Source organism: Capra hircus, chromosome 9, assembly GCF_001704415.2.
Source record: "Capra hircus breed San Clemente chromosome 9, ASM170441v1, whole genome shotgun sequence".
Taxonomy (NCBI): domain Eukaryota; kingdom Metazoa; phylum Chordata; class Mammalia; order Artiodactyla; family Bovidae; genus Capra; species Capra hircus.
This window is the reverse complement of record NC_030816.1, coordinates 16,944,180-17,010,634: the sequence shown is the minus strand read 5'-3', so window position 1 is coordinate 17,010,634 and position 66,455 is coordinate 16,944,180. Positions and strand designations below refer to the sequence as shown.

At 38.5% G+C, this 66,455-nt stretch overlaps 1 protein-coding gene across 2 annotated transcripts; it reads left to right on the top strand.

Moving 5' to 3' along the window:
• Window positions 21,697-34,857, top strand: GJA1 (gap junction protein alpha 1). Of its 2 annotated transcripts, XM_018053004.1 has the most exons (3): window positions 21,697-21,900; window positions 25,968-26,064; window positions 31,953-34,857. In XM_018053004.1, exon 3 carries the CDS (start codon window positions 31,969-31,971, stop codon window positions 33,115-33,117), a length of 1,149 nt encoding a protein of 382 aa, XP_017908493.1. In that variant the 5' UTR covers window positions 21,697-21,900; window positions 25,968-26,064; window positions 31,953-31,968; the 3' UTR covers window positions 33,118-34,857. The 2 variants fall into 2 exon arrangements, with proteins under 2 accessions (XP_017908493.1, XP_005684574.1); XM_005684517.3 differs by lacking the exon at window positions 25,968-26,064 and having other exon boundaries at window positions 21,698-21,900.

Here is a 66,455-nt window from a genome sequence, read left to right as displayed (position 1 = left end):
TTCATATATGTATGTTGGAATTTAAAATTTAAGTAAATAGATGGCAGGTGGTAAGAGCCAGGTGTCTCACTATAGGAGTGAGACTTTATGGATAAACAAGTAGAGGAGGCCAGAATGAGCCATGTGGTAGTGGATTATAAAGTTGGAGATACCAGTATGAACTCATGTTTAGCTTAAGCTTAATACAGATACAGATGGTTACATACAGAAAAATTTATGTATGTGTGTGCGTGTGTGCGTGCATGCGCCTTCTGTTGCTCAGTTGTGTCCAACACTTTGTGACTCCACGGACTGTAGCCCACCAGGTTCCTCTGTCCATGGGATTCTCCAGGCAAATATTTATAGATATGTGTATATTTACAGGTCAATATACACTCAGATATTTCCTTGCTCTATCAGCTGAGAAGGCCTGGAGGCAACGACACCTCAAAAGTAAAGAGGACAACTAGTGCTCAGATCTGGTTTCTAAGACCATTCTCCAGTAAAAGTAACAAGAGATTGTTGGATAAATGGCTAATTCTAGGACTGGCTCAGGCAATATACCACATGGAGTGGATTTCTTGTAGTGTCAGAAAGTAAGGAAGTAAAATGAAACAAAAATCTGCAATAATGGGGGTATGTCAAAGGAACACAGAAGCCAACTATAAGAGATCCTAAGTGTCAGACTTTTTTTTTTTTTTTTTGGCTCCAAAATCATTGCAGATGGTGACTGCAGCCATGAAATTAAAAGACGCGTACTCTTTGGAATGAAAGCTATGATCAACCTAGACAGCACATTCAAAAGCAGAGACATTACTTTACCAACTAAGGTCCGTCTAGTCAAGGCTATGGTTTTTCCAGTGGTCATGTATGGATGGGAGAGTTGGACTGTGAAGAAAGCTGAGCACCGAAGAATTGATACTTTTGAACTGTGGTGTTGGAGAAGACTCTTGAGAGTCCCTTGGACTGCAAGGAGATCCAACCAGTCCATTCCGAAGGAGATCAGCCCTGGGATTTCTTTGGAAGGAATGATGCTGAAGCTGAAACTCCAGTACTTTGGCCACCTCATGTGAAGAGTTGACTCATTGGAAAAGACTCTGATGCTGGGAGGGATTGGGGGCAGGAGAAGGGGACGACCGAGGATGAGATGACTGAATGGCATCACTGAGTCGATGGACGTGAGTCTGAGTGAACTCTGGGAGTTGGTGATGGACAGGGAGGCCTGGTGTGCTGCGATTCATGGGGTCGCAAAGAGTCGGACACGACTGAGCGACTGAACTGGAGTGTACATATGTATGACTGAGTCCCTCTCCTGTGCACCTGCAGCTCTCACGGCATTGTTAATCGGCTATGCTGCTGCTGCTGCTGCTGCTGCTAAGCCACGTCAGTCGTGTCCAACTCTGTGCGACCCCAGACGGCAGCCCACCAGGCTCCCCCGTCCCTGGGATTCTCCAGGCAAGAACACTGGAGTGGGTTGCCATTTCCTTCTCCAATGCATGAAAGTGAAAAGTGAAGGTGAAGTCGCTCAGTTGTGTCCGACTCAGCAACCCCATGGACTGCAGCCGACCAGGCTCCTCCATCCATTGGGTTTTCCAGTCAAGAGTACTGGAGTGGGGTGCCATTGCCTTCTCTGCAATCAGCTATACTCCAATACAAAATAAAAAGGTTTTAAAGATAGAGAAGATGATAGGTGCCAGTTTCTTCTCCTTTTCCCCTTCTCTAATTTAAGTGTATATTACAAGGCATTCAGCATGGTGCCATATCCCATGAGAACTAAAGAAGACTAGAACAATTTATGGGGAGATGAAAATTGGGATGGAGAGGCATTATAATCAAGTGACAAAACATTGCGTCCAGTATCTCAGAGCCTTCATGGCAGTCGCTTCCAAACTGTCAAGCTCCGAGCCTGTCTTCTTGAGATGTACCTACTTCAGCCATGCGGGAAGGCTTTCCACTCCCCAGACTTTCCAGTCTCTGTGCTTTTGGTCTGTCTTCTCTACCTATCAAAATTCTACTCACTCTTCCAGAATTATCTCAAATGTTACCTCTGGGAACCATTCCCTGGTTATGCCAGGTGAGATTAATTACCACTTCTCTCTGGTTCCACACCTTGCTTATAACACTAGACCCAACACTTCCTGAAGATGGGATCTTGTCTTACTAATGTATTTATCCTTGGCAAGGAAATTCAGTTAATTTTTATAGAAGAATAAAAAGTAAAGATCTATGTATTATAGTAGGCATCTTATAGTCACATTGTTCTTAAATTTATTCAAATAATATTTTATGGATGCTGAGTGCTTAAAACATATTCCACATTGCCTGCATAGCACCCACTTTCTGAGATTCCCTGATGTAAGCAAAGTCACTAACAAGAAACAGAGATGTGTGGAGAGAGCACTGCAATGGAAGATTGGAAATCCAGTTAACCTGGTTCTATCTCCGCTTTGCCACTCGCTAACTGTATTGCCCTGAGAAGATCATGTCTTTGGGCCACAAGCAATTCATTTGTAAAGTAAAAAGTTCAGCTAAATGATTTCTAAGATCCTGTCCAGCTGTCATATTCTACCATTCTACAACTACCAGTCCTGAGGGCTTTCCAGTACATTGCTTTCACACAAGGACTTATTGATAATACTGAATTTAAGTAAAAGTTTAAAATAAGATGAGGGTGGTGACTTCAAAACAACTGGACAATACTTATCTGTGGGACTTCTTGGCAGTCCAGTGGTTAAGACTCCACGCTTCCACTGTAGGGGGCACGGGTTTCATCCCTGGCCAGAGAATTAAGAGCATGGTGCAGCCAAAACAGAACAGCTATCTGTGATTAGGATGCTGTGACATTCTTTTTTTATTTTTCTGAAAAATGTGGGAAAGATAATCAATGCGACATGTGGTCTCGATAGCTCTGAGTATGCAATCAATGAAACTTAGATCATATTCTCTAGAAGAAGAGCCAGAAACGGAGATTCCTGTTCAAATGACTTGTTGGAGGAATGTTCCCAGAAGGTGAGGGGCGGGGGAGATTTTTTTATTTGTTAGTAGTTAACATTCTGAGCCCCGGTAGGATGGGTACTTCATCTAACAAATGTATTCTAACCAAGCACAGGCACCATCCTATGATTAAATTCCTTCAAGTCTAAGCTATTCTTTCTGCAAAGGGAGAACTGAATGGATAGCTGTCCACCAAAGGGAGGACCTGAGCCTACCAGGAGAAACAATAACTGACCTGTCGATGTCAAGACCCAGGACCCATGGATAATACTTTTGATAAAAACAGAGCCCTTGACAGTTTACGAACCTCTATATAACACATGGGGCTTTGGATTCATTTGCTTTACAAGTTTGGTGCTTCCTCTTGCACCAAATCTAAAATACGAATGTATTTTTCCTCTTGACTAAACTTTTTGGGTTATTTTTGGCCTGGAGAATTCCATGGACTCTACAGTCCATGGGGTCACAAAGAGTCGCACATGACTGAGCGACTTTCACTTTCACTTTCATTCTTGCAAGTAAGGAGGTTATTGCCAGCCTACTGGGATGTGCAGAGTGTTCACTACAACTCTCAATATAAGCTAGGTCCTGTGCGTCAAGAATGTGTCTAATAGATAGGCAAAGTCCTACTTAAATCACTTCCTTCCTGAAAGAGAGAGACTGCAAATGATGACTCCAGGGCTTCTAACCCTGGAGAATAGTACTAGCAAGTGAGACAGAAAATACTGGAAAAGAAAGCTTGCAGGACAAGCATTTGAATTTGTTCAAAGAACTTAGTCCTTTACTGTGCAAACAGATGTCTCTTAAGAGTTCTCCCCTTGAGGAAGGCTTTGCCTCATTTTTGTTGTTGTTTGCTTGGGCTTTGCTTCTTGAATCTGATAACTCCCTCTTGCCTAACATCATCTCTGTAACCCCTCTGAATTCAACTCTTACTCTTTTCTCCCTAATTGCAAAGTTTCAAACTGTTTCTTGCATTCTTAGCCACTTTGATGGGTGTTACAATATGTGCTGTCCTTTATCCATATGTCTTTTATAAATAGGGACTAACCTCATTTTTCCATGTAGAGCCTTGAATTGAGGAACCCCAACTAAGAAGAACCCCAGATTTCCCAGTCACCAGGGAAAAGAAATATTTTCTTTATCTTTGAGGACTCAAGTCTTCAGGAAATTTTGGATCGCTAAGACAGTGGTTCTCAGGTAGGGGCAATTTTGCCCCAGGGACATCTGGCAATGTCTGTACATTTTTGATTTTCACTGTTGGGAAAAGAGTGCTACTGGTATCTAGTAGGTAGAGGCTGGGCTTTCCCTGGTGACTCAATAGTAAGAAATCTACATGCAATGTAGACGACACAAGTTCAGTCCCTGGGTCAGGATGATCCCCTGGAGAAGGAAATAATAAATGCCTGGCAAATCCCTTGAACAGAGGAGACTGCTGAGCTACAGTCCATGGGTTCACAGAAGAGTCGGAAATGACTTAGTGACTAAACAACAACAGGAAGAGGCCAGGGATGCTGCGAAGCATGTTATGATGCACAGTAACAACCCCTAAGAATGAAGAATTGTCTAGCCTAAAATGTCAACAGTGCAGAAGATCAAATCTAGAATACTAAGCATATTAGCCTCTCTCACGTCAAGGCTCCACAACTTGGCTTTTCTCTTTACTTGAATTGCAAAATCACCTCTTGCAGATAACAAGAAGACATCTGTTTTATTAACAAAGGCCCCCCAATTTCTTGCTCAGGCTACTTCAGCTGCCAATGCAGGAGGTGACCAAGGAATTCCTCAGTGGACTTGCCGCTGCTCTCCATGGTCTGATCTCTCCCTCTAGTGGTAAGCATTGAAAATGCAGCTCAGTTCAGTTCAGTCGCCCAATCGTGTCGAACAGACTCTGCAACCCCATAGACTGCAGCACACAGGCCTTCCTGTCCATCACCAACTCCCAGAGTTTACTCCAACTCATGTCCATTGAGTCAGTGATGCCGTCCAACCATCTCATCTTCTGTCGTCTCCTTCTCCTCCCACCTTCAATCTTTCCCAGCATCAGGGTCTTTTCAAATGAGTCAGCTCTTCACATCAGGTGGCCAAAGTACTGGAGTTTCAGTTTCAGTGTCAGTCCTTCCAATGAACACCCAGGACTGATCGCCTTCAGAATGGACTGGTTGGATCTCCTTGCAGTCCAAGGGACTCTCAAGAGTCTTCTCCAACACCACAGTTCAAAAGCATCAATTCTTTGGTGCTCAGCTTTCTTTATGGTCCAACTCTCATATGCATACATGACTACTGGAAAAACCATAGCTTTGACTAGATGGACCTTTGCTGGCAAAGTAATGTCTCTGCTTTTTAATATGCTGTCTAGGTAGATCATAACTTTTGTTCAGCTAGAAGGACAGAATTCCCCAACCGCTGGCATCAATGCAAGGAGAGTGGTATTGGGAATTAGTTTAAGATATTTTAATAGATTGTCGCGCTAGTGGTAAAGGACCTGCGTACCAATGCTGGAGACAAAGAGACGTGGGTTTGATCCCTGGGTCATGAAGATTTCCTGGAGGAGGGCATAGCAACCCACTCCAGTATTCTTTTCTGGAGAATCCCATGGACAGAGGAGCCTGGTAGACTTCAGTCCATAGCGTTGTGAACAGTCAGACACAACTAAAGCGACTTGGTATGCACACTTAATAGAGTATCCCCATGCCTTCAACTTCCAAAAACAAACATATTTTTTTAGGCCTCACTGAGTGGCATGCAAGATGTTAAGTTCCCCAGTCAGGGATCCAACCTGTGCCGCTGCATTGGGAGCATGGAATCTTAACCACTGGACTGACAGGGAAATCCCAAGAATATATATTTTAAAAACACACCAGAACTTAAAAAAACAAAAAGCCACCATGAGATCAGCTTGTAAAAATATTTATTTATTCAGTTACAGTGTAAAAATTATTTTTATGATGAATCCCTTGGATTCAGAGCATGAATATGAGCTCAGACATTTAGTAACTGTATGATCTAGGTTAAGTAACTTCTCAAAGCCTCAGTTTCTTCATTTATTAAAAAAAAAAGAAAGAAAGAAAGAGAAAAGTTCCTTTTCCTGTGTAATAGTACCTATCCTATATGGTTTAGTTACAAGTAAGTGAACTGTTGTGTGTGAATCACTAAGAATGGTCTTTGGCATTCAATAAATGGCAGACACAATGCACATTAAGTTATTTGGACAGGCAGCATTTGTCACTTTCTTGCTTTGCAGTATGTGGGGGAAATAAGACACGTACAGTGCCTCCCCTCTCGCCTGCTCCAAAACTACCCCAGGCTATCGCAACACAAAGGTGCCTGCTTTGTGACATTATAGAAACATCCCACGGTTACTGTTAATAATCCCATTGGAGGTTTCAAGCTGGAAACCTCTGCCTACATCTCTATCTTGTGAGAGCTGGCCACAGCAGTCTCCTTGATGGTTTGGGTACACTGCCTCCCCAGATAATGCCCTCTCATGATCTGAAATTTCAGGGCGTGCAAGCCGTAAAATCCGACCAGAAGATCCTTTAGTCAGACAACTTTGTAACCTTTTATTCCCTTTGAGCTAGCAGGTGGAATAAAAATTATTCCTAAGTAGATGTGGTGTTGCTGTCCAGTCCCTAAGTCATGTCCAACTCTGCAACATCATGGACTGCAGCAGGCCAGACTTCCATCCACGTTCTTCACTCTCTTCCAGAGCTTGCTCAAACTCATGCCCATCGATTCGGTGATGCTGTCCAATCATCTCATCCTCTGCTGCCCTCATCTCTCCTGCTCTCGATCTTTCCCGGCATCAAGGTATTTTCTAATGAGTCAGCTCTTTGCATCAGGTGGCCAAAATATTGGAGTTCCAGCTTCAGCAACAGTCCTTCCAATGAATATTCAGACTTGATTTCCTTTAGGATTGACTGGTTTGATCTTCTTGCAGTCCGAGGGACTGTCAAGAGTCTTCTTCAGCACCATAATTTGAAAGCATCATTTCTTTGGCACTCAGCCTTCTTTATAGTCCAACTCTCACATCCACACATGACTAATAGAACTAGAGCTTTGACTAGATGGACCTTTGTCAGCAAAGTAATGTTTCTGCTTTTTAAAACACTGTCTAGGTTTGTCATAGCTTTTCTTCCAAGGAGCAAGTGTCTTTTAACTTTGTGTGTAGAAAATAAATTAACTCTGAATATATTTAACATATATATAATATATATGCATTAATAATACATTTAAACATTAATAATGCAATATAATAATTCCAAAATCTTGCAGAAAGACCATTTACACAATAAATGAATTTTATGATTGCCACTGAATGCTACTGTGCATAATCTCTTTACACACAGTAACTCTGACAAAATTGCTGACATTCATGTAACTATTTACTTAAAGCGAAAAATAATTAACATCTTCTAATCACAGCAAAAATCTGTTCACTGACCTATGACAATTTAAAAGCTTTCTTACCTTTCCAATTTTGGGAAATTTCTTCAGGGGTTATTTTCTAATCCTTTCAACAACTTATAGGTGGTGACTAGACAAATGAACATATGAATCACTCTGTCAATCAACAGGTTTATGGCTCCTTTAGAAGGAAAATATTCTTGTGGAACAAATAGACCTGACAACTAATTTCATAAGGGACTCACTGATTGAGATAGTGTACCTGAAAGCACCTTAGAATAATGTTTGGAACATAATAAGGATTTAAGTAAGATCATTAGAATTTCAATCTAAATGTAATGTACCTCTCAGTTGCTTATTTTAACATATATAAAAATACAGAGATTATAGAGACAATAATAGTCATAGTAAAAATTTCTGCATATTCTAAAAATATTTTTTGAATAAGTGAATTTCAAAAGTTTCTTAGAGCTAATTATTATTTTAATAAATTTTTCCTCATTTTTTTTCTGTACAATTTCTTACAGAGGTGAGATCATATTCTAAACTATCTCATTCTGCCATTATGGCTTCCTATTATAATATATTCTTTCCTTATAAGCACTAAAAAACATTTGAAAATATAATTTTAACAGCTCCCTAAAGCAATTTAAATTTTTTGATTTACAATTTCCCTGTTGTTGGGCAATAAGTCTGTTTCTTATTGTTTGTTTGTTTGCTATTTTTTAACATTATCAGTTCAGCTCAATTGCTCAGTCGTGTTGAGCTCTCCATGCAAGGAGATCCAAACTGGAAGGAGATCAAAGATATTCAGAAAAAGAGAAATTCCAGTGAGTTCCAAATAGCAAAACTTGAATTTGTCTTGCACTAGCAACTATCTGCATAGTATTTACATTGTATTTAAAACTATTTACATAGTGTTTACAGTATATCAAGTATTAGAATAATGTACAGATGATTTAAAGTACAGGGGAGGAGATAAGTAAGTTTTATGCAAATACTATGTCACTTTATATAAAGTCCATGAGTATCATTGGATTTTGGTATCTGCTAGGCCAATACTCCAAGGATACTAAGGGATGAATGTACTCATACACAACTTTTATTGAAGGCAAAAGCTATTGTACAGCAAGAGAAAAAAGTTTTAAAAAAAAGAGAGAGAGAGAGCACTGAGGGTGCTTGAAACCTCCAGGCACAGCTCCCCAGGGTCTGTTATATTCACAAATTAATATGTATTTCACCTTGGGGTTGAATTGCCAAGATTTCTCTGATAAGTCTTAGTTTCAGGAGAGCTGCCCAAAAGTTTCCAGAAAGTCCTTTGCTGCTCTTTCTGGGTATGAAAGCCAATCTCAAAAGTTTAACTGGTCATGGCAGGTGTAATTTATCAATAAACAAGCCAGTCTTGGGTGTTTCCAGGGAAGCTTTGAACTTAGAATATTATAAATCATTAGTTAGCTCACTGACCTTTTCTTGGCCAAGATAAGGTGCCAGACTGCCAGATGTCCCTGGAGATAAACATAGAGCTAGTCTAGTCCAGCTCTAAAACAATTTTATCCTCACAAATCCCAATGAGATAATTGTCTTCTAAGACAAAAGAAATAGCACACTTCAGGGGAAAGTAATAGAATCCAGAGTCTCAACAACTTAACATTTATAATTCCTAGAGCACAATTAAAATTTGCCTGACATATGAGAAACCAGATACATGGAACATATTGCCATAGAAAAGAAGATCAATTATGAGCAATTCTGAGATACAGCACAGGAGACAAGTGTTTTATCCCTGGTCTGGGAAGGTCCCACACACCATGGAGCAACTAAGTCTGTGTGCCACAACTACTGGGCCTGTGCTCTAGGGCCCATGAGCCACAACTACTGAAGCCCGTGCACCTAGAAGCTGGGCTCTTCAACAAGAGAAGCCACCAAAATGAGAAGCCTGTGCACGGGAACTAGAGAGCAGCCTCTGAGCAGCAACGAAGATCCAGCAGAGCCAAAAATAAATAAACAAAATTATATATTAAAAAAAGCTTTTGGAAAATTCAAAAAGGAAAATGCTTAAAGAAAAAAATTGTCAACTCTAGATTCTATATCCAGTAAAAGATACTCCTGAAAATAAAGGTAAAACAAAGAATAAAATCTATAGATCTATCCCAATGCCATCTCAAAATCCTAACTGTTCTTTTTTATTGTTAATCTTTTGTGTATACAGGAAAATGGAGATGATGATTTGTAAAAATCATATGAAAGTGCAGAGCCATGTCCAGCAAATAAAATCTTTTTTAATGAATAAACATTTATTTTAGAACATTTTGATAAAAATTTACATGAAAATTAAAGAGTAGTACAGAGCATCACCGTGTACTCCCAACTCCCCCACACAGTTCCCCCTACTATCAACATTGCTCTAGTATGGTAAATTTGTTACAACGAATGAATCAATATTGATTCAGTATTATTAGCTAAAAGACATAATTTAAATCTAGATTAATTCTTTGCATAGTACAGGTCTATGGATTTCAAAGAAGACATAATATCCTTTATCTAACTTTACAGTTTCAGATATAATAGTTCCACTGCCTTAAAAACCCCCTGTGCTTCGAATAATCATCCTTCTTCCCTACCCCAAATCCCTGGAAACCACTGATCGCCTTAATATCTTTACAGTTTTGCCTTTTCCAGAATGTGATATGGCTGGAATCATAAAGATGTAGCCTTTTCAGATGGTTTCTTTCATTTAGTAATAGTCATTTAAGGTTTCTCTATTTCTTGTGGGGACCTGATAGCTCATTTCTTTTATCACTAATTACTATTCAATTGTATGGGTGAACCACTGTGTACATATGTTGATTCACCTATTGAAGGGCATCTTGGTTGTCTCAGGTTTGGGGCAACTATGAATAAGGCTACTACAAATAATGATTTTCAGGGTTTTGTGTGGACAAGAGTTTTAGAAGGTAAAAGTAAAACTAAAAGTAAGTAAAACTTTTAGAAGGAAACAGGAGAGAATAGCTTCTTGATTTTGGTTAGGTAGGCAAACATTTCTTAAAAGATTCTAAAAAGTGCTAATTATAGAGAAAAATTGATAATTTAGGCTATATTACATCTATATTTTTTAATCAAAAGAAACAACTAAGCAAGTGAATAGGCAACCCAGAAAAAGAAAAGCTATTTACAATACACCTAACAAAGGACTCATAGAATAAAGAACTCCGAAAAAAATGACAGACAACCCAAAAGACCTGTACTAGCATGTTCAGAGGATCATCAAAGTAGAAATTACCCAAAGGTCCATTAACAGCAGAAAAGAAATTGTGACATACAGAGGAATATTACACGACAATAATAATGAATGATCTATGGCCACCTGCAAGAATATGGATGAAAATGAGAGAGGCCAGACACACAAAAAAGTACATTCTTTAAGACTGAATTTAAAGACAGGAGAAAAATAGGAAAGAATGAACAGTGAGTACTCTTATGGGGGATGTTATTAATGAAAGGAAGTGTCTTCAAGGAAAGCTGCTGCTGCTGCTGCTGCTGCTAAGTCACGTCAGTCATGTCCGACTCTGTGAGACCCCATAGACGGCAGCCCACCAGGCTCCTCTGTCCCTGGATTTCTCCAGACAAGAACACTGGAGTGGGTTGCCATTTCCTTCTCCAATGCATGAAGTTGAAAAGTGAAAGTTAAGTCGCTCAGTCGTGCCCAACTCTTAGTGACCACATGGACTGCGGAGCCTGGTAGGCTGCAGTCCATGGGATTTTCCAGGCAAGAGTACTGGAGTGGGTTGCCATTGCCTTCTCCATCAAGGAAAGCTATGGGGATGCTATTGATGTAATTTTTTACTTCTTGATAAACGCTGGTTAAACAGGTGTATTTTATTTGCAAAAATCTTTCAAACTGCACATTTGGTATATGTTCCTTCTTCTTTAAGTATGTTACATATTAAGAAGTTGGTATAAAACAAGAGACAGAAAGAATTATCCAAAGCAAAATTAAACAGCAGGTTAGTGGCAAAGGAGGAATTCTAACTTCTAGCCTGGAATCCAGACTCTTTCACCCAGAGGCTGAGGACACAGTGAGGGCTGGACAAAAAGGCCATTATTATGAAGGGCCTCCTATTCAGGAAGGGTCTCAAATGAGAATTTTTTTATATCATTTCCAAATGAGATTATACATACAGATAGGAGATAAACTGACGGTTTGAAGAGTATGTTAATCAAAAATCTTTAAACATTACCAGTTCATCCTGTCTCATGATAAACTATTGGACAGTTTTATATTGTTTTAGTAGATCCTATACCTTATGATATGAATAGTAAAGTTATATATCATTGGGGGGACTTATATTAAAATTACTAACTAATTTAAATTTTAAAGTTTATCAAGCATTTTGTAATATGGTTTTGGCATGTCTTCATTGTTAAGGACATTGAAAACCTCCCAAAGAGTTTATCTTAGAATTACTTCTAATTAAAAGAGAATTAAATACCTCTAATTATTGAATTAGAATTAGAATTACAAAGAACTACTAAAGAAATAATAGGCTTTCCATAAATGTTTCTTGAATCTGAATCCAAAATTTTTTCAATGCCTAATTAAGGCCTAAAATAAAGATTGATTTTATGTCCTACCTGGTTTAGTGCTCAATTCATTGAAAATATCTATTAAAGCTGACAATATTTCAGAATTTAGTCTAAATACACAATATGATCTTTTCTTATAGATGGGTATAATCAAAAAGTCTGACTGACAACCCAGGTAATCTTTTCCCCAATGGATAAACTGTTTCATAAAAGGCCAAGAAAATTATTGAAACTCTTTATAAAAACTATTCATATAAGGAGAATCACATCTGTGTAAATCCATTGTTTCTATTAATGCCTTGGATTTAAGAAATTTCTATTATCTGTAATAATCATAACTTGATTTCTTTCACTTTCCACGTTAATATTTTGAACTTTAATAGTTAAAATACACTTGTACTTTATTCAAGAATGAAAATAAAAGAACTATCAAAATTACTGAAGGGAAATTGGTAATTGGAATGAATCCATCTAACACTACATGAATCTCCAATAGACTAAAAAAGTCACCGGAACCTCCCAAACATATCAAGGTTGCTGTTGCGACTTGAAATTTTATAAAACAGGACTTCCAGGAGAATACTAAACACACCTCTTTGCTGCTGCTTGCCAGATCACACACTGGGTAATAACAACCTCCTACCAGTATTTCAACATGAGTGGCCCAGGGCCAGGAAATTGACAGGGCTGCCGGTGTGGGCGGAAGAGGGTCACTGTAAAACAAAAAGGAAATCCAAGGAGATCCAACCAGTCCATTCTAAAGGAGATCAGTCCTGGGTGTTCTTTGGAAGGAATGATGCTAAAGCTGAAACTCCAGTCCTTTGGCCACCTCATGCGAAGAGTTGACTCATTGGAAAAGACTCTGATGCTGGGAGGGATTGGGGGCAGGAGGAAAAGGGGACAGCAGAGGATGAGATGGCTGGATGGTATCACCGACTCAATGAACACTGAGTGAACTCTGGGAGTTGGTGATGGACAGGGAGGCCTGGCGTGCTGCAATTCATGGGGTCATAAAGAGTCGGACACGACTGAGCGACTGAACTGAACTGAACCAGTATTTCAACATGAGCGGCCCAGGGCCAGGAAATTGACAGGGCTGCTGGGGTGGGCTGAAGAGGGTCACTGTAAAACATAAAGAAAATCCCACTGAATATGAATAAATTTGAACTTCACATGATGTAGGATTCAAGTTACTTATGAAGCAAATTATTTAGAAAGCATTATGAAGCATTAAAAACACATATTAACTTTATACTAAAAGCATTTAAAATATCCTTGCCATCGTTAGGGGTAGATACATAACTTGAGGGCTTCCCAGCTGGCACTAGTTGTAAAGAACCTGCCTCCCAATGCAGGAGGCGCCAGAGATGCGGATTCTATCCCTGTGTCTGGATGATCTCCTGGAGGAAGGCATGGCAACCCACTCCAGTATTCTTGTCTGGAGAATCCCACAGACAGAGGAGCCTGGTGGCTACAGTCCATAGGGTCACAAAGAGTCAGACACTACTGAAGTGACTTAGCATTCATGCACATCACTTGAGATGGGGCCATTTAAATGTAAAATTGTTAAATTTCATATCCCTATATGTTCTTAAAATGCTCCAATTCTTCTGCCATCTTCTTTCAACTCATGGCTTTTGCTTCCATCTCTTAACATCAGGAATCCAGGAGCTAATTCCATTTTCCAATGTACTAAATTGCACTACATAAGCAGTACACAGTTTCCCTGTTTTATGTCTGTAATTTACTTTTAAAAATTTCACCAAAGATGCAGTACTATAAATGTGTGTGTTGGCTGGTTGTTACATATAGAGTTACATATAGAGTCTGGCTACTTAATCAAGAACACATGAAAAGATGTTCAACATCACTCATTATCAGAGAAATGCAAATCAAAACCACAATGAGGTACCATCTCATCCCGGTCAGAATGGCTGCGATCCAAAAGTCTACAAACAATAAATGCTGGAGAGGGTGTGGAGAAAAAGGAACCCTCTTACACTGTTGGTAGGAATGCAAACTAGTACAGCCACTATGGAGAACAGTGTGGAGACTCCTTAAAAAACTGGAAATAGAACTGCCATACGATCCAGCAATCCCACTGCTGGGCATACACACTGAGGAAACCAGAATTGAAAGAGACACGTGTACCCCAATGCTCATCGCAGCACGGTTTATAATAGCCAGGACATGGAAGCAACCTAGATGTCCATCAGCAGATGAATGGATAAAAAAGCTGGGGTTCATGTACACAATGGAGTATTCAGTTCAGTTCAGTTCAGTCACTCAGTCGTTTCCGACTCTTTGTGACCCCATGAATCGCAGCACACCAGGCCTCCCTGTCCATCACCATCTCCCGTACTCAGCCATTAAAAAGAATACATTTGAATCAGTTCTAATGAGGTGGATGAAACCGGAGCCTATTATACAGAGTGAAGTAAGTCAGAAAGAAAAACACCAATACAATATATTAATGCATATATATGGAATTTAGAAAGATGATAACGATGACCCTATATGTGAAACAGCAAAAGAGCCACAGATGTATAGAACAAACTTTTGGACTCAGTGGGAGAAGGTGAGGGTGCGATGATTTGAGAGAATAGCATTGAAACATGTGTATTACCATATGTGAAACAGATCACCAGTCCAGGTTCGATGCATGAGACAGGGTGCTCAGGGCTGGTGCACTGGGATGACCCTGAGGGATGGGATGGGGAGGGAGGTGGGAGGGGGTTCAGGCTGGGGAACACATGTACACCCATGGCTGAGTCATGTCAATGTATGGCAAAAAACACTACAATATTGTAAAGTAATTAAAATAAATTTAAATAAATTAAAATAAATTTAAAATAAGAAAGAAAGAAAGAATTCATGGTTTGGCATGGGTGGCAAACATACACCAGAAAGGCAACCTCAGAGACTACAAGTGCTTCTGTATTCATGCCTTTGAAAAATACCAGTTATTTTCTAATTTGCATCCTGAATGTCAGATACAGATTTTTACTGACAAAATTAATGATTTGTTAGTTAGCATAATGAATGGTAGAAACAGGCTCTCCTTGGTGAAATGAGTGGTATTCAATTTTCGTAGGTTGGCTATAATTTAAGAGACCTTAGTAGGGTTTAAGACACTAGTCACTGGTTGGGAGGATATCTGGTGGCTGAGTCTTTCTATAACCATCAAGTGCAGTTTCTGGAATATTGTCACTTCTGCTCTAAGAGAACTTTTCATGCAAGGTAGTGGTCTCAGCACCTAAAAAGAATAGAGAGTTGGGACTTTGTAGAGAATGCAAAGCAAGTTGTATGAAATGTTTAGGGTCTGCTTACTAATAAGTGATTATTAAATAAATATTTAAATATGAAGTCAGGCTTTTTTATTTTGAGCTGGTACTAGTGTCATGAAGGAGTAACTTTAATACACCTCAGGTTTTTGCGATGATCACTAATATATGCCCAAAAGAACTAAAAGTCAGTTAGATCAAATTTAGGTGAGTTCCTAGGCCCCTTGATTTACTTTTACATATTCCTGTAAAAATTTATACCTTCAGTCTTCTAAAACTATCTTTGTAAGTCACAATGGTAAACTAATTTTTGTTCATTTTTCTTTTACCTTCTCCAAAAAATACTTTCATTTCCATTTTCACCTTCTTAAAAACTCCAATGTCTTAGTCCAAAAATCAAACTTAATGATGGAAAATCCTGCCTCCAAACAGAATGACTAGGTCAGATGCCTTGGATCTGAAAGAAGTTTGGATGTCTTTAAGCTCTACTTCACTGGGTGATAGATAATATTCTGACTTTACATTGGCTGACCTTGACCTCAAGAGTTTTGTTATAGGTGACCACATGAATCTCCAAGAATTAAAAAAGTCATTTCCAAACATATTAAGTCTGCTATGACAGATTTGGATCTTGTTTTTATGTCAGTAACCACTTGAGATGTACTACTCACTTCCAGTAGCAAATAATTATTAAGAAAATAGGAGTCTCTCTTAAAAATCAACTGGCGTTTTTAAATTTCGTCATTCTTAGAGCTATGTTTGCTATATTACTTTTTAATACATATAAAATTTATAATTCCTACGAAGCATGATGCCTTAAAGATAACTGTGTTGTTTCATGCTATCCTAAATAAAATTCTATGAAATTTTGTGATGGCTAAAAGGAGATGTATAAAGCTGTCCATAGGTACCTTTTCCTGTGCACCAAGGAGACTTAGACATACAACAGAAAGGCATTTTAACGACTTTGGTAAGTGGTGCTTTAACCAAGCATATAAATATTTTTTTTATTTGGGAATTTTAATCTTGGCTGACTTTTGAAGCAACGTTAAGTCTTTTCTTTTTCTTTGGCATCCATTCAACAACTACGTATGTTCATACATTTGTTATTTTAATTATATGTTTGTTCATGGTCTTGATTGTTTGCAAACGTTTTGCACATAAAGAAATCACATGGACTTATAAAATGGTCTCTATGTTCTCCAAATTTCCACCGCATCTACTACAAGGCCAAACATAAAGTCATGGCGAATGATTATGCTAATGAGACAGCTACTTTATTGAATGATTTGCAATTAATTTTTATTCTACTTGTCCTAAAATAAATGTTTATTCTATTCATCCTAAAATATTATAATATTTTCTCATTTGGAAGATGATATTTAGATGACTTAAACTGTTAGAGCAAACAATTAATTGTCAGTCCATACAAAAGCCACATTGTCTTTTCTAATATAATCAGAACTAACCTATATGCAAAATCAAGAGTTTCAGATCCAAAACCTCCAGCTTTGTTTCCGGTAACATTTTTGCCGTTTGTTTTTTGTTTAAGTGGGCACACCATTAATAGGGTGCTTAAAAATGCAAGCTCCTTTCACGGTCAACATAGAGGAAAAGAACATGTTCTTTCGAAAAAATGTCTCTAACTAGTATTATTTTTCTTACCATTACGTGCTTACTTTTTCAAAGTTCAGTTAAAGAAAAGCCAGAGCCTGAAGCTGAATAAAGTTCAGCCTGATACTGTTTTTGTCTTTCTTGCATAACTAAAACACCCTCGCTAGAATGCTTCCTGAGACAAAGTAAATATTTGCTGAATAAATGAATGTAAACATTCAGAAATGATCATAAAAATTAGCCAAGCTTAATAAAAAAGGGTGAAGAAATTTCAAGTGAAAGAATCAGATGCTGATTTTCACTCTGTACAGAAGGTGGAGCCAAAGACATATTTATCTACTGGCTGGGATTCTTTCCTGTTACAAAACAAAACAAAACAAGTAAGTCTTTTTTTTTGACAAACACTTTTTCTGTGTGCAGCCTCACAGTAAAATTCACTTGGAAACAGGTGGAGGCTACAGATTAAGTTCAGATTTTACCCAAGTTGAGTCATTCTTTTATCTTTAAATCACTCACATGGATGATAGGTAAGTAAATGGTAACCAAGTTTCAGTTAAGTGAATACTCTGGAGTTCTGAAGTACATTGTCAGACCCCAGAAATATTTATCTATAGAAAAAGGATGCTAGCACAAGTCAGTAAAATGCTGGGAAATCTACACTATTCCAAGGGAAATATGATTGACCAACTGTCACTTTAAGAACACATTTTCTAGCTAGTTTTATCAGTTTAGGTAGAGTATTTCTGAATATGCATACTTTGGGGTTGCAAATTAACTTCTTCATTTCAGTCCAATAAATATTAGATAAAACGGAAATTTGGTCCCTGGATAGAATTACTGATGTTAATGAAAGGAAATCCATAAAACAATGCTATCTTAATCCAGTACAAAATCATCCCAGACATCCCCCCCACACCCCTGGCCCAGTTTTAGATAATCCTTTTATTCTTCTAAAGCTGACTTTGTATTCCTGCAGAGGTACTGCAAACTTCAACTCTGATCAATCTGTTATATTCTGAGTCAGATGATAACCTCATCTACCTTATTTGAGAAGTTACCTTCAAACTCTAGCTTCCTAAAGCACACACTGTCCATTTTTAAACTTTTTTTTTTTTCCTTTATGGTCTGCATTCACTCTCAATTTAAAGGAGTAATTGCCCTTTTCAAGGAGTCCCTGGTAGCTCAGTCAGTAAAGGACCTGCCTGCAATGCAGGAGACCAGGGTTTGATCCCCTAGAGAAAGAAATGGCAACCCACTCCAGTACTCTTGCCTGGAGAATTCCATGGACAGAGGAGCCTGGCGGGCTACAGTCCATGAGGTCGCAAGGGTTGGACATTACTTAGCAACTAAATCCACTGCCTTTGCAAAATTAAGGCTCCCCCAAGTACCAGGGTGATATTTTCCTTACATATAAGCCCACTCTCCTTTACCTGATTCCACCTTGCCTCTTCTTTCATTCTTTTTCTTTGCCTATACTAAATGAGGAAATCCACTGAGTCTGTGTGCATGCTCTTTTTGGTCCACTGCCTATACCCTATCTCTTAGTTATATTACCTGTACCTGTGGTTTCAAATATCAATTCTATGAACATAATCCCAAATCTTACAACAATTTTAACCTGAACTTCACAATCCATGTTTTAAACTGCCAGTCAGGTATCTTCAGCAAGAGGTCTCAGTTCTTCAAACTAAATTTTCCAAACTGAAATCATTAAATCCCTTTCAGCAAATCAGTTCTTCCTACCAACTTGCTTTTTTTGTATTAGTAATATTTTCCCCATCAAAACTCCAAAATCAGCTTTCACATTCCTCTCCCTCGTCCTCCCCATTCAATCTGTCATCAAGTTCTAGGGCTGGAAAGGAAGAGTACCTTCTGGTCCTTTTTAACTCCTAGTCTCCTAATTCAGGTTCCTCGGGTTCTTATAACTCACTCCTGTACCATTACAATATTCTCCTTACTAGTCTTCAATCTATGACAATTAATTGTTTTTTAATGTTCATGCTACTCATTGAAGTGCTAGAGTTGGTGTGAGATAAGCACTTAAAAGCCTTAAAAATTAATCTGTTCATCTCTTACAATTTCAAAAATTGCTATTTCAAAAACAAAGGTAAAAATTTTTTAAATGCAGTTGGTTTTCACATTAAGAAATACTTCTCATGATTCTAAAAAATAGCATACTCATCACTGTGAAACATGGATAAAACAGAGTCCAAAGCCAGGCTCATCGTGGCACCTAAAGAACTCTGCAGATGACAGAATTCTCAATGTCTGCCTCTCATCCTTCATAGGGCAGTAAAGCCTAGCAAATCGGGCCACATCTATTTCTCATGCATTGACAAGGCCTGAAAATCAGAGAATATATGGTTCTGTAAAGTCAGTGTTTATATTAATGAAACGGTATTTTTGAGAATGTGAGGAAAACATGTTTAAAAGAATCTATACACAATTTTTGCAAAAGATGACAATGGAGATAAACTTCTAAGGTCAGATAAATGGGATATTTTATAGAAAATATATTATTGGTCAAAATATAACTCACCAGCAGTGCTACAGTATGAAATATAATAGGAATTGCTACTAGACATTTGGAGAAGCTTCCAGGTGTCCATGAAAGATAACTGTGGTCAAGGGTCAGTGGCCTAGCTCTTTCTGAGCACTATTACTCATAGGATCAAATCTTGGTGGTATTATTTCTAAAGAAAAGAGGATCACATAGGATGTCTTCATCTCTTTTATGAATGATTTTTGTGGAAATCACTCTAGAAATAAAGATATAATACAGTCCATATGTTAAGAGAACTTATTTAATTACTGGCTAATGCTATAACTAATCTCTTGGGCTTAGAAAATGGTTTGAGTGATTCTCATGAGTAACTTAATTTGGTATAAAGAGGTTCTTTCTCTTTGCAGTTGGTCACATAAGCAACAGACTGAAAAGAAAAGGAACCAAAACACTTAGATAACAATATCCTTTTTTTATACATCTAACAAAACAGAATCAGAAATAAACACAATTTTTCATTAAAAAAAGAGCTGCTGTAAAATAGCCAGTTGCAATTTTTCTTTAATGTAACTAATTCTGAATTAGCATTTTAAGAAATTTTAAAACATAAAGTGGATGATTTCAGTAATAAGTGTACTTGATAAATCCTTTTACAAAAATAAGCCAAATAGTTACATAAATTAAAAGAAGCACAGATTTCTTCTCTTTTTTAAGAGGGAGGGAAAGCATATTTTCTTAAAATAAAAAGAGTAAATCATATTTTCATGAATGTGTTCTGAATCAAGGAAAGTAATTTTTAGTTAGGACAAAACAGACTCATTTGAAAGAAAGGACAATACAAATATAAGACTGAAGCAATAGTCATGGACGACTGATCTTGAAGACTTGAAAATCAGATTATTGTTTCTACTTCTTTGTTCCCTTTACTTAACATAAAGAAAAATGTACCCTTAGAAATAGCACAGTCAGCAAATAAGAGAGCAAAACCGTGTCTTAATGCTACAACATTTCAGAAGGTGTTTTAGTAACACCTATTAAGGTGTTTTATTTTAATGAAATGAAATTTAGGGGAGGGTATCTATCAGAAAACACTTGCGATCATCTTTTATTCTGATATTCGTGCTAGTGACAAAAGAGTAAAGAGTATTAAAGCTGGATCAGTTTGCCTTGTTTCCAGAGAACAATGGCCAATCATTTCCAGAGAATTCCCTGCCCAGCCTCAGGAGCAGCACTGAAGCCAGTTTATGGGAAGTGTCCTACCACAGCCCTCTAGCACGGCACCTGGAGTGTCGTCAAAGAATCTGCCCACTCTAAGATTGAGGCCACATGACTCAGGCTATTATAAATCCTAAGCCAGAGGGCTGAAGAGAGAGGACCCTGGAAGTGGTGGGAAAGCACATAAGAACTGTATGTGGAGCTCTGCTGGCATCAGGCAGAAAACTATCCAGTGGGCTTTAAAAAGGCAGATGGTCTTAAGAAAAGTTGACAGTTTCGGGACCCACTCAATGTCCACTTAACATGTGTGTATTTCACAAAAATAACCTGCCATTTCACTACAAAAGAAATTTCATTTTTTGTGAGTTGGCACGAATGGGGCTGAGATGGTATAAATTTTCAGTTCCCTGGAGATCTGGTAGAGGTCAGATATCTAGATCTTCATAGTCAAAAAGTACTACATATAAAGTAGTTATATCTATCGTTTTATAAAACAATAAGCTGCAGTAAAGAATAAAATTCAAAGCTGTCAAGAGGTTGGGGGGCGGATTTGGGATGGGTATATCAGCATGAAATGTTCCTTTTTGAAGTTTCTCTCCCATCTCCATTTCCTTTGTTCATTGTCCCTACTTAAACTAAGAAGAAAGGAATTCGCTCGTGAAAGAACTCACTCACACCCACCCACCTTCAACCTCACACACCTTTGTCCAGTAGGAAACAAAGTCTGCCCTGGCTATATTCTTTTCCACCACTTTAACTTACTACAGCACACATATATTACCGTAAGTAAACTTTTAGAAAAGGTTGTATTATTCTAAAACACACTACTTTTTGTTTTAATCCCCGAACTTTTGGTGAGAAAAGCACTAACTGAAACCCATAATTGTATTTGTTAGCAGTGACTTAAGCAGTGGCACTCACGTCTCCACTGCTACTTCGTCTCGTCAGCACATTTGCAGCACAACTTTGTCTGGACCTGGCTACTCCTTCTTTCCCCCACCCGTCCACGTTCTCCGGCCCGCTCTCCACCCCCCTGCCCGCCTTTCCTCTTCTCCTCCCCTTTCTTCTAGCCCCTCCCTCCCCGTTGAGTCAGTGGCTTGAAACTTTTAAAAGCTCTGTGCTCCAAGTAAGAAAAAAGCTTTTACGAGGTATCAGCACTTTTCTTTCATTAGGGGGAAGGAGTGAGGAAAGTACCAAACAGCAGCAGACTTTTAAACTTTAAATAGACAGGTCTGAGTGCCTGGGCTTGCTTTTTCATCTTACTTCATCCTCTGAGGAGTTCAATCACTTGGCTTGCCTACTTCACTTCTTTTAAGAGAAAGAGTAAGTTTTTAAAAGAACTTTACCTAACCGTGTCTTTTTCTAGCAAACTTCTAAAGTTTTTAAATGTGTTAAGTGTAGCTTTCATATGACACAATAAAGGGAATGATGAACTTGAAAGTGTAGTTTTAAAGTTAAAATTAAACTTATGGTATTTACTCTTTGACTGCTGAAAAGTTTTTCTTTTAATAATGCAACAGGTAAATAAGATTCAGATCTTTCTGATGAGGATAGAGAACTAATTTACTGGCTATTTCGTTTTCCATTTTAGACTATAATTTTGCTTTTGGGGGTGATCAGTAACAGTCTAGGTGCTTTGTAACTTTTGGCGGGGGGAGGGCGAGGTTAGGGGCCTAGGTTGGGGGTTTGACTGACAACAATACAAAAATCAAAGTGCAAATTTGCTTAGCGTGCTTGCTATAGAATTCTACGCTTTGTGCTTTTTCATATGGAAATCTTGATTGATGTTCTATAGCCTTGCAAAGCAAACTTCTTAACAAAGTGCTTTGTTAAGATCTTGCGGTTACTTGACTTCCACGTGGTTCCTTCCTAGAATTTTACCCAGTAAACAAAAGGTATAAAAATCAGAGTTGTGATATTGAGGTTCTTAAAGCCACAGTAAAGGGTTACTTTATGTTAGCAGCGCTATGGAAAAATCTTGAGACTCGCAAGAGAGCCACCATTGACTCGACCATGCTGGCAATTCAGGAGGTGAAATCCCTTGAATGGGTGATGGTTACTTACAAAGCATGAACAGAGGGCGAAGAGAAGTCTAGGAAAGAGTGTATGCCTGGGTGCTTTTCCAAAAGGTCTCCTAAGGCAGGGGCTCCTAGAAAGAACAGTAATCGAAATTTCTTAAAACAGCCCCTTAGAGGGAGCTCCCCCCACCCCACGCCACCCCACCTTCCGCTTGTCCGATCCTGTAACAAACTTCAGACCTCTGGGGCAACTTTTTTGAGTCGCTGGGTGCTGCCAGCAGGCAAAGATAACGCGGACTTGTTATTTAAAAGGGTTCAATTTCTCATGCTTTTATGGGTAACACACATTCTGTTAGCTAGAAATACAACCTTGTGTTTTCGTGTCCGGTAGGGGTTTTGTCTGATCTAACTCCATAGACTGTTTAGTGTAAATTTTTGGTGTGACCCTGCAGTTTGAAGTATTTGCACCAGAGAAGGTTGAAAAGCAAAGAAAAATAAAAGCTTTGCGGAAGGAGGACGGGGGCCTGGGACCCGGCGGGCGTAGGGTGCCTCCTGCCATCTTAGCATCCGCCCGGCTCGCCCGGGGCTCCTGAGCTGTCTGAGCCCTGGCGATTTGCAAAGGTTTGCTCAGAGGAGTCCTTCCGATCCTCTCTAGTCTAACCCGGCGCAGGTCCGAGTTCCGCCACTGGGAAGGAAGAGGGAGGGGGAGAGCGGCAGAGTGCTGGGGACGGGGGTTGGGCGGGGGGGCTATGGACTGTGTGCCAAATAGTAAAAAGAGGAGCGAATGATTAATTGAATTAACTGTATCAATCTAATTTCCCCTCCAACACCGCCCCCCTCCCCCGCAGTGTCTTTTTTTTTTTCTTTTGAACTTGCTGAATCCTACTGTATAAACCGTAAGGAAACCTGAGTGCCTTGGGAATTACCTACCGTACCTAAATGGCACTTCTAACTCTTCTGTAAGTTCTCGAAACTTCTCAAGAATGGGGGTGGAGTGGGGAGAGCGGAGGAAGCCCCATCATGAGATGAGTAAAGTGCTAATGACGTGTCCGGAGGCAAATCAGTTCCAGAATTCGGGAACTCAAATCTTCCCCGGTTCCTAGCAGCGGCTCGCCCACCCTGTCCTTTTGGCTAGTCATCCAAATATTTACAGAGCATCTCTGATAAAGCTTATCAAAAGTTCTCCTTAACCAACCTCATCCTCAGCCTAGGGCTTGCCTATTTTTCTCTCTAGGAGTACAAAGTGGGGTTGGGAAGAGAAGAGTTATAAACTGTTGGAAAAACAGACGTGGCTTTACTTGGAGGTGGGTTTAATTTCTTTTGCTTCCCAAACCAAGTTGGTAATGAAAAGATGCTTAATTTCCCCCTCTGAAAACTGGACACATATGAAGTTAGTCTAAAATGCCTTGGGCACTTTGAAGAATAGATTATGAAAAAAAAATTTTAAGGCCTAACTTGTCCAGGAATTGCTGAGAATAAAAACCTCTAGTAATGCAGAGATCTCATTAAATTAACTCCGTCTCAAAGAATGAAAAAAATCCAGGGAAAAAAACACTTCATGGAAAAGAGTAGTTAATTCCTCTATGTAGGCCAGGTTGCCTGAAATTTCCTCTGTCCTGGCAACGTGTATACGTGGTGCTTTTTAGTTTCCGAAGTCAGTACGGTTTTCACCTGTCCTTTGCCTGCAAAATGCAGTGGTAATGCGTTGATCCTTCTGCGGTGGCTTTGATCCTACTATGTTCCATATTTTTCTACTACTTTTTATGGTTTATCACTGCTGCCCCATCCCCTCCATTCCTGGCCCTTTACAGTGTAATTCTTACATTGCTCACCCTTCCTGGAAACAGTGTCAAAGCAAGCATCTGAAAGGGTGTGTTTTTAGATATTGAGAGTTGTTGTGTTACTTAGATGTGTTCAGTTCCTACCTAGAGGAGAATGAGAACCTCACAATAAAGTGCATTCTTTCGTTTCTCTGGTGATGTCCAGAGATGCAGCTGGGTATGAGCCTCAGCGCCTCTATATATACGATACCCGAGGGAAGGGAATGATAGGAAAGTCACCAGTGATTAATACCTCCTACTCCACCTTTCCGGTTCTGACTTCCCTTCAAGATCCTCAGTTGTTGAGATTGTGGAAGCGTATTTACACACGTTAGTTCAGTTCTGGAGAGACTATCTAGTGTTTACCATTAATGTCAGTATTCGCTATAGATAAGTCAGGTTTCAAAAAAATCCCTGGAGTTCTCAGTGGGAGTTCTCCCACCTCTCACCCCCTTCAGATAAGCACCTAGATTCTCTACTTTGTCTCCACATTGCCTGTCTAGGTTCACCATTTGCCTATGTATGTACGTACTGTCTTTTGCCAAAGGTAAAACACAGACCATGCTGAGCCATTTATATAGAAGTTTTATATATATAATTTTTTCCATAAGAGTTTCTTAATTTTCAGTAACCTTCGCATCCAAGTTTTCCTAGCTGTCTAAATACTGTCTTTAACATACGTGTTCTGAGACGTCCCTGGTGGTCCAGTGGTGAAAATGCGTCTCTTCCAGTGCAGGGGGTGCAAGTACAACCCCTGGTGGGGGAACTAAGATCCCTCATGCCATGTGGCACCGTCAAGAAAAGAAAGTGTTTTATGGAATGTTTAAAATTCACAGTAATAGAAAAAATACAGTGTTTTTTTTTTTTTTTTTTTTAGCAATTTCTGTAAGGCAGATGCATTCTCTAGTGTATGACTTTTTCCATGATTTAAAGAAGATGTCTCTAAATAGAAACACAAAGACAGGCAGACCTTTTTCATGGTCTTTTCTCTCCAATAATTGATAAAGGGTAAATTTGTTTCAGTCTCTTTGAGGTTGCTATTGTACTCATTTCAGGAGCCTTTGGTTACCATTAGGAAAATGTTAATCACTTCTTAGTTATTATTTTGTTAAAGGAAAGAATACCAAAGTTAGAAAATAAAAGGGCTATGCTCCTGCTAAGTCGCTTCAGTCGTGTCTGACTCTGTGTGACCCCATAGACAGCAGCCCACCAGGCTCCGCCATCCCTGGGATTCTCCAGGCAAGAACACTGGAGTGGGTTGCCATTTCCTTCTATATCTAAAAATCATTTAAAGAGGAATGAACCTTTATTGAGCTTTAACTAAGAGCTTCATGTTCATGAGTTACCCATTCAGTGTTCATTAAGGAAAGAAGATTTAATACACTTGTGAGGGCTTTACCTCCATCCGATGGCAATCTAAGAACACAGCTTTTAGCCTGCAGCTTCTGACTTGGGCTCTTTCTGGTATCACCATGAGAGACCATGAGAAGCTTCTGCTGGGGGGAGTTGAGTGATAGCTGATGGACTAGGGAGAGGATTATCTATTTTTTAGGTGTCATCTCCTTGGATGGAGTTCCTCACTCCTCAGCTCCCAGCTCATGTCGTTGTTCTGTGGAGGCTGATGTAGATTGACTGTGTGATGAAAAAAGGTGAGAGCCAAGGTAAAAAGGCACGTGTGTTCCCCACCCCACTCGCAGAAATTCAATGCCACTCATCAGGTACACGTCAGAAGAAATGTAGCGGTATTTCCTTCTTTACAAAAGAATCTAAGGCTAATCATGGAGCCATGGGCAGAATTTTAAATAGAATAGATGTTTACACGAAATAGGTTTGATACACCAGGGCTTCCCAGGTGGCTCAGACAGTAAAAAATCTGCCTGTAATGCAGGAGAGCCGCGTCTGATCCCTGGGTTGGAAAGATTCCCCTGGCAAAGGGAGTGGCTAGCAGCTCCAGTATTCTTTCCCGGAGAATTCCATGGACAAGAGGAGCCTGAAGGACTACAGTCTATGGGGTTGCAAAGAGTTGGACGTGACTGAGCAACTAGCACACCACAGTTAGGCTGACTACCCACATATAAGGAAGCAAAGGTTGTTTATTATCTGATGAATATATATTTTTCATAGTACCTGATTCAAGTCACTGAACTGCCTAATACACCCTCAACCTATGTAGAGATGTTACATTAACTGGGATTGATACCAGCTGTTACTCTTCTCCTAAGAGGCCCAATCTTACCCCAAGATTTATCATTCTTGAAATAAACACAATTTTTAACAGGTTATTGCTTGCTCTGCAAGATATCGTGGGATCTCGCTCAGCAACAGTTGAATTGTGTAGTCTAGTCAGAATTCAAATCCTGCAGAATTGGACAAAAACACAAGTTTTTTTGTTGTTTCTTTGAAATCTTAACCTGTAAAACAGCATAATACTGAAACTGCGTAAATATCTATGATACCAGATATATTTTGCAAGAATTCCAAATCACTATGACCTTGTCTAATAAATTCAAGACCTTGTTTAACAAATTCTTTGTTAAAGAGCCTGTTTTCTTAATTTAATCATACTACTTGCTCAGGAATCATTTAAAATATGTTGCTACAACAGACAGTTCTCTGCTACAGCAATTATCACTTGAAAATTGAATAGTTTTTATCGTATGAGATGCTGACAATACTTTTTTAACTGTGTAAGTCCCTTTTTAATTAATTTGAAACTTCAGAAGTTTGGGATAGGTAACTATAATTAAGAGAGTCCCAAGGAGGTAATAAACAAATAAACAAAACTGGTGAAACCTGGTGCCTTTTTTGTTACAGGCCCCTTTTAATTCACTCAATAGATATTCGGTATCTCTCAACTCTTTTAAGCACTGGAGATACAGCAGTGGACACAAGAAACTCCCATATAGAATTCGCATTCTAGTTGAGAAAAGCAGATATAAGTCCTTGTCATGGAGGCAGACAAACAATAAACAGGTAAATATATATAATATGTCAAGTAGAGCTAAGGACCATTAAAAACAAAACAAGAGCAGAGGGAGTAGCCAGTGACAGGCCTGCAGTACTGGCTGAAGAAGTGAGACCAGAGCGAGCCATGGGGATGGGACAGAGTTGATCAAGGCATATCAGCTTGTTAGTTTTTTTCAGATTGTTTGAGGGGAGTAGATTGGCAAGCAGGGTAACAGGCTCTCGATGTGTAACCTGAAGAGAGGGGACGTATAACCTGGTGATGGCTGAGATCAGGCTAAAAGCTCGGGTGGTGGTGAGACTCCTAGTCTGTTTTAAGGGGAAGACAAAGCCTATAGCGTTTGCTGACAGATTGAACATGGATTATGTTCATTGAATGTGGGTGTGAACACTACCCAAAGCACATCTAGCTGTTGTAGCTATAGAGGAATGGTCACAACTGAGCCCACGCAAAGTCATTCACCACAGGGAAGAGGGGGGTCTTAACAAAAATTAAAGAAAAACATTAGAATTTACTGTTCAGTTTTGAAGTTTATAATTTGGGGGAGGGGGCCACACTGCATGCCAGATCCTGGTTCCCCAGCCAGGGGTGGAACCCTGGCCCCTGCTGCAGTGGAAGCACCAGGGAAGTCCCAAGAGGCTTATAATTTTCGGCCTAGGATATTAGAAACACACATGGCACTTCCTCCTCCCTGACCACCCCCCCCCACCCAAATCCATTTAATGATTTTATCAGGAAGCAATCCTGTTTACCTTTATTTTATTTCACTCAATCAACTGCTTATAGTATCTCTTCTTAGGAAAAATCTTTAAAATTGAAAGTAAAATATATTCTAATTCTCCTAATCACTATTGGGACATTAATGACAGTGTCTTGATTATAGCTTTGGCACAGTGATATGTTACTATATCTCTGAAAAGGGGGATAGTCAAAAGTAACTTAAAATTGAAGGTTTATTTTCCATTTTGAATGAAGTATTTGAGTCTTTGTGTTCATGGGGAGCAGCCAATAGAGGTAGAAGGTCAAGGGCTGTACAGTAGTAAGCTCTGTTCCCAGGTACCCAGAGTTCGGCTCCTCACACTGAACCCTCCCCACACTGCAGAGAGTCCAGAAGGTGCTTGGGCAGGTCACCCTTAGGGTGACTGAGGTTTTGGCTTCTAGTCTAGAGTGCCATGAAGAGCCATGAAGAATGTAATCTAACATGGTATGTAGAGGACATGGTCCAACTGCTGTCAAGCATTTGCTTCTAACGAGAACTTTGTACAGCTCCTTAACCTAGACCTTAATCTATATATAAAGTTCCACCTTGGGAACATAGCAGTGAAGAAATGAGTATACAGGATATATGCTCAACTGCCATGATTTTCTAAAGTATCAAATAAAGAGTATACTTATCTCATACTGTTGAATGTGAGTGAGGTATATAGTCTGTAAACCAATGCTAGGGGATTTGTAAACATAATCATGACTGCTCCTTTTAAAAAGGCATTAATTTTTCAACTATGACTTGGAAAAATTAAACCAATAATGGGGATGAGGGGACAAACAGTTAGTAGAATTTCTAATTCACAGCAAAGTGAATGACTACCAAAAAGATTTTGTTACCGCTCTTTGAAAACCACAAGCATTATAAGCTATCACATTAACCACTATCTGACAGTCTCTATGATAGTGCTAATAACAGGTATCTACATGTTACAGGATACAAGTTGTCCAACTGGATAATTCATATCAATGGATGAACGAGTATAACTCAATTAATTAATGCAAATGACAACTGTATGGCTCCTTAAAGAAAAGACAACTTTGCTACTACCTGGAGAGCTGCCCAGTAACCAGTTCACACACTGGTGGCAGTATAGGTTATTTTTGTGGAATCTCAGAACTATATGGTAGTCAGGTTTTATTTTCCGTAGAGTGTAAAGAAACTTGGTAATTATTTGTCACAAGCATCAGTATCTTTTGTTTGAAATAATAATGAAACATTGACTAAAATGACTTCTCATTGTGCCTGAAACACTTTTTTTTTTTTTTCCTTGAGCTCAACCGTGTGAATGTGATGAGATTGTGCAGTTTATCATTTGACACTTGACTGTTTTTGGTGTTGATCTTCCCTACCCCGCCACAACTGGAGTATTGAGCAAAAGCAGATGACACTAGCAAAACAGTGAAATTCTCTGCAAACAGGATCAGGGCCAGTTTACACATCATCACATCGAAACTGTCTATTGATAGAGCTCCAAAAATTCTGTTCTATTTGTTTGACCCTCACGGACTGTATTTCTTCATTCCCAGTGCAGTGTCTTCTGCTAAATTGTAGGTTTTTTCTTTTACATTCTCTCGCATCAAACTGTCTGTCAAAGCTAAATTACTCCCTCTCACTTCAAGCCTTTCCCTGGCTATTTAACTCTTTGTCAATCCTACTCGCCTTTTTTCTTGCTTGACTGCTCATTCCATACATCAGTTTCACTGTCACTTCACCATCTAAAATGACCCTTCCTAGTGGGGAAGCTCCTTTTCTTTATGACCACTGACAGAAGGGTGTTATTTCCTATAACCTGCCCACTCATCTCCACTCATTACACCCCCTCACCTCCCCAGTCAGTCTCTGGCACCAGTCTCTGAATTGTCATCAAAAAATACACCCTGACTGCTAATTTAGATAGCTGATAACAGTTTCACTTTGTGGATCAGCCATCTCCTCTTTGTTCCATCCAGGAAACCCCAGGCCAGGTTTCCAATTCATTTTTTCTGGCCTCTATAGCCAGGAGGTACAAGTAGTAGACACAAGTGTAATATTGCTTAGTGGGGAAGAAGATTCCCCTGGATTTCATTTACTTCACATAAGGAGAACAGGCTCATAGTTTAATTCCAGCTGAAAAACTTCTTTATATTAAGACCGCAAACTTATTTCTAGGAAACCTATTTAATCATACTTTTAGTTATACTCTTTAAAATCCAGTGAGTTCCTGGGAAGTCTTTCCTTTGCTTGTTTTTAATTATTAAATGATTTTTTACTGTTTCATCCTGTTCTGAACCCTCCAATAACTCTGCTGAAAATTAGACTGTATTCTCTATGACTGCCTCATGCAATATTATTCATTTCTTCCCAGATTTCAGCCTCTGCTAAGATTTTATATATCAAAGCGTGAGAACATTTCTAACTTTGACTCAGCTTAACTTCAATTTTAAGACCAGTGTTGTGCATTGGAAAGCCTTGGTCTTGGGATTGAAAGTCTTTTTCTGGCCTTACTGATAGGTGAATATTTCCAAAACTTCCCTGGTGGCCCAGACGGTAAAGAACCTGCCTGCAGTATAGGAGACCTGGGTCCAATCCCTGAGTTGAGAAGATCCCATGGAAAAGAGAATGGCTATTCACTCCAGTATTCTTACCTGGAGAATTCCATGGACAGAGAAGCCTGGCCGGCTACAGTCCATGGGGTCACAAAGAGTCAGATATGACTGAGTCACTAACACTTTTAAGGACCTCAGTTTTCATCAGTTGAATGGCCTACTGGCAATTAAAAGTATAAATTGAGCTAATAACTTTGGGGATTCCTGTCATCTCTATACACTTGAGGCTATTTCTCATCCCCAGTAATGGGGACGTCCTAGGCTTAAGATATCAAGGTAGTGATAGGAAATTAAGAAGAGTGTGTGGGCTGAGGGTCCAAAATCCAGTAAAGGAACTTGAAAGTATACAGCAATCCAAAGATGAAAAACAACCATTTTTACTACAGATAACAAATTACTTTTTATTTTGCAGGCTATAATTAGTATTGAGGCCAATTGAACTATTACTTGAAATGTGATATGCATTTAGTATTTGTTTTTGAAAGTAGGTTCCTACATCTAGGGACACAGTGTGTCACGATGGTACCTTTGAGTGCAGCATATTTGCCTCTGGGTGGAAGACAGAAGACGTCCAAACCACATAAGTTAGTGCTTAAGGAAAAAACAGAAGTATAAATGACCACAGTATAGAGTATGCACAAAGACACTTGAAATACCAAGGAGAAACATTTCAGTTTACAATTAGGAATAATGTGCTATATATAATAGGACTGAGGTTTGAAAATAGATTATGTCTATGTGCATGGGTATGGGAGTTTTTACCTCAATTCTTAGGTACCCATAGGTTTTGAATACCACACATCAGCATTTTGCTTAGGTAAGCATGCAGATACAGGCCTATCAGGCAAGAATGAGCCTCATTTTTCAGACAATAAAATAGCAGAGACATTTAGCACTGACAACTTCTCAAGCAACAAGGTGAGACAGTGGCTGAGCAAGTAATACCTTTTCACAAGGTTAAGATCTCACTTTACGTGGCACCTAGGCTCTGCTGTTTTTAAAACCTAGCATATACCAAGAAAATCTGAGACCTCTTTTCAGGGGAAAAATGGAATCATTTGCACTTGTGGGCTGTTTTGTTTGTTTGTTTGTTTTGGAAAGGATGCTAGAATGAAAGGAAATATTCTATAATATTTTGATTGTTGGCTGAAAGAAACTGCATATTAAACTAATAATTTGGATCTGTGATTATTTAGTTGCCTTTTGGTTTCTTTTCAGGCAGTACCCAGGCAACATGGGTGACTGGAGTGCCTTAGGCAAACTCCTTGACAAGGTTCAAGCCTATTCCACCGCTGGAGGGAAGGTGTGGCTGTCAGTCCTTTTCATTTTCCGAATCCTGCTACTGGGGACAGCCGTTGAGTCAGCCTGGGGTGATGAGCAGTCTGCCTTTCGTTGTAACACTCAACAACCTGGTTGTGAAAACGTCTGCTATGACAAATCCTTCCCAATCTCTCATGTGCGCTTCTGGGTCCTGCAGATCATATTTGTGTCTGTCCCCACACTCTTATACCTGGCTCATGTGTTCTACGTGATGCGAAAGGAAGAGAAACTGAACAAGAAAGAGGAGGAACTCAAAGTTGCCCAAACTGATGGTGCCAATGTGGACATGCACTTGAAGCAGATTGAAATTAAGAAGTTCAAGTATGGCATTGAAGAGCACGGCAAGGTGAAGATGCGAGGGGGCTTGCTGAGAACCTACATCATCAGTATCCTCTTCAAGTCTGTCTTCGAGGTGGCCTTCTTGCTGATCCAGTGGTACATCTATGGATTCAGCTTGAGTGCCGTTTACACTTGCAAAAGAGATCCCTGCCCGCATCAGGTGGACTGTTTCCTTTCTCGGCCCACGGAGAAGACCATCTTCATCATCTTCATGCTTGTCGTGTCGTTGGTGTCTCTTGCCTTGAACATCATCGAACTCTTCTATGTCTTCTTCAAGGGTGTTAAGGATCGTGTGAAGGGAAAGAGCGATCCTTACCACACTACCGCTGGCCCACTGAGCCCCTCCAAAGACTGTGGATCTCCAAAATATGCTTATTTCAATGGCTGCTCCTCCCCAACCGCTCCTCTCTCGCCCATGTCTCCTCCCGGGTACAAGCTGGTCACCGGAGACAGAAACAACTCTTCCTGCCGCAATTACAACAAACAAGCCAGTGAGCAAAACTGGGCCAATTACAGCGCAGAACAAAATCGAATGGGGCAGGCAGGCAGCACCATCTCTAACTCCCACGCACAGCCTTTTGATTTCCCAGATGACCACCAGAATTCTAAAAAACTTGATGCTGGCCACGAACTACAGCCTCTAGCCATTGTGGACCAGCGGCCTTCCAGCAGAGCCAGCAGTCGCGCCAGCAGCCGACCCCGGCCTGATGACCTGGAGATCTAGGTCCAATCGAGATCCCACTCAGTTGTGGAGAAGAAACAGGTGCTATAAAAAATGCACCTTAGGTGTTCATTTTGTTCCATTGGAGGTGGTACTCAACAGCCTTGTCATGAGGCTTAGGAAACACAAAGACATTAGAATACCTGGTTCATTGGGGGTGTTAGGGATAGGCGGGTGGAGAGGGAGGGGATGAGGGAGGTACATGTTGGTATTTAATGTAGTTGATTCAAAAAGCTTAAGTTCTAAGTAAAGGTTGCATTAGGTGGTCCATAGGTAACAGCTTTTTCTTTCCCACACACCCCTAAGAATAGTTCTGTGTATGTGAAAGAGTCAGTGATATTTTTGGTTAAATATGTTTTTGTTCTACCAAGAAACTGAAATAAGTTTGACCAGGAGAAAATACTTTCTGAACATTTTACTTACCTTTATCAAGAAAAAGACAGAGGATTGTCTTTATGTCCCTGCTAAAAACATTCCATTGTTAAAATTTGCACTTTGAAGGTAAGCTTTGTAGGCCTGACCCTCCAGGTGTCAATGAACTTGAGCTACTAGATTTTTTATTCGTGGTATCAGTTAAGAGTTCAGACAAGGCCCACAAAAGAAGACTTTCCATGCATTTGCAAATCTCAGCTGGTTCTGTACATTCTTTTTTTACATTCACTTGCATATAGTATTACCATCACTTTGCATCATTCCTCAACTACTATTCATATTCGTTTAATGATTTCTGTAAACATTTTAAAAGCAGTTGGGATATCACTTAAACATTTTTTGAGTTAGAGTCAGGGAAGCAAGCCATGCTCAATATTTAACAGTCACTTGTCTGTGAATGTGTGTGGAAGAGTGTGTTTTATTTGTCATGTATTGGTACAAGTAGATGCAGTACAAACTCACAAACACAGATTTGAAAATAATGCACACGTGGTGTTCAAATTTGAACCTTTCTCATGGATTTTGTGGTGTGGGCCAATATGGTGTTTACATTATATAATTCCTGCTGTGCAAATAAAGCACATTTTTTTTTTCCCTAAAATGTTTTTTCTCCATGTATCCTATTAAGGATACTGTTTTTTTTTTTTTTAATTTAGATTCTTTTTTTTCTCTTTTTTCTTTTTTTTTTTAGAATATAGCAGTAATGTTATTGCTGAAATGAATGATTTTCTCTTTCTGAAATATAATCATTGATGCTTGAATGATAGAATTTTAGTACTGTAAACAGGCTTTAGTAATTAATGTGAGAGACTTAGAAGAAATGCTTAGAGTGGACTATTAAGTGTGCCTAAATGAATTTTGCAGTAACTGGTATTCTTGGTTTTGTCCTACTTAATACACATTAATTCAGAACTTGTATTCTATTTTGAGTTTGACAGTCTATTGGAGTAACCAGCAACATTGATGTTTGCACTAAGATTTTATTTGGAATGCAAGAGAGGTTGAAAGAGGTTTCAGTAGTGCACATGTAACTAATTTATTTGAAATCTATCCTAAAGAAATCTACCAGTTTCTTCAAATGCTTTTTAAAAATTCATCACAGATGATTAGTGAAAATACAAAATATTGTACTTTTCTTGTTGCTTGTCAGCTACATGAAGAGTTACAATGAGAAATGCTAATTTGTTTGACATTCCATGTTAAACTATTGTCATGTTCAGCTTCATTGCATGTAATGTAGACCTAGTCCATCGATCATGTGTTCTGGAGAGTGTTCTTTATTCAATAAAGTTTTAATTTAGTATAAAGATAGCCTTTATAGCCCGTGTGATTTTTAAAACTTCTATTGCATCTATTCACAATTATCAAAGACAGTTCCATGGATTATGAGGAGTTGGACAAAGGAGATTCACAAGATTCCAGAATCTTCTTGTGTAAGTCACCAGGAAAGCCCCTTTAAAAGAATAGTTTTTATTGTTAATTAGATTCAGTGCAACATTGATTAACATTTTTGAGTATTTATTCAACAGAGAAGATAATGGATAAGAATGATGAATTTTGAGTATAAAATTAATGAAAGTGAAAGTCGTGTCTGACTCTTTGTGACCCATGGGCTATATAGTCCATGGAATTCTCTAGGCCAGAATACTGGAGTGGGTAGCCTTTCCCTTCTCCATGGGGATTTTCCCAACCCAGGGATTGAACCCAGGTCTCCCTTATTGCAGGCAGATTCTTTACCAGCTGAGCCACAAGGGAAAGCCCAAGAATATTGGAGTGGGTAGCCTATTCCGTCTCCAGTGGATCTTCCCAACCCAGGAATTGAACCAGGGTCTCCTGCATTGCAGGCAAATTCTTTACTGGGCTATCAGGGAAGATGTGTTTAAAGTAAGATAATAGTGATTTAGTAGGTCTATATATGACAGAAGTAAGACTAGAAAGAGGGTGCTGAAACTTTAAAACTATAGGGTCTTCCAGGTAAAAAAGAATTAGGGTGGGGTTGGTTTGAGTATGGTTATGCTCTGTGACAAAAGAATGAAACAGATTCTATTATCCGAAAACATTGTGAAAACACGGAAAAATTGACTTTAAAAATTCTTAACACCCAAGGAAAATTAAACCATTCAGAGGGACAAGATCAATTCTGGGCGACTGAAAGTATTGCTGTGATTTAAAATATAAAATGTGTTGGCACTTTTAAGTCACATTTCAAGAAAGTTATTTTTATTTTTTGGCCACACCACACAGCATGTGTGATCTTAGTTCCCCAACAGTAATCGAACCTGTGTCCCCTGCCGTGGAAGTACAGAGTCTTAACCACTGGACCATCAAGGAAGTCCCCAAAGCTTCTTAACTTACTGAAATTGTTTACGTGAATACTCACTGCAAAGTAAACTAGTAGATTTCTGAGCATAAAAATATTACTAGTTTAGAAATAACCTGGTTAAATTTGGTGGCTAGATGTGCCTAAAGTCAAAGGATTATCTAATCAGTCTCAGAGTCAATATAATTGGTAGGATCAACGTTTCTTCAAGTGTTATCATTCAGCTGGCTGAGACTCTGAAGGGAAAGGCAAATTTTCTCTGTGCGTGTGTGTGTCTGCATTTACTGTGGAAAATAGAGAAATGGTGTATTTGAATGTGTGTGTGTATTCAAATACAAACAGGGCTTACAGGGTGTATATATATGTACCCATATACACATAGACTACTGAATGTAGATTTCTGATGTGTGTGGAAGTGAGAGGGCAAGTTACACCTTTAAAAAATAGTCCATTTTAAACTTTCCCCAAACTTTAAAGCTTGTCACTATTAAAAAAAAAAAAATCCAAGCATACAAATACACAGTTTTAAACTGCAAAAGTATATGAAATGGAAAATCAAATCTCACCTCTCCTCATTCTCCAACATAGACATCATGGAAGTTCTAATTCCATTGGAAAGCACTGTTAAAGTTTCAGACATCAACCATATATCAGATACTTTGTTAAGTAGTGAGGATTATTAGAATGACCCCATAGTTCCATGCCCTGTGAAACTTACAACGTAAATCCTTTCGATGTAAATGCTGTTTTACATATCTTAATTGGTGAATTATTTCCCACAACTGAAAATTGAATTGAGATGTTTTAAAATTATAAAAAAGCTGAAATTTCTTTCTACAGATATTTATTAGATACTCATTTTGGCATAAAATTCCATGTTTAGAAAGGTGGAAACTTTTGAATCTTCTGAGCAGCAGCACTTTCTATGTGGAAATGTTCTAGTACAAACTAGAGCACTACGGTAGCCACCAGCCACATGTGGCTATTGAAGCACTCGAATGGCTAGTGAGTCTGAAGAAAAGGATTATTTTAATTTTAAATAGCTGATGTGGCTAATGGCTATCACATTGGGCAGTACAGTTCTAAAGTCTTCTAGAAGAAAAAAAAATATTGGGTCAAAATTGGGGAGAGGATGGTCATGTTATAAAAACAAGAAAGAGAAATTTCAGGGTCCTTTTTATAGTCTTATAACAGCATGTCTTATTCTGTAAACAGAAAAAACTTAGGTTAAGCAAAGCCTCTATTGTCACATGAAATTTTCTAGTCTTGTTAGATATTCATGTATTTTATATTACCACTGTTTTACTTCAGAATTTCATACATAAATTTGTGCTGCTTATTTTTAAAAGTGGTAGGAGTGTCTAAAGTCTTTAAATATCGAAGTTGAGTGCCCTTTTTTGGTTCAGTACGTTTGCACCCTAGCCCCTGTGTGTCTTCATGAAGCTTCTAGGCCACGGATTGTTCTTTCACCTTATTTTAAGAGACTTGCTGAAGCTCTACCTGCCCAGGGTGTTAGTTCTCTGCCCACACACTGCCTCTCCTAAAAATTCCAAGCTTCAAATTCCAACATGCTAAGACATCTGTGCTTTGTACTTGGAGGGAGAGAAAAATAATGAAGTTTGGGGGCTTATTAAAGTCTTCAACTGAGTTATTTTTATAAACAGCACACCAACGGTGCAGAAACATGTTTATAATCTTTACTGGCTCCAGGATTCTGTTTTTACCTTTTCTCAGTTGGGCAAATATAGCTGAGCCCTTGGCAGGTCAGAATTTGCAGCTGGCAATTTTCAGAACTCAAGAGCAGACGTGGAACTTTGCTTCAAGAAGAGAGTTAAGAAGAATATCACGTAAAGAAGAAAAAAAATTTGGAGGAAAAAGTTTGCGTTTGTTTCCTGGTCTTCAAAAGTGTTGAAATTTTAAGTCAGCTGATTTCTTCTGGTCTCCGGATGTTTCTCTCCAACGACCAAATGCTTATTTGGGCTGTGACGTGTAATTTCAATGCCCACACGCTTTCCTGTTGAATATAAAAACCGTCTCAAGAAGCACCCACTTTAGAAAGCAAACCCTGGGCTCAAGTCTTATTTAATACAACGAGCCATCTGTTCCCATGAGATATGGAATGAAACAGAGCTTGTGCAGGGTGGCGGGGGGGGGGGGGGGGGAGGGGGGCGGCATTTGTGCTGAATCTCTTAGCCAGTTGCTTTTTACAAAACCGTTCATCAGAATTAGTATAGACAGTAAAAGAGATTTTAGTTGCTATGATAGCAGAAACCATGAGGGTTATTTTATTTTGAAAGTAAATCAAGAGAAACCTAAGACTGCCTTCTGCTTTGAACAGAATGGGTCAGAGTTCTTCATTTCATATATTCAGGTATATTTATTAATTTTGAACACAGTTAACTAACTTAGAAACCCTTCCCTGCAAAAATGTAAACTAACCCTAAGCTTAAACTGTGAGAAAAAAACTTCTATTGAGGTTAATTAAGAGAACTCTGGAGGGTAAAGAGTAAAAGGTTTTGCTTCTTTAAAACATTACTTGAAGCCTCAACTGCACCCAGAGTCCTAGGGTATAAATTGGACATTGCTTTTGATGTGACTGTGGCTCATATTCAAGTTTTTCTCAACTCAGAGCAACTGGAATTAAATCGACATTTATAATTTACTAGCATATTTGTTTTTAGTTGTTCAAACTACTCACTGTAATCAAAGATAGACACAACCAAAGAGCTAGTTAAAGAAAATGTTTACTCTGAGACAATTTTCCATATGTTGGCCAGCTTGTCAATGACTGCCTTTTCTTGGGCAGGTAATTTAAAAATATTTTGGGGGGAATCACTTTACCTTCATGGAGAAGGCAATGGCACCCCACTCCAGTGTTCTTGCCTGGAGAATCCCAGGGATGGGGGACCCTGGTGGGCTGCCATCTATGGGGTCGCACAGAGTCGGAGACGACTGAAACGACTTAGCAGCAGTAGCACTTTACCTTCATGAGTTTCACATTTCAGTGACTGAAGTAATTTGGAAGTTAAATGTAACTATATCCAGCATCGTATCATCTGTAATTCAAGGTAAATATAAAACTATAATAGATTTGCCTGTTACATTATTTCTGTATACTTGAAATATTATATCATATAATTTTTATTTATGATTTATAATTTTTAAATAAAAAATGATAGGTACAAGAAATTATAATGTGATTAAAGTTATTTCTTTCAGTTTAGAACTTTCTTCTTTTAGAAGAATTATATTTCTTCTCCATTTTCACAAATTCTTTTTCTTCTTTTTCTTATACACGTTTAGACCAGTTTTGTTATTGGGTTCTGTTTGTTGATTTGTGGTATCAAACATTTCTTTTTTCTCATATATACCTTATATCTTGCTCCCCTAAATATCTGCCTTTTAACAAGCCAGTGTCAAGTTAAACATTTCGATAGTAACTCTGGAATAATCTAGCAGGAGTAAACATTTGTAATTAAAGAGTATCATCAAAAATGATCAAAAGAATTGTTTAATTTTCATCTTTACTCTGGTCCTCACTTGTCTGGAGGACTTGAAGCACTTTGTGATTAAAGAGGGTCAGTGCTGCAGGTGATGGTTACCCAAACCTCCAGACGTGGCAAATGTGGAAACATGGAGTCATTCGGCATTTGGCCAGTCTCTTTGGTCGGCATTATAACCAAGCTCTGCCTCTATCTTGACGATTCTACACGATGATTAGCTATTATGCGTGAGAGAAAAAGAGCTGAAGAAGCTATAATGTATCATAAGTAACATCAAATTAGAGAAAGGTTTCAGAGTGGGAACATATCCGTATTAAAGTACTCTAACCTTGTAAGCTAAAGAACAGTAACTCTAATAGGAAAAAAAAGTGTAGTTAGCTAGTTAGTTAAGAAATTTGCAGCTTTTCTTATTTGTTCACAGCAGCACTTAAGCTTTGGAAATAAAGCATGGAAACAAACAAAAATTCACTCTTTAAATTTGTTATGAGTCAGTCTACCAAAGTGCTAATCCCATAGTTTGTGATGACAAAGATAAGCTGATTGATTTAGGTATTTAGACAGGGTTTTGTTTTTCATTTAAAAAATATTTTTAACAGTCATCTCAATTTGTGGTTAAATGCAAGATGACCTTTAAAAAGCAAGCACTGTTTTTAAAAGCCACATTACGATAAAGCTGCAAATGTTTTCAAGAATTAGAAACATGCACGTTTTAAGATTTTCCAAAAATCCCAGGACTTCTGGGGAATTTCCAATATTTGTGAGACAGAAACTCTGTTGCCTCTTTTTAGTGTGCACAAAACTCAGATAATCAATAAAACAGTGCTCTGTGCTGAAGTAATATGTCAAGCAAAAATGATGTTAGTGGAACTAGATGAGAGATTTGCAGGAAAAGGGTATCTGAAAAAATTCTTGCCATGTTAAATAAGATTTGGTCTTGTGTTCATCCTTACACATTACACATTTTTAAAGGATGGTGCTTTAAACAAGACTCATGCCCTTTCTTGTTATTTTTAGTATCTCCCCAAACCATAAACACAACCATATGTTGGGGCAAAGCTGTATTGATGGTTTAGATGTGGAGTACTGACTTTTATTTTTACCATTAAGTTCCATTTATAGCAAGTAATGTGTATTTTCCATCAATGATCAGATTTTGCATATTTTTAGTTGTTTGTGGACTAAAGGTTTGAGGAGTAGAATATGCTTCCTCTCACACTCTTCAGTGCCCATAAATTCAAACATGAATTATTTGAAAGTCTATCTATGTATACTTTAGAAGAAAACATTTTTTTACATTTATGGTTCTAGGAATTTTTGAGGTTGGCAGAAGTATAGGTAAACTGACTATATGGGGAAGTCCTTGTCATCTCTTCTCCATGTGACCTTGAACAAGATATATAACCTCTGAATCTTAGTTCTGCAGCTCTAAAGAAAATAGAAATTCATTCCTTCAAGTTTATTGTGATGATTAAATGAGATGCGAGTGAACTGTATAGGACAGTCCTTGATAAATTGGTGGCATTAACTAACGGCTATGATCTCTCCCAAGGGAAATGAGCAAAGGGAAAAGTAGTACTGCCAGGAAAAAAATAATCCAGTATAGTCGAATTCTGACTGTCAAAATGTACCTCTGTGTTTTCTACTTCTGTAAAAGCTGTAATAAGTAAAACAGTAATAGGAGAATTGGTGTGATCACAAAGTCATTGAGAAACAAACCTTAGTGTCCAACACCACATTTAGTAATACACAGGAGGACCAGAAAAGACCATTATAAACACGAAAAGAACACAAGGTAAGAATACTTTAAATACATTCAGTTCCTACAGTAGATTGGGAAACGACAACCCACTCCAGTATTCTTGCCTGGAGAATCCCATGGACGGAGGAGCCTAGAGGGCTACAGTCCACGGGGTCACAAAGAGTCAGACATGACTGAACGACTTCACTTTCAAGGAAAAGAATGGAGAAGGGAGACAGAATGAGTTTCCAATTTAGAAGTCTTTAACGACTCCTTTTGTCTTTGTGGAAATAATGGCTGCAATCCTTTAGTCTGTCTCTAAGACATGACATCAGCCGGATCTGACTTTTTTGCAATCTCATCGCTCTTCGTAGCCTTCTGAGTCACACTGTTCTTGACTTTTCCTAGTACCTCCAAAGCTCTCAGTTTCTATCACCTGTGGCCCTTGCACAAATGGTTCCCCGTGAGTCACATTCTTCCTTCTCTTTGCTGATCTAAAACAGATAGGCTGCCAGTTATTTCTCCAGCAAAAATGAGTTTATTTGGGATCAGCAGAGAATCGCAATTTGAAGTCTGCAACCACAGCAAGTCACAGGCAAGGCCCACACAGCAAGGAAAGGAGGATGCTTTCATAGAGGGGAAAAGGAAGTTGGAAGGGCTATAGTAAAGAGTCCATGGCTTTTCCTTGGCTGAGTTGTTGTCAGGAAAGAAGAGGAATCTTTCTTCTTCCTATTAGGCTTTGCTACTGGAGCTAGGTGTGAGAGTCTTCTTCTAATTCCATTTAATTGAGGTTTCTGTTTATTAACTTTTTACATCTTTTACTAACTCCTACTCACCCTTCAGTTCTCAGCTGAAAACTTGCTCCTTCCTGGGACCTCTCTCTGATTTTCTGGGGCTGCCCATTTTTTACTCCCATGGCAACTTGCTCTCCTCTTTGCAACATGGACTGAATGGTTTAGTGTTTGACTTCCCTAATACAGATCTTCCTTGGCTTAAGATTGGGTTATGTCTTGATAAACACATTGTCATAAAAAATGTATTTAATATGCTTAACCTACCGAAAATCATAGCTTAACCTAAACCTAACTTAAACATACTCAGAACACTTATTTATGTTAGCCCAGAGTTGGGCAAAATCATCTTTACACAAAGCCAATTTAAGATAGAGTGTTGAATACCTCATGTAATTTATTGAATACTGTACTGAAAGTGAAAAACAGAACATCTGTACAGGTATAAAATGTTTTTAAGTGTATTGGCTCTTTATTCTCATGATTGCAGAGCTGATTGTAGCTGCCCATTATCATGAGGGAACTTTGTACTGTATATCACTCACTGAGGAAAAGTTCAAATTTCAAAATTTGAAGTATGGTTTCTACTAAATGCATTTCATGAAGTAAAAAAATAACTCCAACCATTGTACGTCAGGGACTCATTATGAAAACAGGAGTGTTTTTTCTTTTTCTCTGCTGTATCAATAATGACTAGTGTTTTGTCTGGCAAAGCAATATATTGACCGCTAATTAATATATGCAATTGTAGCAGGCTGAATTCTCTGGCTCTCAGTCAAATATAGTTCCATTAGGGAAATAGATACATACGATGAAACTAGCCATCCACATCAAATTCTTCCCCCATTTCCTATGTTCATCAAACTACCTCCTCAGTAAATTCACATACCCTCTTCTGCACAGCAAACCTGAGACAGATTATCTTCATATTACAGAAGTGTAAACTGAGGCTAAGAAACTTGATCAAAGTCAGTAGCAGCAAGTGACCCAATTAAGTTCTGTAACCATGTCTGCATCTTCACCCACTCTGCTCTCCCAAATGCCCTTGTTAGTGAAAGGATCAGGCTGATCAGAGAATGTGAGGCTCTGGTCCAAGATTTACATCTATTTTTAATTATAAATGTGTGTGTTGGTTTCCTAATTTTTACAGCCGCCTCATATTTGCAGAAAACCTTAGGCCTCCATTCAGGAAATAGATCAGCTCTTGGCAAACTGACATTTGAGCTGAAAAAAAAATAGAATCATACCCTAGACTACAGGGATTTCACTAAGACCCTGCTGTTGTGTGACACCCTCTGTGCATAGTTAAGACCAACTCTAGAGAACGGCTCTATATCCAGCTGGTGCCGTCAGTTGCAAATTTTCCTTCTTTTCTCCTTCTTTTCTTGCTACTGCTCCTGTTACTGGTGATTCTTCCTCTCTTCCTCCTCTTCTTACCCCTCCTTCTTTTTTTACTTATAGAAGCAACTATAACTTCTCATCACAAATGCAAACAAAGGCAGAAGTATATAAAAAATGAAGGCCCCTTCCAACCTACTCCCTAAAGAGAAGCAAACTACACACATATACATACAACTTGTGAATTATTTATTTTTATATTTTTATAACTTCCATGTGGACCTACATCTTTTTAATGGCCTTATAATAGTCCATAAGGATGAATAGTCAATACTGTAATTATCCCTGTACTATGGAGCATTTCAGTATTTTCCCAATATGTCATTTTAATAGATATTACTGCAATACTTGTATTCATATCCTAGACATGTTTTTAAAATTAAAAGAAGAAACTTTAGTAGATAGAATGTTCTTTTTCCCTCAATGGCATATCTCAAATATTTCACTGTGCTCCATAGTCAGTACATGGTTATTAACATTATAGACATGTGTTTGGCTAATGATAGAAAATGTCTTGATCATAATGGGGCAATTTTTGGTTTAGTATAATATGAAGCATTGCTTTCATAATGTCCAAGAATTTTGCTAAGGGAAGATCAAGAACTCTGCCACAGACCTTTATTTCATCTGTGCTCAGCAATTTCTTTTCACTTTCTGCCTAGCTAGCTGCTTTGATACAAAGATCTATGATTAAAGGACAAGATAAATTTCAGTATGACATACCATACCACTGTGAAAATCAAGGAATAGCTCAGACTGCCAAACTTCTATGTCATTCTTTCCTAATAAACACCAGTTATTTATGTTGCAAATAGAGCACACAACTTTTCCAAATAATAATCAACAAACTTACAAAAATAATGGATATTTATTAGAGAAATTTGAAAGAAATTTAAAAGTTAACATAAAAAAAGAACAAGAAAGAAAAGAATTATTTAATTTCAACATCCAAAGGAAAGAATGACTAAACATGGAGATTTTATTCTGACTCTATGAAAAAATTTGGAGAAGGCAATGGGAACCCACTCCAGTACTCTTGCCTGGAAAATCCCATGGACGGAGGAGCCCGGTAGGCTACAGTCCATGGGGTCACTAAAGAGTTGGGCAAGACTGAGTGACTTCACTTTGACTTTTCACTTTCATGCACTGGAGAGGGAAATGGCAACCCACTCCAGTATTCTTGCCTGGAGAATCCCAGGAACAGAGGAGCCTAGTGGGCTGCCATCTATGGGGTCGCACAGAGTCGGACATGACTGAAGCAACTTAGCAGCAGTAGCAGCAGCATGAAAAAGTTAGTCTTTATTTTGAAATATTTGTGATAGTTTTTATATTAAATCTACAACCTTCAATTTTTCTAGACTTAACCTTAGAATGTAAACATGTTTGCATTAACAAATCTTTTACCAGAGATCAAATTGCCAACATCAGCTGGATCATCGAAATGGCAAGAGAGTTCCAGAAAAACATCTATTTCTGCTTTATTGACTATGCCAAAGCCTTTGACTGTGTGGATCACAATCAACTGTGGAAAATTCTGAAAGACATGGGAATACCAGACCACCTGACCTGCCTCTTGAGAAACCTGTATGCAGGTCGGGAAGCAACAGTTAGAACTGGACATGGAACAACAGACTGGTTCCAAATAGGAAAAGGAGTACGTCAAGGCTGTATATTGTCACCCTGCTTATTTAACTTCTATGCAGAGTACATCATGAGAAACACTAGGCTGGAAGAAGCACAAGCTGGAATCAAGATTTCTGGGAGAAATATCAATAACCTCTTATATGCAGATGACACCACCCTTATGGCAGAAAGTGAAGAGGAACTAAAAAGCCTCTTGATGAAAGTGAAAGAGAAGAGTGAAAAAGCTGGCTTAAAGCTCAACATTCAGAAAAGGAAGATCATGGCATCTGGCCCCATCACTTCATGGGAAATAGATGAGGAAACAGTGGAAGCAGTGAATTGATGTTTTTGAACTGTGGTGTTGGAGAAGACTCTTGAGAGTCCCTTGGATTGCAAGGATATCCAACCAGTCCATCCTAAGGGAAATCAGTCCTGGGTGTTCATTGGAAGGACTGATGCTGAAGCTGAAACTCCAATACTTTGACCACTTAATGTGAAGAGTTGACTCATTGGAATAGATCCTGATGCTGGAAGGGATTGAGGGCAGGAGGAGAAGGGGACGACAGAGGATGAGATGGCTGGATGGCATCACCAACTCGATGGACACGAGTTTGAGTGAACTCCAGGAGTTGATGATGGACAGGGAGGCCTGGCCTGCTGCGACTCATGGGATCGCAAAGAGTCGGACACGACTGAGCAACTGAACTGAACTGAAACATTTGAATCATTGTTTAGCTAATCATTCTATTGTTGAACATGTAACTTGTTTTCAAGTTTTTACTCTAAGTAACATTTAATGAACAAATTTATTTTTTAAATAAGGTTTGTTTATTACAAAAATTGGAATATTTTAAAGAGTTTTTTGAACTCAATAAAAATTATATTTGATATATTTTTATTGCTATTTTGGTAGGTGAAAACTTTTTTATTTCAATTTACATTATATTAGTTAATGGTGACAAGAATAATATAGATTTATATAGAGATGCCTATGGTACTTTTCTCATATGAAATGACCATTTATGAACTTCGCCTTTTGCTCTTTTGTGATCTTAGCACTTTTAAGAGTTCTTTCTGTAATAAAAATTTTAACCACTTGTCTTTTTATGCATTGGCTATTTTTCTAGTTTATTATGTGATTTTAGTCTTTAAAATATTTATCTGTTTTGGGAATGAAATTTCTTAGATTTTGTGTAGTAAAAATTTTGATCTTTACATTCAAGGTTAGCAAAAACCCCATCTTTCACCAGATATCTTTTACCTTGATTGTTGCTATTGCTAAGTCACTTCAGTCGTGTCTGACTCTGTGCGACCCCATAGACGGCAGCCCACCAGGCTCCCCCATCCCTGGGATCCTCCAGGCAAGAACATTGGAGTGGGTTGCCATTGCCTGCTCTAATGCATGAAAGTGAAAGGTGAAAGTGAAGTCGCTCAGTCATGTCCGACTTAGCAACCCCATGGTCAGTGACAATTTTACTTTAGTTGGTCATTTTACACTTTTTATTTTACAAATGATTTTTTACTACTTGTATTTTTGGAGTAGAATGTATTTTAAGGCATCCTTTGCTTTTTTTCTGAATAGCCGATTGATTGCCTCTATGCCATTTTCGTTTTAAAAAGCATCCTTTATTAGATGAAAACTAAGGTTATTCCTATCATAAAAAAATATTCTACATATAAAAACAACAAATCAAAAGATGGCTAACACATTTACCAAATTCTCAGTCACCAAGAGCAAGGAAAGTGTTGAAGCCAAAGTGTATACAAGGGAGATGCCTACCTGGGCAGATGAGAAGGGGGTTGTGCCTGCAGGTGAGTACTCCTATAAAAAGGTCGGCTGTGGGGGACTTCCCTGGGATCCAGTGGTTAAGGCTTTGTGCTCCTAATGCAGGGGGTCAGAGTTCAATCCCTGGTCATGGAACCAGATCTTGCATGCTGCAGCTAACACCAGCGCAGACAGGTTAGGGAAGAGTCAGACAGGGATGGGAAGAGTCACCTTGGACCCTGTGGTGCTTGCCATCCATCAGCTGAAGGAGTTGAAGGCTACCGTCTTCCTTATACCAGGCTCCACAAAGACATTCCAGGGACTCTCCTGGAAAAGGGTGAAGAACTCGGAATTTGTAGCTGTCTTCTCTATCTTCAACAAAGCGCTCTGCTCTTTTTCTTGTTTCAATGTGAGATTTCTTTGAAGAAATGAGTCTAGTGTTTTTTTTTAAATAACTTTTTGCTACAGAAATTTTCAAAACTACTTGAATTAGCAAGAATAATATAATGAATGCCCATACTTTTCCTAATGATTATTTTGCCTTTCTTATTTCATCTTTCCTTCACTCCATTTTTCTTTTTTCATCTTGAACATTTTAAGACAGATCCCAGATATCTGATCATTTCATCTGTAAATAATCTAGTGTGTTTCTCTACTTGAGAAAGATACTTCTTTCCCAAATATAAATACCATGCCTCTATTACATGTAACAAAACTAACAGTAATTTCTTAATATCAGCTAATAATCTAGAGCTCAGGGTTGTCTTTTTTTACAATTGATTTCTTTGTGTGTGAGACAAAACAAAGTCCATATGTTGCCTTTTGTGTGTTTCTTAAGTCTCTGTCTCTTCCTAACTTTCTAGGGCATTGAAATTTTTGCCAAACAATTTTTAAATTGTCCATCTGTTTCTGATTGATTTGATGCTTCTTGTTATATATTATAATTTATATGTAATAGAATCTGTTCTGGTCCATCAATCTGTTTTGCTGAACTGTATCTAGTCTTATGTTATAATGGTGTCATAAATGTTATTTTAATTTCAGATAGGTTTTATTATCTAGAAGAACATTTTAGAGCTCAGCCTACTATTTCACAATCTATTTTTATTAAATGTTCTTACCTATTTGTTCTTCCAAACATTACCCTAGATCCTTAAACTTTCTGAAAACAAAAAATGGATTTCTAAATCCAGAGGTTTGGGTGACATACATAAGACTTACATAAGCCAATAATTTCTGGAGTTATCTATTTTCAATTCTTCTCTGCATAAATATTTTCTGAAACAAAATCTAGAAACCATATCTGTTCAATATCTTCATTTAGTTCAAAGAAGCAATATTAAGTCAACAAATTATTTTCTAGTAAACCAACTGGACTTAATGCAAAAGAAAAGAAATGCCACAAGGGAGAACTTGGTTTGCTGTGGTTTAAGCAACAGATGAAAACATTTTTCTCTGCTGAATTGAGTCCAGGGTAAAAGTGAAAAGGTGAGAAGCTAGAGATAATGTTTATGAAATCAAGGTAAGAGTTTAAAAATATTTGACTGATTTAATAGTCTTGATCAAGAAGGAGTAGAATAAGAGTAAAAGACAAGGGATTAAGCATATGCCTCTTCATTCATGCTCTAAAAAATAATTTTCTTTGAGATCCAACCCCATTGCAAACAGAACTTTAGATGACCAATTATTTTCATTTTACCCTCTATCTTGGTGTGCTAAGTCCACAATCTACTGGTACACGTACATATTGTGAGGATGAAATCTCAAGCTTTTGCAACCTGTTTAACTTGTTTATAGGATGAAATCGGTTAGATTTTGACATCCAAAATTGCTTAGGGATAACTGGCTGATTTCTCAACTTAAAGTAAGACACTGTGTATCTAGGTGAAAAGTCAATTAAAGATAAATTAGGTATATTTTCTGAGGATACCAAAATGTAGGATCCCAAAATATGGACCTCAAAAATACAACTGACCATTTTACTCCTGGCAAACATTCTGCTTATTAGGCCAACAGGATGACCAACCTGAGACATGTGATCTTCAGATATTTTCTGGGGCTGTTTTTGCAGTGAAGAAGGACATTTCAATGGATTGGCTCACATTAGGAAAGCTAGCATCTGCCATTTCAGTCAGTTGCTGCCAAAGGCTTGTGTTTTCTCATATTTTAATTTGACAGTTATTGGCGTCTCTCACAAATCACAAATACACTAGTGCAAATTTCTTCTACTTGGCATGACAGGTGATAAACTATCGCCCCACTCTACTTGTTGGCCCAGAACCAACCAAATACCTGGAATATGGTAACTCCTGACATCTTGTGAGGCAAGGAAGTTAGATTTTATTTCTTTTCTTCTCCTTATTTTACCTTTCATATTCTCTTTTAAACAATGTGATTAATTTTTACTCAGACACGATTCCATTGTGCATTTTAACTATTAGCCTGCAGTTTAAGAAACATCCCTGAATGTCTGGTGGATTAATGTGCAGGTCCAGACAAAGGTCACATGGTAAAAGGGAGCAAGGAGTCTTCTGGAAAATAAATTATCCTAAGAGTGCCAGCACAGCCCTGAGAATGTCAGGCTTTCTCCCAGTTCCATGTTTCTGCATATGGGATTCACATTGTCTGCAGCGTGTTTCTTCACCTAACTAACCCTTTCCCATCTTTCACAAACTGTCTTGATCATCATATCTTTTCTAGACAGCCCCTCCAGTCTAAGTTAAGGACTTCTACCCTGCGCGTCTATGGTCATATACTCCTCTCTGTCATAGCATTTTTAATATTATATTGTAACTATCTGTTTTTGTTCCCTACCTTTTCTAGTGGAATGTTAACTTACTGATGGCAGGAATCAGGTTTATCATTTTCTCTGTGTTTATATATACACATGGTGGTGGTGATGGTTTAGTTACTGAGTTGTGTCTGACTCTTACAACCCCATGGACTGTAGTGCCAGGCTCCTCTGTCCATGGGACTTCCCAGGCAAGAATACTGGAGCAGGTTGCCATTTCCTTCTCCAGGACACATACACATACACACACATTTATATGGTATTTACATATTTTTTCTGAACCATGTAATAGTAGATTAGTAGTTTATCATAATTTTAAAAAATTCCATTGTAGTTCACATTAATAATAGTAAGTGAAATGATACACAGATATTTAAAGAAAAAAGTTAATTTTCCACCTAAGAAACCAGAATGTTTCTTACAGAGCAACAACATCACATTCTGTGAGGGAGTATATGCTATCAGACTAATTTGTCATTGATGATAATAACCTTGAATTACTTGATTAATACTATGTCTATCTGGTCTTTCCTCCTCAGAGAACCATTTTACCTTCCTGAATTTCTTTTCCTTTGGGATGGTTTCGATCACTGCCACCTCGACAATATTAGGAACCTCTGTCCATAGTTCTCCAGGCACTCTGTCTCTGTCTAATCCCTTGAATCTATTCATCATTTTCACTGTATAATCATTTGATTTAGCTCATAACTTATTGGCTTAGTTGTTTTCCTTACTTTTTTCAATTTAAGCCTGAATTTTGCAATAAAGAGCTCATGATCTGAGTCACAGTCAGCTCCAGGTGTTGTTTTTGCTGACTATAGAACTTCTTCACCTTCAGCTACAAAGAACATAACCAATCTGATTTTAGTATTGACCATGTGGTGATGTAACATATAAAGTTGTCTCGGGTTGTTGGAAAAGGATATTTGCTATGACCAACACGTTCTCTTGAGAAAACTCTGTTAGCCTTTGCCCTGCTCCAATTTGTACTCCAAGGCCAACCTAGCCTGTTATTCTAGGTATAACTTGACTTTCTACTTTTGCATTCCAATACTCTATGCTGAATAGACATCTTTCTTGGTGTTAGTTCTAGAGTTATGATAGGTTTTCATTGTACCAGTCAACTTCAGCTTCTTCAGCATCAGTGGTTGGGGCCTAGACTTGGATTTCTGTGATGTTGAATGGTTTGCCTTGGAAACGAACTGAGATCATTCTGTCATTTTTGAGGTGGAAACTAAGTACTACATTTTGGATTCTTTTATTGACTCTGACGAAATGCAAAAGAAATGCAAGAAGGCAAAGCTGTTGTCTGAGGAGGCTTTACAAACAGCTGGGGAAAGAGGAGAAGTGAAAGGCAATGGAGAAAGGGAAAGATATATCAAACTGAATGCAGAGTTCCAAAGAATAGCAAGGAGAGATAAGAAGACTTTCTTAAATGAATAATGTAAAGAAATAGAGGAAAATAATAGAATGGGAAAGACTAGAGATCTCTTCAAGAAAATTGTAAATATCAAAGGGAGTATTTCATGCAAGGATGGACACGATAAAGTGCAAAAACAGTAAGGACATAATAGAAGCAGAAAAGACTAAGAAGAGATGGCAGGAATACACAGAACTATACAAGAAAGCTCTCAAAGACTCAGAGAACCATGATGGTGTGGTCATTCACCTCGAGCCAGACATTTTGGAGTGTGAAGTCAAGTGGGCCTTAGGAAACATTACCATTAATAAAGCTAGTGGGTGATGGAATTCCAGCTGAGCCATTTAAAATCCTAAAAGATGATGATGTTAAAGTACTGCACTCAATATGTCAGCAAATTTGGAAAACTCAGCAGTGGCCACAGGACTGGAAAAGGTCAATTTTCATTCCAGTCCCAAAGAGGGCAATGGCACAGAACATCCAAACTACTGTACAATTGCACTCATTTCACATGCTAGCAAGATAATGCTCAAAATCCTTAAAGCTAGGCTTCAATAGTAAATGAACCAGGAACTTCCAAATGTACCAAGAGGGTTTAGAAAAGGCAGAGGATCCAGAGATAAAGTTGCCAAAGTTCATTGGATCATAGAGAAAGCAAGGGAGTTCCAGAACAACATCTATTTCTGGTTCATTGATTATGTGAAAGCCTTTGACTGTGTGAAACATAACAAACTGTGGAAAATTCTCCAAGTGATGGGAGCACCAGGCCACCCTACTTCTCCTTACCCTAGAAATATGTATGCGGGTCAAGAAGCAACAGTTAGAACCATACATTGAACAACCCACTGCTTCAAAATAAGGAAAGGCATACGTATATCAAGGCTGTATATTATCACCCTGCTTATTTAAGTTCTATGCGGGGTATATCACACAAAATGCTGGGCTGGATGAATCACAAACTAGAATTAAGATTGCTGGGAGAAATATCAACAGACTCTGATATGCAGATGATACCACTCTAATGGTAGAAAGTGAAGAGGAACTAAAGAGCCTCCTGATGAAGGTGAAAGAGGAGAGTGAAAAAGTTGGCTTAAAGCTCAACATTCAAAAAACTAAGATCATGGCATCTAGCTCTATCACTTCATAGCAAATAGAAGGGCAAAAAGTGGAAGCAGCGGCAGATTTGACTTTCTTGGGATCCAAAATCTCTGAAGACGGTGACTGCAGCCATGAAATGAAAAGGTGCTTGCTCCTTGGAAGGAAAGCTATGACAAACTTAAACAACTTATTAAAAAGAATAGACGTTACTTTGCCAACAAAAGTCCATATAGTCTAAGCTATGGTTTCTTCACTAGTCATGTATTGATATGAGAGTTTGACAATAAAGAAGGCTGAGCACTGAATAACTGATGCTTTTGAATTATGGTGCTGAAGAAGACTCTTGAGAGTCCCTTGGACAGAAAGGAGATCAAACCAGTCAATCCTAAAGGAAATGAACCCTGAATATTCATTGGAAGGACTGAAGTTGAAACTGAAGCTCCAGTACTTTGGCCACTTACAGCAAAGAGCAGACTCATTGGAAAAGATCATGATGCTGGAAAAGATTGAAGGTGGAAGGAGAAGGGGGCAGCAGAGATGATTAGATAGCATCACTGATTCAATGGACGTGAATTTGAGCAAACTCTGGGAGCCAGTGGAGGACAGAAGATCCTGGAGTGCTGCAGTCCATGGTGTCACAAATAGTAAGACATGACTTAGAGACTGAATAACAACATGTTTCTCCACTGTAAAGTAACTATCCATACTCTGTTGCTTGGCGGTGAATCATTATATCCAGCCCACACTCAAGGAGAGAGGGAATTAACCTCCATTTCCTAGAGAAGAATATCTACATTTTATTTTTAATTCTCCTTTGAGGAGGATTAGTCCACTCCCTCTTTTATTTATTTCCTCAATTATTTATTTGTGTTATTATGAACTCCTGTCTGTTTATTTTATGCTTTGGATTATGACCCAATAGTTTGATATTTATTGTATTGTTCCAATTGTTCTAGGTTTGGCCAGTGTGAGATCTTTCAGAATGACTCTTGTGTACCTTTCACATGCCTCTGCCTTCTTGTGTTTATCTTCTGTTAAAGATGCTCCAGCTCCATCCTGTATGAGGCTTACCTCTGCCACAGTCCTAGAAAAGCCATTTCTCTTTATTTTTGAGTGTGTGAATTTAACTCAGATGACCATTATATCTACTACTGTGAGCAGGAATCCCTCAGAAGAAATGGAATAGCCATCATGGTCAACAAAAGAGTCTGAAATGCAGTCCTGGGATGCAATCTCAAAAATGACGGAATGAACTCTGTTCATTTCCAAGGCAAACCATTCAATATCACAGTAATCCAAATCTATGCCCCAACCAGTAATGCTAAAGAAGCTGAAGTTGAACGGTTCTATGAAGACCTACAAGACCTTCTAGAACTGACACCCCAAAAAGATGTCCTTTTCATTATAGGGGACTGGAATGCAAAAGTAGGAAGTCAAGAAACACCTGGAGTAACAGGCAAATTTGGCCTTGGAGTACAGAATGAAGCAGGGCAAAGACTAATAGAGTTCTGCCAAGAAAATGCACTGGTCATAGCAAACACCCTCTTCCAACAACACCGAGAAGACTCTACACATGGACATCACCAGACGGTCAACACCAAAATCAGATTGATTATATTCTTTGCAGCCAAAGATGGAGAAGCTCTATACAGTCAACAAAAACAAGACCAGGAGCTGACTGTGGGTCAGATCATGAACTCCTTATTACCAAATTCAGAATTACATTGAAGAAAGTAGGGAAAACCACTAGACCATCCAGGTATGACCTAAATCAAATCCTTTATGATTATACAGTGGAAGTGAGAAATAGATTTAAGGGCCTAGATCTGACAGATAGAGTGCCTGATGAACTATGGAACGCAGTTCGTGACATTGTACAGGAGACAGGGATCAAGACCATCCCCATGGAAAAGAAATGCAAAAAAGCAAAATGGCTGTCTGGGGAGGCCTTACAAATAGCTGTGAAAAGAAGAGAAGCAAAAAGCCAAGGAGAAAAGGAAAGATATAAGCATCTGAATGCAGAGTTCCAAAGAATAGCAAGAAGAGATAAGAAAGCCTTCTTCAGCGAACAATGCAAAGAAATAGAGGAAAACAACAGAATGGGAAAGACTAGAGATCTCTTCAAGAAAATTAGAGATACCAAGGGAACATTTCATGCAAAGACGGGCTCGATAAAGGACAGAAATGGTATGAACCTAACATAAGCAAAAGATATTAAGAAAAGGTGGCAAGAATACACAGAAGAACTGTACAAAAAAGATCTCCACAACCTAGATAATCACGATGGTGTGATCACTCATCTAGAGCCAGACATCCTGGAATCTGAAGTCAAGTGGGCCTTAGAAAGCATCGCTATGAACAAAACTAGTGGAGGTGATGGAATTCCAGTTGAGCTCTTTCAAATCCTGAAAGATGATGCTGTGAAAGTGGCGCACTCAATAATGCCAGCAAATTTGGAAAAGTCAGCAGTGGCCATACGACTGGAAAAGGTCAGTTTTCATTCCAATCCCAAAGAAAGGCAATGCCAAAGAATGCTCAAACTACCGCACAATTGCACTCATCTCACATGCTAGTAAAGTAATGCTCAAAATTCTCCAAGCCAGACTTCAGCAATACATGAACTGTGAACTTCCAGATGTTCAAGCTGGTTTTAGAAAAGGCAGAGGAACCAGAGATCAAATTGCCAACATCCGCTGGATCATGGAAAAAGCAAGAGAGTTCCAGAAAAACATCTATTTCTGCTTTATTGACTATGCCAAAGCCTTTGACTGTGTGGATCACAATCAACTGTGGAAAATTCTGAAAGACATGGGAATACCAGACCACCTAACCTGCTTCTTGAGAAACCTGTATGCAGGTCAGGAAGCAACAGTTAGAACTGGACATGGAACAACAGACTGGTTCCAAATAGGAAAAGGAGTATGTGAAGGCTGTATACTGTCACCCTGCTTATTTAACTTCTATGCAGAGTACATCATGAGAAACGCTGGACTGGAAGAAACACAAGCTGGAATCAAGATAGCCGGGAGAAATATCAATCACCTCATATATGCAGATGACACCACCCTTATGGCAGAAAGTGAAGAGGAGCTAAAAAGCCTCTTGATGAAAGTGAAAGAGGAGAGTGAAAAAGTTGGCTTAAAGCTCAACATTCAGAAAAGGAAGATCATGGCATCTGGTCCCATCACTTCATGGGAAATAGATGGGAAACAGTGGAAACAGTGTCAGACTTTATTTTGGGGGGCTCCAAAATCACTGCAGATGGTGACCATGAAATTAAAAGACGCTTATTCCTTGGAAGAAAAGTTATGACCAACCTAGATAGCATATTCAAAAGCAGAGACATTGCTTTGCCAACAAAGGTCCGTCTAGTCAAGGGTATGGTTTTTCCAGTGGTCATGTATGGATGTGAGAGTTAGACTGTGAAGAAGGCTGAGCACTGAAGAATTGATGCTTTTGAACCGTGGTGTTGGAGAAGACTCTTGAGAGTCCCTTGGACTGCAAGGAGATCCAACCAGTCCATTCTGAAGGCGATCAGCCCTGGGGTTTCTTTGGTAGGAATGGTGCTAAAGCTGAAACTCCAGTACTTTGGCCACCTCATGCAGAGTTGACTCATTGGAAAAGACTCTGATGCTGGGAGGGATTGGGGGCAGGAGGAGAAGGGGATGACCCAGGATGAGATGGCTGGACGGCATCACGGACTCAATGGACGTGAGTCTGAGTGAACTCTGGGAGTTGGTGATGGACAGGGAGGCCTGGCGTGCTGCGATTCATGGGGTCACAAAGAGTCGGACATGACTGAGCGACTGAACTGAACTGAACTGAACTGTCCGACTCTTTGAGACCTCGTGGACTGTAACCTACTAGGCTTCTCTGTCCATGGGATTCTCCAGGCAAGCATACTGGAGGGATTGCCATTTCCTTCTCCAGAGGATCTTCCCGACCCAGGGATCGAATCCGGCTCTCCCGCATTGGAGGCAGACGCTTTAACCTCTGAGCCACCAGGGAAGCCTCAAGAAATGAACTGAACTGAACTAGAAATAAAAACTGGGTGTCGGAGTCCTGGGTTCTATTTGCATAGCCTTGGTTTTAGTGAGGAGTACTGGGGAATATACATTAAGTAATGTATTCACAAAACCTATAATCATTTATCTATCTATGATCAATTTATCTGTAAAACTAAACATGAGTTCATATTGATGTCTCAACTATTATCACATGGTTTGTTCTAGACTTTTCTAGTTGACTTTAATTTCTTTCTATGATAGTGAGAAGAAACTTGCCTCTCATAATCTAACATTTATTTACTTATTTATTCATCCTTAGTATATTCTTTCAGAATTGTTAAAACATACTCCAGTGAAAAACAAGTTTGAAATCCAGAGTACAATGTTTATTACAATGTTTATTTTGTCTTTAGCCTTACAATTTCTGGTCAAATATGGTTTTCCAAAGTTACTTGGGTCAGTTCCTTCTACTGCCCCTACTTCAGAGAGGTCATGTCCTATATTTATAATGCAGTTAAATTCACTTGTCACAATCTGAATTTGATAATCAGATTGTTTAGAATTTGGCCTGTGGTTTTCCTTCAAGCTGCCTTCTGTGTCCTTGAGTATCTTTTACCTTTTCTGAGTACTTCCTTACTTTCTGGCATCAAAGATATTTAAGGGTCATATTTAACTCTGCCTATACCAGCCCCTGAACTGTGGTGTTGGAGAAGACTCTTGAGAGTCCCTTGGACTGCAAGGAGATCCAACCAGTCCATTCTAAATGAGATCAGCCCTGGGATTTCTTTGGAAGGAATGACGCTAAAGCTGAAACTCCAGTACTTTGGCCACTTCATGCAAAGAGTTGACTCATTGGAAAAGACTCTGATAATGGGAGGGATTGAGGGCAGGAGGAGAAGGGGACAACAGAGGATGAGATGGCTGGATGACATCCCGGACTCGATGGACGTGAGTCTGAGTGAACTCTGGGAGTTGGTGCTGGACAGGGAGGCCTGGCGTGCTGCGATTCATGGGGTTGCAAAGAGTCGGACACGACTGAGCGACTGAACTGAACTGAACTGAACTGATACCAGCCCCAGAATCAGTCATTTATTCAAGGGTTCATGGGGATATCATTGCTTTAGTCTCTTTTAGTGGACAGATTTCAGTTTAAATTAAATTTATTAATTAAGTTAAATTTAAGGTCATCAGTTTTACCTATATGAACCATTCTTAGCTTTTAGGAAGATTTCAAACCAAAATTTTATAAACAGAGCAAGGTCTTTTTGGTTTCCTACATATTATTAACTCTCTCATCACTCTTTTGTTAATGCTCAGTTGCTTAAGTTGCGTCTGACTCTTTGCGACCTCATGGCCCAATAGGCTTTCCTGTCAATGGGATTTTTCAGGTAAGAATACTGAAGTGGGTTGCCATTGCCTCCTCCAGGGTCTTTTATTAATGCTTTTTTAAAAAAAAAGTTTTTGCATGATTTCTTTGTCTAAACATATAGTCTGACTTGGAGTTAGCTCTTCTTGAATTTGGCTGCCTTTTGCATCTTCATATAGCTGGATTCCAAACTTTAATTATGGGTTCTGTTCTTTAGAAAACTGAAGGAATAAAGTCAAAGTAAAAGGCTTCTTGTTTTTTTATTTCAGTCACTTACTCCCTTTAACTTTCTTTTTCTTTTTTCTCCCATTTTTTTAAAGATAAATTGATATACAGCACTGTTTAAGGTATACACAGCACAATGATGGACTTATAACACTTCTTGACATGATTATAACAATAAATATAGTGAATATCCATCATCTCATAAAGATGTATACTTAAAGAAATTGAAAAAAAGTTTTTCCTTTGACGAGAACTCTTCAGATTTACTTTCTTGTCAATTTTCATGTGTAACATATAGCAGTGTTGATTATCAGAGGCTTCTTTGGATGACTACCCAAGGTAAGTGAAAGTTATCTGGGCACATAGACCAAAGTGAAGCTCAGTCTACTTCCACAATCAGTGTAGACCCACCCTGACACGATAAAACAGCCCCAACCATGACACCTGGAGCCCCTGAGTGGCCCTTCTGAATTTACCATGCTTGTTGCTCTGCTTTGGTTTGGTCTTAAAAAAAAAAAAAAAAGAAAGAAAAAAAATCCTGTTTAGAAAACATCACATGATGTTGCTTTAGATTTGGGTAATGCATAAAATGCCATCAATTTGTTTAGTCTCTGTGTAAATATTAATATTTCAAGATACTGCTTGCAGTATCTTTAACATCTTTTCTCTAGGCTTTCATTCAGCATTTGAACATGCCCAAGTCTCTCCCACAAAGAACACAAAACAAAAACAATACAACAAAAAGTAACTTTTCCCATGTCAGCATGTGTCAAGCAAAAACCTGCTTTTTTCCCAACCCTTCACAGTCAAATTTCTTGAAAGAATCTCTTCTCTATTCTTTTTGAACATGTACCATTTACTCTTCTACCCACTGAAATCTTATTTCTGCTGCATGTCCAAGAAAAGTAATTTTCATGTGGTATTCCATGACATAAATTATCAGAACAAAGGGATAGTTTTCTATCCTTGCTTGGTCCTTAGGACACATATGTCACTATTAACAGTTCCCACCTTTGGACTCAGAACTGTCTTCCGGAAAATACTCAGGTGTCTCAAAGAAAAGCAAACCATAACACGTTCAAGAAAAATTTTATCTAATTCCCCCCAAACTGTTCCTTACATGGAGTTCTGTAGGTCAGAAATGGTACCACTATCTATTCCTTGAGTGGGTATAACTTCAGTCATTAATATTTACATTTTCACTACTTCACAGTATGTTGATATATTGATTTGGGGGACACAATGATATTTCGTGAAGTAGAATGCAAAATTACTAACTAAATAACAAAAATATATTCTTTGTTGTCCCAATCACAATCTACCTGAGACCTTGTTATGCAACCAAAAGTAAAGTTTTTAAGTAGAACCTGGAAAAGATGTGTGCTACTCCAAGCACTTGGAAATTAGGGAAGAAGATGGCGTCTAAGAGTTAAACTAGTAAAATCTACACTTATTCAATATGAAATATCAACAACCTCAGATAGGCAGATGATACCACGTTGATGGGAGAGGAACTAAAGAGCCTGTTGATGAAGGTGAAAGAGGAGACTGAAAAAGCTGGCTTACAGCTCAACATTCAGAAAACTAAGATCGTGGCATCTGGTCCCATCATTTCATGGGAAATAGATGGAGAAACAGTGGAAACAGAGACAACTTTTATTTTCTTGGGCGCCAAAATCACTGTGCACAGTGACTGCAGTCGTGAAATGAAAAGACACTTGCTCCTTGGAAGGAAAGCTGTGACAAACCTTAGTTCAGTTCAGTTCAGTTCAGTCACTCAATCGTCTCCAACTCTGTGTGACCCTACAGACTGCAGCACGCCAGGACTCCCTGTTCATCACCAACTCCAGGGGTTTACTCAAACTAATGTCCATTGAGTCAGTGATGCCATCCAACCATCTCATCCTCTGTCGTTCCCTCCTCTTCCTGCCCTCAATCTTTCCCAGCATCAGAGTCCTTTCAAATGAGTCAGTTCTTCGCATCAGGTGGCCAAAGTATCGGAGTTTCAGCTTCAACATCAGTCCTCCCAATAAATATTTAGGATTTATTTCCTTTAGAATGTACTGGTTGGATCTCCTTGCAGTCTAAGAGTCTTCTACAACACCATAGCTCAAAAGCATCAGTTCTTCTGCACTCAGCTTTCTTTATAGTCCAACTCTTACATCCATACATGACTACTGGTAAAGCCATAGCCTTGACTAGACAGACCTTTGTTGGCAAAGTAATGTCGCTGCTTTTCAATATGCTGTCTAGGTTGGTCATAACTTTCCTGCCAAGGAGTAAATGTTGTTTAATTTCATGGCTGCAATCACCATCTGCAGTGATTTTGGAGCCCTAAAAAACACTGTTTCCAGTTTCCCCATCTATTTGCCTTGAAGTGATAGGACCAGATGCCATGATCTTAGTTTTCTGAGTATTGAGCTCTAAGCCAACTTTTTCACTCTCCTCTTTCACTTTCATCAAGAGGCTCTTTAGTTCTTCACTTTCTGCCAGAAGGGTGGTGTCATCTGCTTATCTGAGGTTATTGATATTTCTCCTGGCAATCTTGATTCCAGAATGTGCTTTATCCAGCCCAGCATTTCTCATGATGTACTCTACATATAAGTTAAATAAGCAGGGTGACAATATACAGCCTTGACATATTCCGTTCTTGATTTGGAACCAATCTGTTTTTCCATGTCCAGGTGTAACTGTTGCTTCCTGACCTGCATATAGGTTTCTCAAGAGGCAGGTCAGGTGGTCTGGTATTCCCATCTCTTGAAGAATTTCCCACAGTTTGTAGTGATCCACACAGTCAAGGGCTTTGGCATAGTCAATAAAGCAGAAATAGATGTTTTTCTGGAACTCTCTTCCTTTTTGCATTATCCAGAGGATATTGGCAATTTGTTCTCTGGTTCCTCCGCCTTTTCTAAAACCAGCTTGAACATCAGGAAGTTCGTGGTTCACGTATTGCTGAAGCCTGGCTTGGAGAATTTTGAACATTACTTTACTACCATGTGAGACGAATGCAATTGTGCGGTAGTTTGAGCATTCTTTGGCATTGCTTTTCTTTGGGATTGGAATGAAAACTGACCTTTTCCAGTTTGTGGCCACTGCTGAGTTTTCCAGATTTGCTGGCATATTGAGTGCAGCAACTTTCACAGCATCATATTTTAGGATTTGAAATAGCTCAACTAGAATTTCATCACTTCCACTACCTTTGTTTGTAGTGATGCTTCCTATGGCCCACTTGACTTCACATTCCAAGATTTCTGGCTCTACGTGGGTGATCATACCATCGAGATAACCTGTGTCATGAAGATCCTTTTTGTATAGTTCTTTTGTGTATTCTTGCCACCTCTTGTTAACATCTTCTGCTTCTGTTAGGTTCATACCATTTCTGTCCTTTATTGAGCCCATTTTTGCATGAAATGTTCCCTCGGTATCTCTAATTTTCTTGAAGGGATGTCTAGTCTGTCCCATTCTATTGTTTTCCTCTCTTTCTTTACATTGATCACTGAGGAAGTCTTTCTTATATCTCCTTGCTATTCTTTGGAACTCTGACTTCAAATGGGAATATCTTTCTTTTTCTCCTTTGCTTTTCACTTCTCTTCTTTTCACAGATATTTGCAAGGCCTTCTCAGACAACCGTTTTGCTTTTTTGCATTTCCTTTTCTTGGGGATGGTCTTGATCCCTATCTCCTGTACAATGTCACAAACCTCTGTCCATAGTCCATCAGGCACTCTATCAGATCTAGTCCCTTAATTCTATTTCTCACTTCTACTGTATAATCGTAAAGGAGTTGATTTAGGTCATACCTGAATGGTCTAGTGGTTTTCCCCACTTTCTTCAATTTAAGTCTGAATTTGGCAATAAGGAGTTCATGATCTGACCCACAGTCAGCTCCTGGTCTTGTTTTTGTTGACTGTATAGAGCTTCTCCATCTTTGGCTGTAAAGAATATAATCAATCTGATTCCAGTGTTGACCATCTGGTGATGTCCATGTGTAGAGTCTTCTCTTGTGTTGAGGAAGAGGGTGTTTGCTATGACCAGTGTGTTTTCTTGGCAAAACTCTATTAGTCTTTGCCCTGCTTCATTCCGCATTCCAAGGCCAAATTTGCTGGTTACTCCAGGTGTTTCTTGACTTCCTACTTTTGCATTCCAGTCCCCTATAATGAAAAGGACAACTTTTTTGGGTGTTAGTTCTAGAAGGTCTTGTAAGTCTTCATAGAACCGTTCAACTTCATCTTCTTCAGTGTTACTGGTTGGGGCATAGATTTGGATTACTGTGATATTGAATGGCTTGCCTTTGAATCGAACAGAGATCATTCTGTCATTTTTGAGATTGTATCCAAGTACTGCATTTCAGAATCTTTTGTTGACTATGAGTTCTACTCCATTTCTTCTAAGGGATTCCTGCCCACAGTAGTAGATATAATGGTCATCTGAGTTAAATTCACCCATTCCAGTCCATTTGAGTTTGCTGATTCCTAAAATGTCAGTACTCACCCATCTCCTGTTTGACCACTTCCAATTTTCCCTGATTCATGGACCTAACTTGTAGGTTCCTATGCAATATTGCTCTTTACAGCATTGGGTCTTGTTTCCAGTCACATCCACAATTGGGTGTTGTTTTTGTTTTGGCTCCATGTCTTCATTCTTTCTGGAGTTATTTCTCCACTGATCTCCAGTAGCATATTGGGCACCTACTGACCTGGGGAGTTCAGCTTTCAGTGACAAATCTAGACAGCATACTAAAAATCACAGACATTACTTTGCCAGCAAAGATCCATTTGGTCAAACTATGGTTTTCCCAGTAGTCATGTATGAATGTAAGAGTTAGACCATAAAGAACGCTGAGCATTGAAGAATTGATGCTTTTGAATTATGGTTCTGGAGAATACTCTTGAGAGTCCCTTGGACAGCAAGGAGATAAAACCAATCAATCCTTAAAGAAATTAACCCTGAGCATTCACTGGAAAGACTGATCCTAAAGCTGAAGTGCAATACTTTGGCCACCTGATGCGAGGAGCTGACTCGTTGGAATAGATTGTGATGTTGGGAAAGATTGAAAGCAGAAAAAAGAGGGTGACAGAGGATGAGACGGTTGGATGGCATCATTGATTCAATGAACGAGAGTGTGAGCGAACTCCAGGAGACAGTGAACTACAAGGAAGCTTGGAGTGCTGCAGCCCATGGGATCACAAAGAGTCAGACACAACTTAATGACTGAACAACAACAATGAAAACAACACAACCTGCTTTCAGGGAGACACATTTTACTCCTTCCTTGCAGTTTTACTCCTTCCTTGTAGTTTTACTCCTTCCTTGCAGTTTTACTCCTTCCTTGCAGTAGTCTGTCCTTCTTTGCTGTTTTATTTCCTTTGGTTTCAGATTGGGACCTTAGGTCAGATGTGGTCCCAAAATATTTAAAAGAAAATTACAGAAGTAAACAGTTCATAGGTTTTAAATTGTTCTGAGTAGCATGATGATATCTCTTGCTCTCCTGCTCTGTGCTTCCCAGGATCCCTAGGCATCATATCATCTGCTCCCAGCATTCAACTATTTACATCATTGATCTCAAAGATCCAGGATCACCCGAAGTTAATGATCCTCCTGACAGATTGTCAGAAGGTCAATATGTCCAGTGCTGCATCACAATGCCTTCATCCTTCATCTCACCTCATCAGGTAAGCATTTTTATCATCTCATATCATCACAAGAAGAACTGTAAGTACTGTATAATATGATATTTTTAGAAAGGCCATATTCATGTAACTTTGATTATAGTATGTTATTATAATTATTCTATTTTATTGTGACTTATTTTTGTTAATCTCTTGCTGTTCTTAATTTATAAATCAAACTTTATCATAGATATGTATGTATAGGAAAAAAGTGGTATATATAAGATTCAGTACTATTCTCAGTTTCAGGCAACCACTGGGGGTCTTGGAATATATTCCTTGTGGATAAGTGTGGGGAAGACTACTGTACTCCTGAAATCCTTATACATTTGTGTAATTTATCAACCTTTAACCAGTGTTTTGCTGTTGAAACTCTAGAAATAAATACATATTATTAAATGTTACTTAATTGACTTCCTCCTTTGTCACTTCTACCTTTAACAGTATGAAGTTGCTCAGTTGTGTCTGACTCTTTGCGATCCAGTAGACTGTAGCCTGCCATGTTCCTCTGTCCATAGGATTTTCCAGGCAAGAATACTGGAGTGGGTTGCCATTTCCTTCTTCTTCAGGAGATGTTCAGGAGAAGGAACTTTTAATAGGAACTTTAATTAGTTTTGAACTTTACAATTTTTCTTATATCACAGACTGGTAACAATATTCACACACTTCACATTTGTTACTCATATGGGAACTATGCCTATTCTTCTTGCCCCACCATTGTTAATTACCAGGATGATCTCATTTCATTCCAGTATTCAACATGAATTACTGGGAGAGAGTGAAGCCTAAATATGCTATTTCAGAACATGTCCTTTGGTCTGATTCTAATCTCTTGACTTCTCTGGACATTTCATCTTTATTTCTCATTATTTATTTTCCAAAGTTAGAAACTGAGATTTTAATTTTTCTTTTTAAAGACATTAATGTCCAATAAGCATGATTATAAAACAACATAATTGTTTCTCTTTTATATTATTCCCAAGTCTCAATATACTTGTCAGCTTGGATTCGTTTTTTTTGTTTTGTTTTGTTTTTTCTTCTCCTAGTAAACTATAGTTTTATATTCTTTTCTTTCTTTCTCTTTACTCTTTTCTTTTTTTTTTTTTGACTTTCTTCTGCATTATCTTCAATATTCAGCATAAAGAATGTCATTACAGTTGCTGAAGATGCAATTTCTATACTGTTCTTTGATACATAAAGACAAGTTAGGACTTCCCTGGTGCTCCAATGGTAAAGAATTTACCTGCCAAATCAGGGGACACAGGTTCAATCCCTGGTCTGAGATGATGCCACATGCTGCGGGGCAACTAAACCCATATGTCACAGCTACAGAGCTCACGTGCCTAGAGCCCATGATCTACAAGGGAAGCCACCACAAAGAAAAGCTTGTGCATCATAACTAGAGAGTCGCCCCTGCTTACCACAACTAGAGAAAAGCCCACGCATAGCAACTAAGACCCAGTGCAGCCAAAAAAAAATAATAATAATAAATAAATAAATAAATTTTTAAAAAGACACATTAGTTCTCCATAAATTAAATAGCTTAATTAAGGATAAGTACTTGTATATTTGAATTTTCAGTGCTTTGCACACTATTTACAAAGCAAAGTGTTATCCAATGGTAAATGTTTTCACTCAGGTATAAAATCTTTCATTTTCTCACATGCATATCATAAAGAAAAGCTGACAAACATATATTTTACTTCCCAGTCATATCTGAAATCTGTAATTATATGACTTGAATGGTGTTAAAAAGTAGACAATTACATAAGAATGAGCCACACAACTAAATATGTCTATATTTAAATTTTTTTCTACTCTAACATTTAACAAAAATAGTATGGGTATATGCGGCATATCCTATGAAGATCTGCCTAATGGCAAATCCATTAGTGTATTAGTTACTCAGTTGGGTCAGACTCTTTGGAATCCCATGGACTGTAGCCTATCAGTCTCCTCTGTCCATGGAATTCTAGAGAATGCTAGAGAGGGTTGCCATTCCTTTCTCCAGGGGATCTTCCCAACCCAGGGATCAAACCAGGATTTCCCAAATTGCAGGCTGATTCTTTACCTTCTAAGCCATCAGGGGAGCCCAAAGTCTATAAAACCTCGCTGAAAACCTGAAAATCTCATTTTGTATTTATCATTGTGTTTGTGCACTCACCTTTGCATCTTTTATTGCCTCATCTCATTTTCTCCATCAAACTTAAAAAAGTCCAGAATCCTCATTTGCCATTGAGGTGGTCCAAAAGACAATATTATTTCCATAAAGCATAGAATATTTTGTGTGCTTTCATAGAAGAGATTTTTATTAAAATAGGATTTTCTCATCTGCTTGTTTCTTCCTGCCATGACCTCCCACAAACCAAAATTGTAATAGTTACTGGTAGTATTTTTAAATTTTTTGCTATATGTCATGTACTGTTCTAAGAGTGTTCTGTTGTATATAGATATAGATAAATATTTAATTTCAATTATATATTTATATCTGTATCTATGGGGTCCATGTGGTCGCAAAGAGTCAGACACAACTGAGTGACTGAATAACAACATATATTTAATATTTTATTAATTAAACAATTTATATTTAAACATACACACACACACACAGAAGTTGCTCAGTCGTGTCCAACTCTTTGCGACTCCATAGATTGTAGCCCACCAGGCTCCTCAGTCCATGGGATTTTCCAGGCATGAATACTGGAATGGGTTGCTGTTTCCTTCTCCAGGGGATCTTACTGATCCAGGGATCAAACCTGGGTCTCCCACATTGTAGGCAGATGCTTTACCGTCTGAGCCACCAGGGAAGCCCATATTTAAATATATTTAATTTAAAAACAACCACAATTTTTATTCTTTTTTTTTTTTTCAAAAAAAGAAAAAAAGTCAAAAAAAGTTCTCTGCTAAGCATCATACAAGGGCTTTTTAAAAAAATCCTACCATTATTATGCTAGAGGCTGTATAGCATATAAGGTATATAGAACTTCTATCATCTGTGTTAAATTATCTTCTTACTTGGGTTGCTCTAACCAATTCCAACATTTTTTTTCCTAACCTTTATTAATTAGTACTTTTACTATCTTTGTAAGGCATTTCTAGGTCTACCACTAGATATAAAAATATAAGATAAAGTATTGTTAACTTTTACTGATGTTAATACACTAACCATGTAATAGTACTGCATTGACATGGCATCT

Coding starts and splice junctions, on each gene's coding strand:
- GJA1 (XM_018053004.1), top strand. CDS start 31,969: ATGGGTGACTGGAGTGCCTTAGGCAAACTCCTTGACAAGGTTCAAGCC.